Source organism: Mirounga leonina, unplaced genomic scaffold (genome assembly GCF_011800145.1).
Source record: "Mirounga leonina isolate KUSES-001 unplaced genomic scaffold, KU_Mleo_1.0 Mir_174, whole genome shotgun sequence".
Taxonomy (NCBI): domain Eukaryota; kingdom Metazoa; phylum Chordata; class Mammalia; order Carnivora; family Phocidae; genus Mirounga; species Mirounga leonina.
Window position 1 is genome coordinate 80,803,976 of NW_023270451.1, and position 72,089 is coordinate 80,876,064.

At 34.6% G+C, this 72,089-nt stretch overlaps 2 long non-coding RNA genes across 2 annotated transcripts; both read left to right on the forward strand.

Annotated features, from left to right (window-relative positions):
- The first annotated feature begins 32,400 nt into the window (after positions 1-32,400).
- LOC118021410 lies at positions 32,401-35,023 on the forward strand. The gene is made up of 3 exons (XR_004682156.1): positions 32,401-32,521; positions 33,712-33,885; positions 34,635-35,023. It is a non-coding gene; the product is annotated as an uncharacterized LOC118021410 (long non-coding RNA).
- A 4,714-nt stretch (positions 35,024-39,737) lies between these two features.
- On the forward strand, positions 39,738-50,641 carry LOC118021411. The gene is made up of 3 exons (XR_004682157.1): positions 39,738-39,950; positions 44,805-44,850; positions 50,630-50,641. It is a non-coding gene; the product is annotated as an uncharacterized LOC118021411 (long non-coding RNA).
- The last annotated feature ends 21,448 nt before the right edge of the window (positions 50,642-72,089 follow it).

Below are 72,089 nucleotides of genomic sequence, written 5' to 3' on the forward strand. Positions count from 1 at the left end.
TCCTACCAACAGTATCAAGGGTTCTTTTTTCCCATATCCTTGCCAACATTAGTATTTTCTGTCTTTTTGATAATAGTCATTCTAATAGGAGTGAAGTGCTAGGTAATTGTGGTTTGACTTGCATTTCGCTAATGATTAGAGATGTTGAATAACTTTTCATATATGAATTAGCTACTTGTATATCCTCTTTTGAGAAATGTCTATTCAGGTTATTTGCCCATTTTTAAAATTATCTTATTTGCCTATTGAGTTTTTTTTACTATTGCGTTGTAGGAGTTCCTTGTTTATTTTGGATATTAACTCCTTATCAGAGAGATGGCTTGCAAATACTTCCTCCCATTTTTCCATAGGTTTTCTCCCATATCTCCCATAGACTGTCTTTTCACTCTGTTGGTTGTTTCCTTTGCTTTGCAGAAGACCTTCCGTTTGAAGCAAGCTCACTTTTCTATTTTTAATCTTGTTGCCTGTGCCTTTGGTGTTACATGTGAAAAATCATTGCCTAGACCAATGTCAAGAATCCTTTTCCTTATGTTGTTTTCCAGTAATTTTAAGGTTTCAGGCTTATGTTTAAGTCTTTAATTCATTTTGTGTTGATCTTTGTGAGATAAGGGTCCTATTTCATTTTTCCATGTATGAATATTCAGTTTTGCTAACACCATTTATTGAAGAGACTGTCCTTTACATTTGTCATGAAGAGTCTGAGATTTTACATTGCTTAGAAGCTAACAAGCTAGTTTGTTAAAGTCATAGGGATGTTGTTGGAAGACACTAGAATCCTGAGTTAGAGATAAAGGAACTGCTTACTCTTGGCACACTAAGCCCATTGGGTATTGTGTTTGAATCACCTTTGCCTCTTAAGTCCCACAAATTCAATGTGAAGGTATCAGAGCTATTGCACTCACATGAGTATGAATCACAGCTGAGGAACGTTGACTTAGGAAATCCAAACCTTTTTTTTTTTTTTTTTCTGATGCCTACATGCAGATCTGCTCATTGTCCTAAAAATAATCTTTGTAGTACTGGACTGTAAGTAAATCTGTCTTTTGTTTCTCAGAGATCTTAATTTTCCAAGACTACTCACTATACAAACATCCTTGAGAAGATAGTTTTAAAAAAAGGCAGTCAGTGCTTTGCTCAGAAGACATGCAACAATGGGATAGATATGGAAACTGTGACCCAACAACCTTTTATTATTGATTCTTTCTTCACTCACTAATTGAACTATTCATGTATTCATTCATTCTTCTATCCACCTTGTCTACAGTTTATTTAGTGAACATCCCATCTCTTTGCCTGAGACTGTTCTATTCTTCCATAACGCTCCATTTCAACCAAATGGAATAGATCTTTTTACTTTCAATTAATCAATCAATCCTTCCATGGAATTTTCTAACACAATGAGAGTGTTTTTTTTTACTGTTCTTCCTTTTACTCAGAAAGTCATCTAACTTATTTCTACTAATTGAAATCCTTTGCTTCCCTCAAGAAAAAAAATAAAGTAGCATATTCTTTATCATTCTTTTCTGATTCCTGTGACTGGAAGTAAGCATTTACTTTGGTTGAACTCATATACCAGTGGCAGCTTACATATTTACGACGCTTTTTGAATTCTTGATTTCTTTGACATTTGTCAGTTACTCACATTTCATTCTAACTCCCTATCTTGGAATGTAAGATCCAAGGAAAGAGAGCCTACTAAATCCTCACTTTTTTTGTTATACCCTATAGTGCCTTTGCAGTCTCTTGCTCATAGTTGGAAACTGCATATTAATTAAAATTGATATTTTTGAAATTTGGTCTGTGTTGCAGCTGGGCTTTTATTTGGCATGCAAAATTACAGTGATTAACAAAGTACATAAGTTAACCCATTTTTTCATTGCATTTGTACTTACATAGAATACATATATATATTTATATGTGTATAAAATCATATGAAGCACATACAAGGCATATATAATTCAGAAACCAAGTTTTGCCTACTAATTTGGTTATAGTTAGAAAAACAGGTATATTGCCTCAAAAGAAAAACAAAACAGGGTGCCTGTGTGTCTCAGTCCGTTGTGTCTGACTCTTGATTTTGGCTCAGGTCATGATCTCAGGGTCCTGAGGTTGAGCCCCACGTGGGGCTCAATGCTGGGCATGGAGCCTGCTTAAGATTCTCTCCCTCCCTCTTCCTTTGCCCCTCTCCCATCCTCTGGCTCGGGCTTGCTCATTCTTGCTCTATCTGTCTTGGGGGAAAAAAAAGAAAAAGAAAAACCCCACAACAACATATTAGAAATGAAGCTCAGAAACAAAATGGCTAAAAGTGAAATAACTAAAAATAGAAGTATTTTCAAGGATGTTGAGGAGCTGGAACTCATAGGTGGCTGGAAAGAGTCTAAACTGATACAATCATTTAAAAACATTATTTCACAGTATCAATCAGACCCAAATATACATCTCTTCTGTGACCCAGCAATTACTCTCCTGGCTATATATCACTACCCCAGATAAATGCATATGCCCATCAAAAAGCATGTACAAGAATGACCATAGCATATTCAAAAAAAAAAAAAAAAAGAATGCTATGTAGAAATCAAATGTATTTTTGCTACACATAACAATATGGATGGATTTTATAACAGATTGTTGAATGAATAAGCCAGATACAAAGAGTGCTTAGTATCATTCCATTATGAGAAATTCAAAACCAAGCAAATTTTGTGGTAATAGAAATAAGAATAGCATTTATTTTGTGGAGTATTAACTATTGAGGGGGTTGCTGGCATGTGATAAATTTTCTATATTTTGATATACATAGTACCTGTGTGTGTTTGGGTGCATATGTATATGCATATATAGTGTGTGTTCACATTGTGTATATTGTGTACATTGTGTATATTGTGTACATTGTGTATATTGTGTACATTGTAATCTGATGTGAAAAATAATAGGTCAAATTACCTCAAAAAATACTTAACAAAAGATGTTGATACCTTTACGGAAAATATAAAATTCTATTTTATGATACTAATAAGACTTTAATAAATTAAGAAACAGAAGGTCATAGATTGAAATATTCCATATCTTGAGAAAATTAATTCTCCCCAAGCTCATCTACAGATGTAATGCATTTCATTTAAATGTCCCAGCAATTTTATTTGTGTTTTTGAGGGTGATGAGGGTGCTGAAAATTGACATGTTCATTTCTAGATCTGTGTGGAAAAGCAAACAGCCAAGTATCTGAGAAAATCTAGAATAAAAAACAAAATTTGGGGAATTTCTCCTATAGACTTCATAAGTTTTAAGAGATATTAGTAAATAAGACAAATATTGTTAGAAGAATCAATAAATAGACTATTGAAAGAGATTTGAGAGCAGGGAAACAGATCAAACAATGCGAGCCCAGAAATAATTCATGACGGAGCTAGATGGCATGGCCAATCAATGAAGTCATGGTCTTTTCAGTACATGGTTCTGGGTCAGAAAACTGTATGTCCATATGCACACATGCACACAATTTCAGTTTTGTAAGATGAAAAGAGTTTGGAGATTGGTTGCACAACAACATGAATGAACTTAATTTTACTGAACTGTGCACTTAAATTGGCCAACTTGGTAAATCTTATGTGTAGTTTGCCACAATTAAATTTTTTTTTAATTAAAAAAATCAAGAAAATCATTAATATTAAATTCAAAACAGTAGTTACCTTGAGGAGGGGCATGTTTCAAAGTATGCAAGAGAAGCCACACATGTTCATTATATTTCCCAAACAACTCCACAGAGCTCGTGACTGCTAAAGAAATCTTAATAAGAACTGTTTCTCAGTGTTTTGAGAATCAGATAATGCCTGTGAAGATCACTCATAGGGCCATCTGTAGTAGGTACTCATTTTACCTTGTTATAAGATGAAATCCGATTATCTTAATCTAATATATGATCTATGGGAAACAGAATTCTGAGCTATTGGCAAAACACTCCCCCCCACCCCCTTATGGTCCTCACAAAACCCCATGACATGGCCACACATTTCTTGTGTCTGGAGAGGGTGGAAGTTGCAGGTGGTGGGTGACTAAGTGGCTCAAAGTCATTATAAAAATAAGAAAAATCGAAACACCTAATTCTGCCATGTTTTGTAAACTTGTAGTTGTATTAAGTGATGAAGATTACACAGGTGCAATGCACATCCTGATAAGCTGAAATAATGCATTTGAGCAAAAAAAAAAAAGTAGACATTTTAATCATTGAAGGCGATAAATCCAAAATCCTTTGGTTTTCTTGAAATCTTTATATTCGCTAGCCCAAAAGATTGTTTTCAACTGAAGATAATTTGATTATGAAATTCCATCCACCAGTCATCCTCCTCTGCTTAGAATTACACAAGGAGTGGGCAGTACCATGTAACTGTTAAGAGATCAGTGTCTAGACAAAGATGTACCAGGTGGTTTGGGTCCTGGTCTGTGTGCTAGGAGCATATGACATAGGGCGAGCCCCTTCACCTCTGTCTTCAGCCCATCGTCTAGAAAATCATGATGATAAGAGCAACTTCTGCATAGGGCAGTTGTGAGAACAAAACATAGTCTGAATAAAGCCCACAGTGTGTGTTCCATAAATTTCCCTATTCCTATTACTCTATGCACAGAAGTGTTCTGCCAGCACTGTGGAGAGCTCTGCAAATTAGAGCTGCAATCTTGTAGTTCCCATAACTTCTCCAGTTCCTCAAGTCACTTCGGTTGAGGGTATTAATCTATTTCAATTGATTGACAGTTGCACAGTAGTCAGTTACTTGATTTATAATTTGCACCAGGTTATTGAATTTATAATTTGGACTGAGCTCTAAATGCGTTTTTGATTTATGTGTGTCCCCCACGCAGTTACAACAAATCATTGGTGGTTGAGCAACATTTACTGTAAGACACACACATTTAGCAGTTGGATTTTAAAGGGCAAAGAAATTTATATTTCTTCATGTAAATGTAGAGAGTCAATGCTTCAAATAATTGCAAAAGAAGCAATGTGATCAAGTGAGGAAAGTTATACCATTTAATAACCAGAAAAAAAAACACATTCTGTTTATAATGTTGTCCCTGTCTGGGCTGCATTACAGCCTTGGAGAGTTATGCCGGACGATAGTGAAGATCTAGGTCAGCATTTTTACTTTACACACAAGAGGGCTAAAGTGCTCGAGGCCATAAAGTAGTTAGTGGCTAAGTTGGAAATTGAACCAACTTTCCTGATTCCTGTATCTCACAGTTTCTCTGTGATTCATTTTCTTTCTCTGAAAAGTGCAAGGATAATAATATAATCTTGCTTCTCAATGGAATTTTTTTTAATACATGAGACAATACACTTGAAAGATCTTTATAGTATAAATACTTTATACATTTCTATCTACGTCCAAACCTTGGTTTCTTCGGTAAGGAGTGAACATAGCAGTAGAAGTTAAGTGTACCCATTTATCAAGGGGCACTATTAGTGGGGCTCTATCAACCACATATTTTCAGTTTTAATCCTCACTAAATCCTATTATTTTCAGATGACAAAACCAAGGGTCAGAGAAGTTAAGGAAATACTCAAGCCAGGTTTTCAAATTCCCAAGGTCTATGTATATGTCATGGCTGCTGGACACACTAAAATAGGACCTACCAGGTTCCTTAATGCAAGATTGAAAATTTAATATTTTCTGGCAAAGGAAAAACACCTGCCTCTTTAAGATTTGACCCTAATTGTAAAACAGTTTTCTTCTTGCTGCGGTATTAGGTGTCATATTAATCTTTCTTTCTGACCTCATTCTGGCAAATCGTCTTGGAGAGAGGAATAAATAATGTTCTTGTAAATTGATTTATATGAACTCTAGAGATACAGCACTAGCAAAAAATACCAGCCATGTCTGGGCCTCAGTCAGTGGATCAAAGGTGTCTCTGCCTTATTATTTGCTCCATATCAAGTTCAGAATGATTACTGAAATACCCATTTTCCTAATGTCATGCCTCCAGTCGAGTATTCTGAACTTTGACCTCCATTGGTCTCAAATATAATGCAATAACTTCTAGCAATGGCCAGGAAACAACCAACTGTAGGAATCTGAACTTGAAATGGGGGGTCAAACTGGAGCTGCAAAGGTGAGTAATCAGAACAAAGAGGATACCTTTAGACTTCCACGTTTTATAATGAACTCTGCAAAAATACTGTTTTAGAGCATCTTAGGGCCCTATCCCTTCCACTCTGAGCTGCATGATTAGAGCCTAATGATTTGTTTTCAGTTTGCAACTCCCCTTTGATTATCACTGAATGCAGCTTTCCTCCAGCACAGCAGATACTCCAAGCAGGGGTTATGGCTGTACCCATATCCTCACACACTGTTTCAATCATTTCCTTCTCTGTGGAGATGGGCACGCTTTATGTTAAGAGATCATGATCATCTTCCATTCAATTCCAAACATACTTATTGAATGCCTGCAATTTGATTAGCACTCAAAAAAAAACAAAAAACCAGGATACATTTACTGACCTAAAAAATATTAGCATTTCATCGGGGGAGAAAGAAATGACATTGCTTTGAAAATGAAATGCAGTATATGATTGCATCTTAAAGTAATTGTTACAGGTAATTTCAATAGAAGAGTCTTCGCAAAGAGGATGAAAAAGTACAAGAAGACATCCAAGAGATGACCTTTGCATGAGAGCTTGACACGAGAAGAGAGAAGATATCTAAGATGCAGAAGTAGCATGGCTGAAGTGATGGAGATACGTGATAAACATGTTTGTTCTAAAGACATTTGGAGTGAGGCAGGAACTTGGAGAATCAGTGGGACAGCAGTTGAATAGAAACATGTACCCTGGTAAGAAGGTGCCTGGAAATTAAGCTGAGAAATTTGGACTTGATCATGAGTGGACTGGAGAGCAATGGACCATTTCAGAGGACATGATAAAAGGCTTCAAGAGAGCATGTGCAAATATGTTGGATGAGAATGCCATGTGAGAAACCAGAGGCAGGGAGTGTATGTATCAAAGACACTGCAGGGTGACAGCATTAACAGATGGGACAAAGCAAAGTAGCAAGAGGAAGTATGTGAGGGAAAGGGGATGAGAGAAAGAAAGAAAGCAGAGAACTCCGGGGAAGCCTGATGGAGTCTTGGTACTAATTTTCTGGTAGTGTTGCCAGATAGCTCAAATAAAAATACAGGACGCCCGGTTACCTCTGATTTCAAAACAAATGATTGATACAGTTTTAATACAGGTATGGTCCACACATGTGTAATTACACTAAAATTTATTATTTATTTGAAATTCAAATTTAACTAGGTATCTAGTATTTTTTTTTTTTTTCTGTCCACCCTATCTGGGGAATTTAGCTATACCAGTATTTACCCTACATTTTGGAAACATTCAAAGAGCATTTGTTCTTGTGCTACAGAAATATATGGATTCCTAATATTTGTGTAATGTCAGAAGTACAGACATGTTTCAGTAAAAAAAAAATGTTATACAGACAATAAATACTGTATATGAGACTAAACTTAAGTTGGGGAAGTTGCAGCATTAATCTAGGTAGGACTTTCATTAAAAACACGCATTTGACCAGGAGTTCTGAGGAAAAAAGTGGAAATTGTAGAGTTTTAAGGGAGAATATGCAATTACCTAGAACTTGTAGTTTCAAAACTATAATGAAACATATTTTAGCATTTTGAGGAGTGTAAATGAATTAGAATGAACAGCATACTTGGATGGATTGCTATACCATATGATGCCAATTTGACTGAACTTTAAAGCTTGGCCAAGTAAAGAAGTAAAATAATTTGTTATACAGTTTTCCTATTTTTGGAAAGGGAACGATGATTAAGTGTAGGCATTAGGGAAATAGGTACTTAAGACTCCCTTAAAAACTAAGATTACACTAACACCTCTAAGAAGCTCACGAATTCATGTCAACTGTTAAAAAGTGGTCATAGAAGCAAACAAAAGCATTGAACTTCTCATCAAAGAGCTATGTAGAAAGAAAAAAAGATTACATAGATTTTGTATAATATAAAATTGAGGAACAGAGGAAAAACAATAAAATATAACATCTAGAAAATGCATGATGGGAAGAGTGACTGGTGGCAGAATGTGTGGTTGATATGGGGAGGTTTGAGTCCAAAGGCTTGAAAGCCCATGATGGAGAGATTTCATTGTACCTCTGAAATGTCAACATCTGTATCTCCTCACCCACTTCAGCATAACCAAATTCTGCTGACTCAGAGCACCCTCTTCCCATTATGTAGACTTTCTAGATTGCTCTCCCTACTGTTAATTTCTTCCTCCTTCAAAAACCCTTGTAACCTACTCTACTTATTTTTTCTCATATGATACACAGCTATGTAGGCTTCATTTGTTATATATCTTCTCCAACCTTTATGAGAAGAGAGATAATTTTCTTTTCTGTATGTAGTTCTAAACACATAATAGGTGCTCAATAAATACTCCACAAATTCAACAGAAACATATAAAAGAAAACATTATGCAACCTTGAAGAGGAAGCCAGTTTTGACTGACAGACTAAAATACAAAGCTCATTTGTTTGCTGGCTTGAAACATGAAGTCTTGACATGGCAGCAGATGGTCAGTAGAGGCTTCTTATAGTACAAAGAATTCTTTGAGTTCATGAAGAAAGTGTCTCATCTAGTGACGAGCTATATAAAAGACAGTTTGAAATACTACTCCTTGTCTATTTGTTAAGGCAGTTTTTAAAAATCCAGAATGACTGCCATATCTAACTTTCAAATGAAGGCCATTTTCACTTTGATTGTTGTCAATTATTAAATATTTATCACTTTTATATAAGGAAATAATAGGCTAATTGTAGCAGAGCTTTACATGAAATAAAGTGTGTTACCTGGAAGAATCCAATCATTCTTTTATATCGCTAATCTTCAGAATCATATGAAAACAGATAAAAAATGACAGATTTCCAGGATCTGCTGGTCACAATGTGCGTGTTTTTAAATTTTCATTATTCCTCCCTAGATTGTTTCAACTTCTCTAATCACATTGTAGTCTCAATATACAGTATTTTATTTATGTGTATTATTTTTCACTCAAATCTTTATTTCTGATATTAGGTAAATATTATTAATTCATATTTTTTTGTAGCACCAAACCAATTGTTCCTTGACTTTCTCTATTTTGTAAGGTAATCATTCGCACGAGGAAGTTCCCCAGATGTGGTTGCCAGATTCATTAAGTCTGGGGTGTGATACAGGAATCTACAATTAAAAGAAAAAAAAATTGAAGGTGATTCTGTTCATCAGTTGTATTTGGGAATCACAAATCTATTGCCATGGGTTCATATTTAAAGAGACTGAGGTCTCAGAAGGTGAAAAGAGGTTTCTGGGTGTCATAAAGCTTTTTATTGTTGAAACAGTAAGAGCTTAGATGTGCAATTTTAGTGTACTGGAACCTGTGTGTCTACACCTCTGTTGTGGTCATTTCCTTGGCAACTCAGTTCCCCTTTATTTAAGCATGCTTAGGACTTAATTTGAGGATAACTATGGCAATCTGCCTCCTGGAAGCAATATTTTTGAAAACTGAGAAATTCAAAGGGGTGCTGGAAATCAGGCACCAAAGAGAGTCATTTAAGGGTGAGATGAATATTAACTTCTTTCAACAATTTTATATGAAAGAAATGGGCAATATCTTGTCACAGTGTGGTATCAAAATCATGTGCTCCTAAGTGTTCACTTTATAAAGCTAAAAGCACTGATATTAAACTAGCATATATAGGTATAGCATATATAGCATGACTCAGGGAAATGCTCACTCAGCTGCAACCTAAAGGCCTGAGCCATGGAGAGCACCCACCAGAGGCAGGGGATACCCGTGAAGAAGGGAGCCAAGTGATTGCAGAGCTAGGGTCAAATAGAATGATTTGTAGTGCAAGTCCCCACACCTCCACCTTTGCAAAGATGAGATAGTTACCTGGAACAGACCTAGAGATCTAAAAGTTGCCAAGTAAAATTACCCTGTTAGATTTGAAATTTTTTTTTAAGATTTTATTTATTTATTTATTTGACAGAGTGAGAGAGGGAACACAAGCAGGGGGAGTGGGAGAAGGAGAAGCAGGCTTCCCACCAAGCAGGGAGCCCGATGTAGGGCTCGATCCCAGGACCCTGGAACCATGACCTGAGCCAAAGGCAGTTGCCTAACCAACTGAGCCACCCAGGTGCCCCTAAATTTGAACTTTAAATAAACAACTTTTTAAAGACTTCCAATATAGTTAACAGTGTTAAATTAGTTTGGGGTGTACAATATAGTGGTTTGACAATTTGGTATATTACTCAGTGCTCATCAAGATAAGTGGACTCTTAATACCCCTTCACCTATTTCACCCTTCCCCCCACCCACCTCCTCTCTGGGAACCATCTGTTTGTTATCTATAGTTTAGAGTCTGTTTTTTCATTTGTCTCTTTTTTCTTCCTTGTTCTGCTTTTTAAATTCCATATGAGTGAAATCATATCTTTGTCTCTCTCTGACTGATTTCCTTAGCATTATACTCTCTAGTGCCATCCATGTTGTTGCAAATGGCAAGATTCCATTGTTTTTTTTATGGCAGAATATTATTCCATTTTATATATATATATCTCCCACATCTTCTTTATACATTAATCAGTTGATGGACAGGCTGTTTCCATAATTTGACTTCTGTAAATAATGCTACAATAAACATAGGGATGCATATATCCTTTCAAATTAATGTTTTCATATTCTTCAGGTAAATACCCAGTAGTGTAATTACTGGATCATAGAGTAGTTCTATTTTTAATTTTTAAGGAAACCTCCATATTGTTTTCCAAAGTGGCTGTACCAGTTTGCATTTCCACCCACAGTGCATGAGCATTCTTTTTTCTCCACATCCTTACCAACACTCGTTGTTTTTGGTGTTTTTGGTTTTACCCATTCTGACAGGTGTGAGGTGATATCTCATTGTGGTTTTGATTAGCATTTCACTGATGATGAGTAATGGTGAGCATTTTTTCATGTGACTGTTGGCCATCTGTATGTCTTTTTTGGAGAAATGTCTGTTTATGTCTTCTGCCCGTTTTTTAATTGGATTAATTGTGTTTTTTGGTGTTGAGTTGTATCAGTTCTTTATATATTTTGAATACTAACCCTTTATCAAATATGTTATTTGCAAATATCTTCTCCAAATCAGTAGGTTATCTTTTAGTTTTGTTGATTGTTTCCATTGCTGTGCAGATGCTTTTTATTTTGATGTAGTCCCAATAGTTGTTTTTTATTTGTTTGTTTGTTTTTTGCTTTTGTTGCCCTTGCCTCAGGAGATATATGTAGAAAGGTGTTGCTATGGCCCAGGGTCAGGGAAATTACTGCCTATGCTCTCTTCTAAGATTTTTATGGTTTCAGGTCTCACATTTACGTCCTTAGTCCATTTTGAGTTCATTTTGCGTATGGAGTGAAAAAGTGGTGAGGTTTGAGTTTTATATGTTGCTTTCCTGTTTTCCCAACACCATTTGTTAAAGAGACTGTCTTTTTCCCATTGCATATTCTTGCCCTATTTGTCAAAGATTAATTGACCATATAATCCTGGTTTGTTTCTGGGCTTTCTGTTAAGTTCTGTTGATCTGTCTACTTTTGTGCTAGTACCATACTGTTCTTTTTTTTTAAAACTTAAAAATTTTTTAATTTCCATTTTGTGGATATTTTATAATATACATTCATACATATCAGTACATCAGTATAAATATATAAAGTATAAATATATAAAGTATAAACTAGTATACCTTTATTAGGAGTATAAACTCAAAACTTTTCATAATAGAGGTACATGATGAAAATGGTTTGGCAATAACTGTCTCAGGATATGAATGGCTCATAGTCTACACATATTTTGATTATTAAAGCTTTGTAGTATAATTTCAAATCTGGAATTGTGATACTTCCAGCTTTGTTTTTCTTTCTGAAGATTGCATTGGCTCTTTGGGGTCTTTTGTGGTTCCATACACATTTTAGGATTATTTGTTCTAGTTTTGTGAGAAATGCTCTTGGTATTTTGATAGGGATTGCATTAAATGTGTAGATTGTTTTGGGCAGTATAGACATTTTAACAATATTTGTTCTCCCAATTCATGAGCATGGATTTTTTTTTTTCCCCATTTGTGTCATCTTCACTTTCCTTCACCAGTGTTTTGTAGTTTTCCGTGAATATATCTTTTACCTCCTTGGTTAAATTTATTCCTAGGTATTCTATCATTTTTGGTGCAATTGTAAATGGGATTGTTTTCTTAATTTATTTTTCTGCTGCCCCACTATTAGTGTGTAAAAATGCATCCTGGGAATCAATTTCACTTAATCATGGTGAATGATTTTTGTAATGTATTGTTGTATTTAGCTTGTTAATATTTTGTTGAAGATTTTTGCATCTAAATTAATCAGAGATATTGGTCTGTAATTTTTTCTATTTTTTTTATAGTGTCTTTATCTGGTTTTGGTAGGGTAATTCTGGCTTCACAGAATGAATTTTGAAGTTTTTCTTCCTCTTCTATTTTTTTGGAATAGTTTAAGAAGGATAGGTATTACCTCTTTAAATGTTTGGTAGAATTTGTGAAGCCATCTGGACCTGGACTTTTGTTTGTTGGAAGTTTTTGATTACTGATTCAACTTTTTTTTTTTTTTTTGCTAGTAATCGATCTTTTCAAATTTTTTATTGCCCCCCGATTCCATTTTGGGAAGTTACCTGTTTCTTGGAATTTATCTATTTCTTTTATGTGGTCCAATTTATTGGCATATAATTTTTCATAATACTGTCTTATAATCCTTAGTATTTCTGTGGTGTCATTTATTTCTCCACTTTCATTTCTGATTTTGTTTGAGTCTTCTGTTTCTTTATTTTTATGAGTCTGGCTAAAGGTTTACTGATTTTGTTAGTCTTTTCAAAGAACCAGCTCCTGATTTCATTGATTTGTTCTATTATTTTTTACAGTTTCTATGTCATTTATTTCTGCTCTAATCTTTATTATTTCCTTCCTTCTGCTGGTTTGGGGTTTTGTTTTTTCTTCTTTTTCTAGTTCATTTAGATGTAAAGTTAGGTTGTTTGAGATTTTTGTTACTTCTTGACATAGGCCTGTTTTGCTATAAACTTCCCTCTTAGGACAGCTTCTACTGTATCTCAAAGATTTTAAACCATTGTATTTTCATTTTCATGTGTCTCCATATGTTTTCTTGGATTTCCTCTTTGATCTGTTGATTGACCCATTCATTGTCAAGTAGCATATTATTATTATTATTTTTTTTTTAAAGATTTTATTTATTTATTTGAGAGAGAGAGAATGAGAGAGAGCACATGAGAGGGGGGAGGGTCTGAGGGAGAAGCAGACTCCCTGCCCAGCGGGGAGCCCGATGCGGGACTCGATCCCGGGACTCCAGGATCATGACCTGAGCCGAAGGCAGTCGCTTAACCAACTGAGCCACCCAGGCGCCCTCAAGTAGCATATTATTTAACCTCCATGTACTTGTGCTCTTTCCAGTATTTTTCTTGTGATTGATTTCTAGCTTCATAGCGTTGTGGTCAGAAAAGATGCATGGTATAACTTCGATCTTCTCGAGTTTGTTGAGACTTGTTTTGTGGCCTTATATATTACCTATTCTGGAAAATGTTTCATGTGTACTTCATAAGAATATGTATTCTGGGGCGCCTGGGTGGCTCAGTTGGTTGAGCGACTGCCTTCGGCTCCGGTCATGATCCCGGGGTCCTGGTATCGAGTCCCGCATCGGGCTCCTGGCTTGGGGGGAGGCCTGCTTCTCCCTCTCCCACTCCCCCTGCTTGTGTTCCTGCTCTCGCTGTCTCTGTCTCTGTCAAATAAATAAATAAAAATCTTTAAAATAAAAAAAAAAATGTGTATTCTGCTGTTTTAGGGTGGAATGTTCTGAATAAATCTGTTAAATCCATCTGGTCCAAGGTGGCATTCAGAGCAACTGTTTCCTTGTTGATTTTCTATTTAGATTATCTGTCCATTGATGTAAATGGGGTGTTAAAGTCCCCTACTATTATTGTATTAGTATTGATTAGTTCCTTTATGTTTGTTTTATATATTTGGGTGCTTTCATGTTCGGAGCATAAATATTTACCATTGTTATATCTTGTTGGATTTTTCCATTTGTGATATACAGTGTCCTTTGTCTCTTGTTTTAAAGTCTATTTTGTCAGATATAATTACTGCTATGCCAGCTTTCTTTTCACTTCCAATTGCATGATAAATGCTTCTACATCCATTCACTTTCAATCTGCATATGTCTTTCGGTCTGAAATGAGTCTCTTGTAGGCAGCATATAGGTAGGTCTTGTTTTTTTATCCATTCCATCACACTGTCTTTTGAGTGGAGCATTTAGTCCATTTACATTCAAAGCTATTATTGATAGGTATGTATTTATTGCCATGTTGTTACTTGCCTTATGGCTGTTTTTGTAGTTCTTCTGTGTTCCTTTCTTCTCTTGGTCTCTTCTCTCATGGTTTGCTGGCTTTCTTTAGTGATGTACTTGGATTCCTTTCTCTTTATTTTTTGCACATCTATTACTGGTTTTTGATTTCTGGTTATCATTAGGCTTGTATATAACATCTTCTGCATATAGCAGTCTATATTAAGTTGATGGTCACTTAAGTTTGAACCCATTCTTTTACTTCTCTCTTCACCCCACCCCATGATTTAGATAAATGGTGTCACTCTTTACATTGTTTTATTTCAGGCCACTGATTTATTCTTCTGCTTTCTCTAGTGTTACCCCACGTGTGAGGGGGTGGGATGTACAGTGTTTGCAGGGTGAGCCTTGGTCCTCTGTGAGACCTGCAGCACAGAGACTGAGGCAGGCCTGGTTGGAGAGGGAGGATCCACCAGTGTGAGGGTGGTGTGCCAGCAGTGGTGGCAAGTTAGGTAGCAAATGTCAGCTCCATGTTGGTTTCTGCAAGTGACCATGTATTTATGGGGTGGGGAGAGAAATGTTGCCTGCCAACCCCTTTGTCAGAGAAGTGCCCCAAAGATCTTTGGCCCTCTAGGACATGCTCTGAGATGAGTAAACAACACTCCCTCTGGTATGCCCCAGGCATTTTTCAAACTGCTGCTTCTATGCTTTATCTCTGTGGGCTATTTGTTGTGCTTTTCTTTTTAGGGGCAGGGACTCAGTTTCCTCTCTCACAGAGGAGACTGCTGATTTTTAAAATTCCTGCTGGTTGTAAGAGCTTGTAAAATTCAGTCTGTGTGGTTTTCAAAGCACATGTTACAGGGATTTGTCTTCCCAGTGCAGGCTCCCAGGTGTCAGGGTCTCTTTCTCTCCCCTCTCCATGCCCACAGCGTCCCTTCCTCCTATGGACAGTCCAATGGGTTCATTTAGATCCCTACCATGTCTTTGCCTATCCTATCTTCTCTTATGGGCCCCTTTTCTACATTTACTTATGGAGGTTGTTCTGTCAGTCTTTGGGTTGTTGTCTGGGTTATTTACACTGATGTGAGGTTTTCTAGTTGTATCCGTGGGACAGGGTAAGCTTGGAGTCCTCCTATTCATCATCTTCCCAGCAATCTCTATTTGGGACATTATTATATTAAAGTATTATTTGTTTATATAAACTTAAAATAGGTGTACCATATTTTTATTTGCTTATCTAGTACACCTACCCTAAGGACATGTCAGGAGGTCAAGGCTGACAGAGGATGGAATACTAAATTGGTCCTTTTAAGATAGTGACTGTGACTTTCTTCAGAAAAACAAAGATATATATGAGTGAACCATAAAAACTATTTTATCTAGTCATGTCAGAGAGTAGTGGATACAAATGGAGCTATGTAAGGAAAAATCATCATTTCTGTGGCTTATGCCCTTAAAAGCTAATGGCAATTATCTCAAGTAACAAACTGAGGGTTGCTGGAATGGTGGGGGTGGGAGGGATGGGGTGGCTGGGTGATAGACACTGGGGAGGGTATGTGCTATGGTGAGCGCTGTGAATTATGTAAGACTGTTGAATCACAGACCTGTACCTCTGAAACAAATAATACATTATATGTTAAAAAAAAAAAAAAAAAAGATAGTAGGAAGGGAAAAATGAAGGGGGGGAAATCGGAGGGGGAGATGAACCATAAAAGACTATGGACTCTGAGAAACAAACTGAGGGTTCTGGGGGTGGGGATGGGTTAGCCTGGTGATGGGTATTAAAGAGGGCATGTACTGAATGGAGCACTGGGTGTTATACGCAAACAATGAATCATGGAACACTACATCAAAAACTAATGATGTATGGTGATTAACGTAACATAATAAAATTTAAAAAAAGCTAATGGCAAACTTCCAGGTTAATGAAGAACAACAACCCTCCTCCATTAGCACCTTTCCACACACACCACACTCTGGCTGATTGATACTTTGAGTTTTTTCTCACCCGATGCCCTGATGTTCTTCCTCACTTGTTCTCAATATTACTAATTTTCACCACCCATGAGGTCACCTCCATGCTCCTCATGACCACCACTGTTGCTGGTGCTCATGTACTGACACCTAAGACAAAACCTTCAAGATGTCAAAGTATTACTGCATCTTCGAGAGGCTCCATTGCATCAAAACAACAACGAAAAGCCACACCTTGCAGATGCGAGGAGAAATTTTCTTCCAGTTCAGATTCACACATTGTCATATGGCCATCAACACAGCCCTCTTGGTGCCCCATGATTTATAAAGCAAGCACTTGGTTCTGCTTCAACCCCTGACGTATCTCTCTAAAATTGCCAGGCATGAGCTGTGACGCCAGTCCCTTAGGTAGACTCCATAATGCCCTTTCAACCTGGCCATCCATACATGCTCCTTTGGACTTTTTCACATACATTCCTAGCTCTCTCTAAGCCTTCATGAAAATCACCTCACCAAAATTACTCCACTAATTTTGGGAGCAGCTCATTTTAAGGCTGGGAACACTTCGATAAACAGAAATAAATTTCAAGCAATTTCTAACCAGTTGCTATACTTTTGAATATTCAACAACAAAAGATTAACATTCTTTAACATGCTGAATTTATATGAGTTCCAGCTGAAGCAATAGTCTCTCGAGGGTCACAGCTGCCTAATATCATTTTCTGAAATTGGAAGGTGTCCTAGTCACCTCAGATTTTATATAAAGACATAGTTCATTCCAAGTCATTCATTCGCTCACAAAATGTTTAATGAGGACTTTTATGTGAAAGGTACTACCAGAAAAGCAAAGAAATACATGAAATGATAATGTATTGGGAGTTGCTTTTTTTTTTTTTTAAAGCTCTTGTCTCTGTCTACTTGCCCCACCTTAGCCTAAGTTACTCAGTCATTATACTTTGTCTCAGAAAAGACACATGATTGCATGATAGCAGAGAAATGACAGATTTTTCTTGCCTTTTAAAGTTCCTAAATCTGTTCACACTAGGAACTAAGATGAATGCACATTTTTAAGGAAGGTTTGAAGATGGTAAAACTGGGTAGGGTTAGGTAGCATTCTTTCCCTCCCAGCACCCATCCCCTAGATATTTTCTATGTTAGGAGTATAATAAGTTAAGCAAAAAGAAATAACAAAATGTAGTTTGGACATTGTTGGGTCCCAAAAAAGAGGATCTGGCTAAAAGAAAATAAATTTCTGCCTAAAATTCATCTTGCTACTTATAATTATGATGATCATAAAATGTGTCATCTAAATTTTGGCAGTTTTGAGTGATAGAGCACTTTAACAAGATTTGATGTCAGGACAACAGGATTAAATTCTGTCTAGGGTATGCCAGGAACCTATGATCAGCCTACTTGTAACCCTTTTTTTTGTCCTGGAATCCTTACCTCTCATGTGACTGGATCAGAAAATTCGGAGACGGTAAATTCCTTTATTTTATAATAATTTCTAAAGTTATTGGCTTTGCCTTTCATATCTTGGTCTGTCTTTTCTTAAGATATATTTCCCAGTGAAACATTTTGAGAGGACAAGAGATTTGAAAGTTGCTTATCTGAGGAAAAATAGTGAACACTGGAAAAATTTAGAAAACCTTGACACTTAAGGAGAGTAGAGAATTAAAGATGTTTCAAAAAGAAGAATAAGAGGGAAATGTTGGGCTGAAAAATCAACTTTAAAATTTTGTTATTTTTGTGGCAAAATAACAAGATTTATAATGATTATCAAATATGTGAGCAACTAAAAATTGGGGATACAACAAAACTGCTAATCAACCATTGCTGATAAGATTTAAACACATAAATATTTTCTGTTATTAAATTTCCCATTATATTTCTAAATAGGAATGGCACAAGTGAACATCTATTATTTGTGATCCTCCAAACTCTTCTCCTTGTCAAGAATCTGTCTAGGAGTTAAGAGATTTTCATATTTCCAGTAAATTTTTCTTTGTGCTTTTCATATCATTAGAAATTACCAAAAGTTCCCACTAGCTGATATTAAGATATTTATCTGAAACTATTCAAGTGACAAATGACATGTCATTGTTAACACAGAAGAGGTTTTGAAATCCATCTTCTCAAGTGCTAAGTTAATCAAATTGCTTATCCTCATATGAACCTAAGATCAATCCTCTAGACACTCTCCTCCTTCAATGAGAGAAGGACAACTGAATGCATGGCCCCAGGGATGAATGTGCCCGACAATAAAAAGTAGTAGAGAGGAATATGGGAAAGAATAAAGGACACAGTTACCACAGCCAACTACAGTTTTCTCACTTTGGGAAAGCCATTCCTAGCATTTGGGTGGTTGATGTGTCTTTGGCATACCAAAATGAAGATTGGACCTCATTACATGCTTACTTAAAATCCTTTCAAGGCTCTTGGATAATGTCAAATGAATGACAGATAAAATTAAACTTTTTTTTTTTTAATTAAACTCTTTAGTGAAATTTTCCTCCCTAGGTTCATTTTGTAACATTTTTTTCTTATGATTTCCTTTATGGTCTACCTAATTTACATTTTAATCTTTATTTCACAGTACTCTCTTGTACTCTACAGTTCTGCCATGTCTTGGCAGTTCTCAAATTTTCCAAAAGCCCAAGATCATTTGGAAGAAAAGTCATATTCCATAGGATAAAGAATTGCCAGTGAACGAGTAGAGTTAAAGAAGGAAAACAATTATTTCCTTATCATTTAAGTTCAACAGCCAATGCTGGTAAATTGTATCTGCTAATAGAGGGTTTAAACCATCTGTAATGAAATCTGTTCCACTAGACGGCAATGCAGTAACTCTAGGAATAATTTTTGTATTAGTTATGATCTTCAAAATATTAAGTAAAGTCAATGCCTAGATATTTAATTAGTGATGTGATTAACAGTGTGTAAGAATCCATACACATACACTGGTAGGAAATACACAAGTAGGAGAAACTTAACTAATTAAAAGCTGTGTCCTGCCAGTGAATTGCAACCCTTGAAAACATGTTATTAAAAATATTAATGATAACTAGTTTTCATACTGTCCTAAAATCATGACTCCTAGGTTTTTTGAAAACATTTGGCGGATAAACTTAGCAGATGTAAATTCAATACTGGACAGAAATACATTTAAGGATGAATAAAGCTATAAAGATAGCTAAGAAAGAATTCGTTGCAATTTGAATTCTGGACATTTTCATCTTGGAATCTTGCAGTGAAAATTCTGTGGAAAAAGTAAATGAATTTTTAAATTATGTTTACTTCAAGTTGATTCCTCTTTAATTGATGCTTATTCTTTAAAAACTGGTTCAGAGATGATGTTACACAATTAAACACAAACCACTGGAAACAGCCACTTTGTGTTTCTTTTCTGAACCCTTGTCTGGAAAAATAAATGAGCTGTATTACAGCATTAGGCAACAGCCATTCAAGAACTTTATCCTTAAGAAAATGGACATGCACAACAGAAGTCCCTCCTTCAGTGTTGCTATTTCTATGGGGACAAATTTCTCACCAGTGTGCAGTGAAGTGGAATCCAAACCATGTGGTCCTGCTGAGTAGAGAAGGCAAAAATCAGAGTTTGGGACAGAGGAAACAGCTATACTCTATACATGAGAGCAATATAGAAGAGAGAAGTCCAAAGAAGCCAAGCAGAGTTCCCCAAGAGAGCTTGGGTAAAGATTGGGCTGTCTATACACAGAATGAGACTGTATAGCCTTGCCAGAAATCAGCAGGTGTGAGATTCAAAATGAAGGAAGAATACTAGAGGCTGCAACATTCTGGAGATACTGGGGTTTGGACACATCCCTACTGCACTGATACCTGACAGAGACTTCATCGAGGCCATGCTTTAGGAGTTACATCCTTCCAGAAAAAGACTTCTACAGACTGACCCTAACACGATCTGAAATCTTCATAGTATCTATGTAAAAAATAGAATTTGGAGATTGATTCTTGATAGTTTAGAGCTTTCCCCAGGCATAAAAGACATAAAATCAAGTCTATCCAAGTTCACAATGCTCAGCCAGTAATGGAACTGCCCACTACACTAAAATTCAACACCATTAGACGACAGTAACAGAATCTACTACCCGCACAATGTTTAAGCCATAATGTCCAATATAAAATTAAAAAAAAAGTACTGGTCACTCAAACAGGAGAATGTGTTCCATACTAAAAAAAAAAAATGTAGTCAATAAGAGCCAACCCAGTGATGTCACATAAGTTGGATTTATCAAATTGCATCTACTAAAAATACTCAAAAAATTATGAAAATATATTAAAAGGAAATGTGGTACTAATGAGTTAATAGACCATTTGAAGGAAATAATTAGAAACTATAAACAAAAACCAAATGGGAATAATTCTTGATCTTAAAATTATAATAATTGAAATCAAAAGTTAACTGGATGGCAAATGTAGTATTGGATTATAATCCAAAATATAAAGTTAATGTCCATTACATGATACTAAAAATGTTTTTGAGAAAGTAATAGCCAAAAATTCATTTGCTAAACATCTGAATGATAGAGTAGAGAATATCAGGGTTGAGTCTTTCCCTTTCGGAGAATATTTGGGGACTATTGATAACACCAGGCATCCTAATATTGGATTAATTATGGGGCATGGAGTGTCAGTGTATAAATAAATCTTACCAAGTGTTTTAAAGCTGTTATAAATGCGAATTGGAGCAAAGTAGCTGAGAATATATTTTAAAAGTAGATGTGGGAAAGAGTATTAGGTTATTGGACTCGTAATGAAGGCAGGTGGAAAGCACCTATTTCACAATTGTGCCAAGCCCTATTGTTGAGAACTAAGAAGCAATGATTTTGTGCAGCATTGAGATGGTCTCCAAGAAGTGATCCAAAGTTGCTTTCCTATATTATATACTAAGACACTTCATAAAAATGATTCAACCTTTGTCATCATCCCTTTTCTACCATACTTATCTATTTACCACGTACAGTGTAAAAAAACCGAACAAACCTTAATTCAATGCTTCCAGATGACATCAGCTTGACGTTTATGTTTCCCAGTATTCAAAGAAAGCTCATGATGTCTTTAAATGCTTCAAGAGGTAGCAATGCCCTATAACAGGTATAAATGGCTAGTCACCTCGATGGGCTTACAGGGAAGGGCAAGCAACATTCAGAACGCTTCTCAGTGGCAAGTTTTTCTCTCCCCCTCCCCACTAACTACAGAACCTAGGGTGGAAGAATTGCTTTTAGTATGTCCTGCTGCTATAGCTGAAAGTTGGAGAAGGCTCCATCTGCCTTATTCTGGACGTCTTAAAAAATGTTAATTTTCCATACGGTTTCCACCCCTCATTTTTCCAACTGATTGAGTAGCTGTATGTTACCTCTGGCACTCACCCTGAAAGCTGATCCATTCACATTATAAAAGAAAAAAGATGCAGTCTCTTTTTAATCATCTTATTTAATACTGCTTCACCCAGAAAGGATTCAATCATTCTGGGAACCAGGCTGCAATCCAATCTTTTTTCCATTTACAATAAGCAAATTCAATCCCCCACATTTCTGTTGTAAAGGAAATTTAATTGTTAACGAAGCGGACGAACTTATAGTTTGACACTTGGATGTTGCCTCCAGTGGACTAAAGATGACGAATCAATATTGATTTCTGTTGAACTGGATAAAATGTGAATATTTCATCAGGGATCAAACATTTTTGATTTGTTCAACGATAGCATACGAATATATGGTTCTAATTTTAGGCAACTCTTATTTAGCAAAAATTAAAATCAATAAAATTATACAATCTCCATCACTAGAATATGAGTTCTTTATTACTTAGAAAATCTTATTCTTACGAATTAAGTGAGTAAATAGTTTAAACTTACACATTTTCCCTAGTCAGTTACTAGTGAAGTTTCCAATATCTTTGCTCTGAGGCAAAGAAGTAATGTTTAGAATTAAAATCGATGTAGTAAGATTACTTTTGATAATGTTGCTGCTGTTTTTAAACCTAAGAATCTTTAATAAAATAATGTTTGGCTCAATCACCGGAAAATATAAATAAATGCTTAAGTCTTAGTTCTGGCATTGGAATCACATATGGATTATAATATCCATTTTGTTCCTCGCCAGTGCCGTTTACACAATGTCTCTAAAACCTCAGTTTTCTTCATTTGGAAAATGGAAAGCTTGCCTTGAAGAATTTTGCCAATGTTAAATGGAAAATATACACGTGTATCTTGTTTTTCTTTGTATGTGGGGGTGTTTTTGCACATAAATCATATTGTCACTTCAGTAGGTCTTATTAAGTATGTTCTCTGAAATATTTTCTTCTTTTAATTTTGAATTATCTTTTTTTGATAATTTTATGAATAGAATATTCACACCATTTTTAGTTGTCATAAGCCCCAATTTTGACGGATTTTGAATGATGGTACTTAAAAAAAGCAATTTTTACTTCACAATTAAAATAACACCTTATTTGAGGGCGCCTGGGTGGCTCAGTTGGTTAAGCGACTGCCTTCGGCTCAGGTCATGATCCCAGGGTCCTGGGATCGAGTCCAGCATCGGGCTCCCTGCTCTGCGGGGAGCCTGCTTCTCCCTCTCCCACTCCCCCTGCTTGTGTCCCCTCTCTCGCTGTGTCTCTCTCTGTCAAATAAATAAATAAAATAAAATCTTTAAAAAAAAAAATAACACCTTATTTGAATTTACTTGAGAACTTTACCATGCAGTCAATCTTTGTGGTGTAACTGTGGAATATTAGCATCATTGTGATTAAGTAACCTCATTTCACATATTAAAAATAACTGGACATTAAGAGAATATACCAACTTGATTAGTTACAAGAAAGTGATGGATCTGAGAATAGAGACTACCTTTTCAACATAACCTGGAGGTTGCTTGGAAAGGCATTAGGCAAATATGATGTGAGATAGTTAAAAAATATGAAGCAACAGATTTGTGTCTTTGCCCAAATAGTTCGCCTTTCAACTCGGCAAAAAGTAGACTATAGAGTTAACATTTTCTCTAGGAAACATCTTTGAAACTGTTTATGTGCCCATATCTACTGTCTTATATTTTTATTATTTTCTATTGGGGCTACATCCTCTCTAGAGATGCCTTTGAATACTAGATAAGTTTAGGTTTACATTCTACCTTCATTCTACACCAACTCTAAAACACTGAAAAAATAGCTTAACCATTTCAAGCCTTACCTACCTAGAATGTAAAATAAATAAAAGTATTACCTGATTAGGTATTTGTGAGTTTTCAATAAACTGAAAAGCATCAGAAATAATAAACATCCCTCATTGAGAACAAGGTTATATGCATTTTGATATCTGTATTATAAGTGTCCCAACTATGTCTAATGTTAACATAATACAAGTCACATGTATAACTTAAAATTTTCTATTAGACCTATTTTTTTAAAAACACAAAATTAGTAACACTCTCTGTAACCTAATATATCCAAAGATCATTTCAACAGGAACTCAATATAAAATTGTTAATGAGATATTTTGCATTCTTTTTTATTTCTATCATGTCTTTGTAATTGGTTATGTATATTATACTTATAGAACACTGTCTGGACTGACCACATCCTAAGTGTTCAGTAGTTGCTTGTGAATAATGGCTGCTGTTTTCGACAGTATATGGTTTAATACACAGTAGTTATTCAAGGTATGTTTTCACTGAACAATGGCCCAAGTTACAGATAAACTAGAAGATGGTGAGACCAAAGCTATTTCTCATAGCCAGTACCTTATCATATGGGGAACATGATACATAATTGAAGTGGAATATAACAACCTGCAGTATGTAATTATTGATAATATGTAAGTGCTTTGTTATTTTGAACATGATCTTAATCAAAATGGATTCTAATGTATACATTATTAGCTGTGTATAAACAGGATAACATGTTATTCTGTTAAAGTATAAATTGGAGGACCAGATCTTTGAATTTACTAAAGCTCTGGAGTAAGATAAAATGATTTTCTAAACCTCACAAATAACTATAAAATGGAGTCTTTTCAATAAGCTGCAGAGGTATATTTCTTTTATTCTGTTAATTTCCATGCTTTCTTTTGCCTATTTTTATCTATTTATCGTAGGGACATATTGATGACGATACAGATTTATCATTTTATTTACACATTTTGGAATCCTCTAACTTATATAAATTCAGAATATCCCTGCATGTAATGTGCAACTTTAAAGTATGCTTTAACTGAAAGTTAAAGATTTCCTCCATCAGGCACCTACAAAATTACTACACCTAACTCTAAACAATCCCATATTAAATATAAAATGAATATTAAAACATTTTCACTGGAAATATCTACTATCCCTGAAGGGTTAAAAAAAAAGTGGCATAAACTTTCTTCAAATTTTTGGGAAATTACACTTATTTTATCTTACTCAAGAGCTTTAGTAAATTTATTAAAACATAAAACACAAGTAAGGTATATGTTATAATTATTTGTGGTCTGTTTTATGAGAGGAATCAAATGCCCAAATTAAGTGAAAAAAAATTGCACTAATAAGAGTGCCCCATAAATTAGCCTGTGTGAAATTAAAATATAAATGTATTTGCTCAATACCATCGAAATCAGTTTAGAATATGAAAGAAAAATATTCTCTTAACAAAAATTAGTGGCAAAATGTATTTTTGAATGACTTTATGGTATTTCATGAATAAAGCCCCAAACAAACAAAAAACCCTCAAATGGTATATATATTTAATAAAAGGAGATCGTATTCTGTTTTTAGGTGAGGCACTAAATATTAGAGATTTTCATTATTTTTGAATTACTTTGAATATTTATTTCAAAATGACTTAAAAATAATAGAGGTTTCTGCAGTTCCTTGTGAAAATAACTAAGAATATATGAAAAAAATTTTAAGGGAGAAATTAACCTACCACATATTGAAAAATTATAAAGCTATTGAGAGTATCATATTTGCCCAGAATACCAAGAAACATCCCTGAGTTTGTATAGTCCAGAGTCTACAGAACATATTTTAGGTAAAGCTGATATTCTCAGTGGAGAAAGGGATGAATATTCCATAGGCCATGTTAGAATAGAATAACAGCGTTTTTCAAATTACTTTTCATCTCTGAGCCTATTCTTTAAAGAGAATTTAGGTCTTTATGCTTAAAAGTAAAGGTAGTAAAAAAAAAAAAAAAGTAAAGGTAGTAGAGGAAGGCCGGGAGACCAGCTAATTGCTTTTTTTTTTTTTCTTTGTCCCTACCAGTCCTGAAGTTACTCAGAACACCTAAGTGTTAGGAAAGCACAGTAAAATATTCTCTGGGCAAGCTACTTGAGTAAATTTTGTCAATAAATTGCTAACCTCCCTGGCACAAGTTTATCAGGAAAAAAAAAAAAATATGCTTCAGAGAACTGAAGTTACAGCTCTACCTTCAGTTTGCTACATTTAAAAAAAAAAATGAATGGGAACAAAATTTTATCAGATACATTTTTCTGCATCATCTTTCAGGGATCATATGATTTTTTTTTCCTTTTTCAATCTGTTAATGAGGTGGCACACATATATTCTACCTACCCTGTATTTCTGTAATAAACTCCACTTGATGATTGTATATATATTCACTGGATTCCACTTGTTATATTTATTTAGTAAGTTTTACATCCATATCTGTGAGAGAGATTAGTCTGTCACTTTCTATTATTCTAATTCCCTTGTCACATACCAGTAAAAAATTATTCCTCCTCTTAGAATGAGTTGGAAAGGGTTCCTTCTCTCCTAAAGAGTTTGTGGAAAATTTCTATCCTTTCTTCCTTAAATGTTTGGAAAAAATTGTTGATGAAACTCATGGGTCTTAAGTTTTCTTTGTGAGAAGTTTTGTAGTAACATTTTCCGCTTCTTTAGTTGATACCAGCTATTGTCTATTTCTGCTATTAACCTCAGAAAACTGAATTTTATGTAAGGATTTTTTTTTCTATCAGATTCAAATTGTTGATTTTTTTGTGTAATTATTGCTTTATTGTTTATGAAATCTGTAGTGATACCCTTTTAGTGTTTTTGGTATAGATACTTTTTATTTCCTCTTTTTTTTTTTTTTTAAAGATTTTATTTATTTATTTGACAGAGACAGAGATAGCGAGAACAGGAACACAAGCAGCGGGAGTGGGAGAAGGAGAAGCAGGCTTCCCGCCGAGCAGGGAGCCCGATGTGGGACTTGATCCCAGGACCCTAGGATCATGACCTGAGCCGAAGGCAGACGCTTAACGACTGAGCCACCCAGGCACCCTATTTCCTCTTTTTTCTTACCAGGCTTGCTAGGAATTAATTAATGTTTAAAATCCTTTCAAAGAAATAGCTTTCAGTTTTATGGTGCATAATTACAATTTCATTGATGTCTATTTTATCTTATAGTCACCCTTTTACTTAAAATTTTGTCTCTTTATTCTAGCTTCTTTTGATGAAAGCTTAAACCACTGACTTCTTTTCCTTTCTTGTCTAATATACGCCTTTAAGACTATACATTTCTCTGTAAGCACTGCATTGTATCTTATAAGTTTTGATATGTCATATACATCATATCTTAATTATAATTTAGTTCAAATTATTTTCTGATTTTGATTTCACCTTTCCCTTGTTACATAGAACACTCTTATTTAAAGTCCAGACTTGTGGGATTTTTTGTTATTTTAAAGTTATTAAATGCCATTTTATTTAACTTTATTAAAACTCTTGTGATCAGAGACCTATTTACTCTCAGTGATTTCAACTATTTGAAACTTGTGGCAGCTTTCTTTATATCCCAACATATTGATGTCAGTAAATTTTTGAAATCATATTATTTTTAAATAGAGATGTTTTACTTCTTCCTTTCTAATCTGAATACCTTTTAAAAAGTTTTATTGCCAAATTTTCTGGCGAGAACTCTCAGAACTGTGGTGAATGATAGTGGTGAGAACAGGTACCTTTGTTTTATTCCTGATCTTAGGGGGGCAAAACATTTAGCCTTATACCATTAAATATGTTAGCTGGAGTTTTTCATAGATAGTTCTTATTGGGTTAAAGAAATTCTCTTTATTCCTAGTAATTTTTTCATGAAAGGATAATAGATACTCATGAAATGCTTCAAATAGATGAGAATCGATTGAGATGATCATGTTTCTGTCTTTATTATGTGTTATTTTAGTTGATTCTCAGATGTTAAAGCAACCTTGCATTCCTGAAATAACCCAGTTGATGATGGGATATAACCTTTTTTATATGTTGCTGAATTTAGTTAGCCTTGAACCAATAAATCTCTCAGCCACTGCTGAGGGGTTTTGTACATGGGTGTGGGGACAAGCCTTCATTACAGTATACAACTCTGCCTTGGCCTTCACTTCCTGCTTCCACAGAGTCTTAAATTAAAACAGAAATGAGAGATTAGGACAGTCTAAGGTCTTTCCTGGACACATTCACAGCCCTACATATGCACATGTCCTTTTAGATAACAAGAAATATGTGACAAATTTTCAAAGCTTCTATGAACATATTGTTATTATTATTATTCCCTAGATTTTCCTTTTCAGTTTTCTGGTCAGCCTCTTGTTTGTACCAAACGGTGTTGACACCTTAGGCAGCTATCATCCACCACAGTTTTGTTGAATACTTGATGTTAATTGTTGCTGATAAATAAATATACTGGCAATAGTTCTATTTGCCTTCAGTGACCTCTGAGTCAAGTTAAATAAAGACAAATCCTGTGAAGAGGGTTTTTGCAGGGAACAAACAGGTCCAAAGTAACAACTGTTGGGGTGCTTGAGTGGCTCAGTCAGTTAAGCACCCGACTCTTGATTTCCACTCAGGTCATGATCTCAGGGTTATGGGATCAATCCCTGCATCAGGCTCTGTGCTGGGCATGGAGCCTGATTGAGATTCTCTCTTTTTCCCCACTTCCTCTGCCCCACACCCCATGTGCTCTCTAAAAAACAAACAGGGACGCTTGGGTGGCTCAGTCAATTAAGCATCTGCCTTCAGCTCAGATCATGATCCCAGGGTCCTGGGATCGAGTCCCACATGAGGCTCCTTGCTCAGTGGGGAGCCTGCTTCTCCCTCTGCGTGCCACCCTCCCTCCTTGTGCGCACTCTCTCTCTCTCTCTGACAAATAAATAAATAACATCTTAAATAAATAAAAATAAAAACCAAACAAAAAAAGTAACAACTCTCTGGGAATGGGGCTTTGAGGGAGCTCTAATTAACTGTGTTAGACCATATGACCTATGGTCTAAATCACTTATGCTGTGTTCTGTCTTGTCCTTCTTTCTGCTTTATCTGTTTCAGTATTGCCATCTTTTATTCATGTGCCTTGTACCTCATTGACGCTGTGTCATGCTATAAACAATATACTATTAAACCATCCATTGAGTTGTTAATTCCAAATATTTCATTTTTTCAGTTCTAAAATATTTGAGGATGATGATGATTTAGATTCCATTAACTGGTGAAAATTTCCATTCTTTCATCTCAGTTGACCATTTTTTCTCTATTATGAACATATCAGTTATAATTATTATAAGCTCCCCATCTATAACATCAGTATTTGATCATCTATTCATCTATTTCTACTGTCTATTCTTTAGGTTTTTTATTAGATAGTCATAACTTTTTGTTTATTTTTCATTTGTGGGTTTTTTCTTTTTTTACTTTTCATGTTCTTTTAAAAAAGAAACATTTACTGATGCAGAACTTGCGTCCTGAAAAATTCACCTTTCTCTTAGCTCTTAATCATTTGGCAGATACTGTATATAAAAGAAGTGTAGAGGCTGCAAATGGTGATATATTCTTTACCAGATATGATCCTGCCTTTTCTCATCAAATTTGGGGCTGGTCATGTCCATCTGATCTAGGATTAAGCTCATTTAGAGCAGGGTGAAAGTTTCAAAACACTCAGATACTTTTGGTTAATCATCATTAAACTACAATTCTGTAGACCTTCAGGACTTTTAATTGAACATCTTTGGGTCTTTGTCTATATTGAAAGACTATGAAGGCTTAGTTCTTCTTGAGATAATTTTTAATGGTTTTTTCTTTAGCTTCTGCCCAATAATACTTCAAAATTTGGCAGGTGTTTTGAGGGGAAATTCCTTGTCGGTTTTGAAGGCTCCTCCATCCTCTGACCTGATCACACTGTACACACCAAACATAAAATTTGATGGTTTTTATGGTCTACAGCACTTACCTTCTGACACAGGACTTGTAACCTTTACCTCCTATATAATATTGGCTGTAGATTCTAAGTGTGAATTCATTCATTCCAGAATCTTCATCTCTGGCTTGTTTTGCTTTTACTTAAATCCAATTTAGCTTTGACAAGGGAAGTTCTTAAACTCCAAAGCTGTGAAAGTCTATGGGATATTTCACTTTCCTTTCCAGAGTTTTCCTCCTAATTCCTTAGACCAGCACTGTGTCTGACAATTAATCAAAGTTGTGCAGTCCTCAAAAATCTTCACGTTTGGTCACTCCAGGCTCATACATCACTTAAAAGCTTTGCAGATTTCCCTTTCTCTAGCAACAGTTCACAGCCTCATCCTATGCCTATGCTCACATCTGCAAATATGTTCATCCTGAAAAGCAGCCGCTTATCTATCAGCTCACTTCTGAATTGTTATTCCCCCTGTGTGATTTTAGCTCACCTAGTCTTCTTAGCCTCAATGGGTATCTCATGTCTTTAAAAGTATAACTTGTCTGTTTGTTATCAGCATTAGAAAACAGAAAACTTCCAAAGAAAAAAACTTCATAACACACAAAAGAAACACAAATAGCATACTCCAATGAGAAAATGATATATCTCAGTGTAAAACTGAGATTCAAATAAATAAGTAATGTATCATCCTTCATCTATTAAACTAGCAAAATAAAAAGGAAAGAATGTTTCCTGCTGTTCTGTATGAAAATCTTTAACACTTGAAATAATAAAGCAGTATATTTTAAGAGCTAAATATGTTTGTATTCAAGTCAATTATTACCTCTCAAAAATTCTTAGAAAGTAATCTGATAACTATAAAAATATTTTCTTACAGGGTGCCTGGGTGGCTCAGTTGGTTAAGCCTCTGACTCTTGATTTCAGCTCAGATCATCATCTCAGGGTCGTGAGATCAAGCCTCAGGTCAGGGTCCACGCTAAGCATAGAGTCTGCTTGAGATTTTCCCTCTGCTCCTTCCCCTGCTCATTCTCTCTCTCTCTCTCCCTCAAATAAATAAATCTTAAAAAGAATACTTTCTTACAAGAATTATCATTATGTAGTTATTTAAAATACAGAAAAATTGACAAGAACCTAAATACACAAAACAGTGTTTAAATAAATTATATGAAGTTATTTATTTATTTATAAAGTGACTTTTATAGTGATTATTCTATTACTAAAATGGTGTTTTCAAGATTTTTGTAATGTCATGGAAAAATACTTGCCATATAATATTTATTTTAAAACATATTAACCCTATAATAATTTCAATAAAAAATGCAAAAGCACCTTAAATCGAAAATCAAGCTGCCTAAAGAAATAATAGGTTTTAAATATAATAATATACTAAAAGTGTTTGGTTTCATCTTGAGATTACAGTTTCTTCTTTATACTTTTTCTCAATTTTCAAGTTTTCTTCAGTAAGGTATGTATTGCTCTTGAAATGAGAAAAATAGTACAAAATTACATGAAAATAATTTGGAAAATTTCAATCTACATTTGACAGTTTGATATATATATAAGGACGATTATATATACTTATGTCTAATACCTTTTGTAGGGACCTCAGGGCTGAAAAAATATGCAACTGACAGGCAAAGAAAAGAGCAGATATATTTTTACATTATAAACAGTTTTTCATTTTTATAATAGCTCTTTTGATTTTGGTTAAGCTTAAACTATGAAACTTTCCTTGCAAAAGAAGGCATATCTACTCTAGTAAAATATTTAAAAAAAGATTAAAAATTGATGCGGCTCTGGTTATGAACGTTGAATCCTACCCACTGAATTTCCTGTTACCTGCTTCAAGCAGTTCCCAAGGAACCTCCCAGACAAGTATAGTATCTGAGAGGATAGAATAAATAACACTAGTTTAGAGTAACATTTTTATAGAAAGAAGTTTAGTAAATGTCTTATTTATTTATGATCTAACTCTACTTGTTAGAATTGTTCTACTCCATTAGATAATATCCTATGGAGGTAGTAGAAATGCTAAAAATTACAGGTTACAATAGATAGTTAAAAAATATTTTTAATATAATGACTCAGAGCATGTTTTATTTTATAATGGAGTTATAACTTAAAATTACTTCAAAATATGCACACAGATTTTTTTCATAGTGTTTAAATTTGTGATGGTAATAAAAAAGAAAGTAATGTAAGCCCTGAACTGTTTACAGTATTATCAGATGCAAATAATAAAGTAGGAGCTACCCTTTATTGAAAGATTATCCAGTGCAAGGTGTTATGCTAAATACTCTACATATGTCTTTTTATATAATTCTAACATCAATAATATGAGATAGAAGCCACTACCATTTGCTACTAACCCGTTTTATAAGAACATTGAATTGTAAAGAAATAAAGTAAATGACAAGTAATAAATGACCTAATCAGAATTTGGTCATAAATATTCTAAGAGACTGCACTCTCAACCCTGTGCTTTCTGCCTCCCCAACTCAAACTTAAAAGTATAGCTTTTCTCCTTTTTTCAGAGACAAGTTTTTTTAAAAAGTAAAAAAAAAATAATAATCTGCCTTATTTTTTTACTGCCTGTTTGGGATTTTAGCGTGAAACAGATGGTATACTTAAATTGGAATAATTCAAAGAGCTTAAAAGGGGGCCTATTTCTAAAGAGTGGGCAGAATATGTGGAAACCGCAGGAGATCATGCATTATTTCAGAGCTAAGAACAGCTGTTGTTACTACCCTGGGACCTGAAGCATTGTGGAGAGAATAGTTGCTTACCTCAACCCAGTAGCAGATCATGATGCCAACAGGGTGAATTTGAGAAGAACTATGACCTTTAACCCAGAGATACAACCACATTGAAATGTCCCTACAAAGAAGTGAGGCTTCATTAGCCATCCTGACCTCCTATTCAGGCTTCCCACTGGTTGAACATAAACTGAAGCCAGCACCCAAGAGTCCAGTAAACGTAGGAAAGAGTGGGAAGCTGTTCTGCAGGAACAGACAGAAGGTATTATCTGCACCCACATGTAACACAAATGAAAATAATTCTTACATAGTAACTTCTAATTTTTGGAATGTAATATTACAAATTTTAAATCAAAATAGGGGCATCTGGGTGGCTCAGTCGGTTAAGTGTCTGCCTTCAGTTCAGGTCATGATCCCAGGATCCTGGGATCGAGCCCTGCATCCGGCTCCCTGCTTGGTGGGAAGCCTGCTTCTCCCTCTTCCCCTGCTCGTGCTCTCTCTCTCGCTCTCTTTCTCTTTCAAATAAATAAATAAAATCTTTTAAAATAAAAAAATAAATCAAAATAAATTTTATATTCTACTTTTCTCAAATAACATTTTAATTAAAGTGCTGATATTTCTTAGTTTTGTTTTATTTCAATGAGAATTTTAAATCTAACCTTATAGAAATCATTGAGAAGATAACGTAAATGTTTAATTAATCTTAAGCAAAATTAGTCTATATTGCTTAGTATTAAGCAAAAATGACAGTGAAATTTTTAGCACAAAGATTTTTACTGTGCTGGCAATGTTTGTGATATAAAAGTTATCAAAAATATTTTAATTATTCACATTTTGAATATAATCACATAGAGGTCAACCCAAATGGCTAAATGAGGTATATATCCAATACTAATGATAGAATATTACATGCATAGGGCGCCTGGGTGGCTCAGTTGGTTGGGCGACTGCCTTCGGCTCAGGTCATGATCCTGGAGTCCCTGGATCGAGTCCCGCATCGGGCTCCCTGCTCGGCAGGGAGTCTGCTTCTCCCTCCGACCCTCCCCCCTTTCATGCTCTCTCTCTCTCTGTCTCTCTCTCTCAAATAAATAAATAAAAAATCTTTAAAAAAAAAAAAAAGAATATTACATGCATAACAAAAATATGAAAAAGTAATGATTACTTTATGCAGGACAGTGCCATAGCCCTTTCCATTCATCATGTCAATGCTTCCACCTTAAGTCCTATGAGATACATGGTGCTATTAGCCTTATTTTAAAAGAGGGAAATGGGGATTTAGACTTAATGATTTGAACACATACAACTTATTCATTCATGTCTTCATTATTTGAAATATTGTGATTCTGAACTATGAGCAACTTGAAGACAAGGACTGTGTCATTCATCCTTGCATTTCTTTCTATATTGCAGTGCTTGGTACATTGGAATGAATGGCATTTTCCAACAAGGAATGGCTCGTGCTTTTCAGAGGCAAGAACATACTTTTTCTTAGAGTGGAGGATCTTCACAGGACCTGGGAAAACCTGACACACTTGACTGAGAAGTTTCTTGAGGTGTCCGGAGAAGCTCAGCATCTGCCACCTGGTAAAAGTTAAATAAAAGGACTCAGGTGGAATTTTCCCAAGATTTAGTTTGAGACTTGCTCAAAGTTCCTTGATTGGAGTCCTCCCCCATGTGAATGGGCCTGAGGTCTCAGGAGGCGATGTTTCTTCCTGCCAACAACTTATTTTAACACAGACCTGTAATCTACTTACTTGAGGGGCAATGAAACTGGACAAAAATGCCCAGCCCTGTATAAAGACAGACTGAGAGTCACGGGATCTAGCCCTCAGTGTGTGAGCTTGCTCCTGCTGTGAGAGTTGTTTCCGCAGGGCATTCAGTCATGGAGCAGGTGCCATTTTAGGAAAGAAGGTGGACTGTCAGAGAATCCCTCCTTTTATCTGCTCATAATTGGCACCCTAGGTAATGGTGACTGAGAACCTCCAGGAAGGGAAGCTGGTTCCAGTTCTCTTGTAACGTGAGAGAACTTAACATATGCTAAGAACATCACTGACATGAGCACTGCCTTTAGAGATAAAGGCCATTCCTCCATCGCAGAGTTAATACACACCGAGTTAAACATGTGGAACCAGGATACAGGCAGCATGGAATTAATTTAATCCTTGTTCTAAAATGGCTAAACTCTGAGTAGCCAAAGGGCAGAAAAAATGGCAAACACTTTTATTATAGTGTTTATGAAGACTCATACTTTCTCTAAGCTTTTAGCATTTATTAATTTACTTCCTCTTCAAAGCATGAAGTTAGTATTAATCTTTACCTCCTTTTTAACAAAGGAAGAAGCTGAACACAGAGAGATTGAAGGATTTGCCCAAGATTACGCAGCTAGTAAGTAGTGGGACGGGTGAGATCCATACCAGGCAAATTCTTAAATCTGTGCTTTCACGCTATGTGAGATTACTTCTCAAATACCTGTACCTCCGGATAGGACCCTCTGAGTACCGGTGAGGAAATGTGCTTTGTGGAGTAAGACTGCCAGTAAGAGGCAGTATCTGAAGGAATCTTCTGGTGTATAAGTTGCCCAGTGGGTAATGTACCCACAGAAATCACAAAATGACCAATGGCTGAATCCCAAGTTTTATAGAAATTTCAATTAAAATGCCTTCTTTAAATTTTCAGAAGCCTCACATAAATTTCCACATTCCAATTTCTCTGGATCTGTGTCCTCATTCAGATTGACAGCACTCCTGTTGTTCAGTAACTGCTATTTTATTTAAACATGTACTATTTAAACATTAAGATGTTTATCAACATACATACGATGTGTATGATACATATAATAACTTAGACTAATAAGTGATATAACCACTATTGGACAATAGTAGTGTATCATATGAATGAGTGATTGATCTCTACGTTAATGATAAGGGAGAAGATACTTATCAAATTCTTACTGTATGCCAGGTCCTCTTCTAGGAACTTAAAATGAATTGACTCATTTGATCTTCTCAATATTGCCATGAGGCATGTAATACTCAGTCTCTATCATTTAGAGAGATATTACTTAAGACCCCCAACTGGAAAGTGGGGGAACTAAGATTTGAACTTCATCAGTCTTACTCTGACCTATGACATGATGCTGATAATTTAAAATTTTTTATCTTAATGCACTTAAATCAGTAAAAAGCATATTTCCCATGCTAAAATTTCTGAAACAACTGTCAGTCCTTTGAAGGGAAAAACCAAGTTCTATTAATATCTGCATCTCGGGGTGCCTGGGTGGCTCAGTTGGTTAAGCGACTGCCGTCAGCTCAGGTCATGATCCCGGGGTCCTGGAATCAAGCCCCGCATCAGGCTCCCTGCTAGGCCAGAAGCCTGCTTCTCCCTCTCCCACTCCCCTGCTTGTATTCCCTCTCATGCTGTCTCTCTTTCTCTGTGTCAATTAAATAAATAAATAAAATCTTTAAAAAAAATCTGCATCTCCATTCCATCTCAAAATTTGCTGCATATCATGTTTTTTTTTTTGGTAAATGACTAACTGAATCAGGGAATAAATAAAATAATTTGAAGCTGACAAACTTGAGGGATATAAAATTGTCAATAATGAGACTCATAATAAGAAAAAATAAAACATAGGAATAAACTACAGTTACTATGCTTTAAGAGAATTATCAGAATCCCCTCATTAATTATTTCAGGGGTCTTTGGGAATTTTTGAGTTTGTTTCCTTATTTGTATGGAAATAATAATATCTGACCTATCTCAGAGGGCTAAGAATGTCCCGGCATTAACACCTGTCATATATGATTTATACTGTACAGTATATTCCTCCAAATTAGGAATTCAATACCGCATACTTGAAAAATTGCTTTCTGAACTTAAACGATATAGTTTATATACTTTTAAATAAGCATATGATAGACAAGTAGAGATGGATGGTTGCATGGATAGATAGAACAAAAACAATAGGAGTTATATGGAATATTCCAGTAATTAATTGTAATAAGCTTGTATACTGTCAATTAATGTCTCCCCTTTCTCATTACCCAAACTTAAGTGTGCTAAAGTTTCCTGCTACCTCATTAAGTAATAAATCTTATTCAAATGCAAGAATTCCAACATAATCCTTATTGCTCTTTATTATTTAAAAGCCTTTCTTGACCAGACTTCTATTTATGTCATGTCATCATTTAGAATCCAATTCCACCTTAGTTGTTCTCCTTAACCTTCACTGTTTCCTACTCACTCTCTCCTGGTCCTACACTTCAGTACTTAGAAGAGTATGGGTCAACTAAACATTTTCCCATAGTCCCTCTTTCCAAACATTTTGGAAAAGAGGAAACCCCACTATTTTTCTCTCTGCCTCCCCACTCCCCCACTCTCCAGGTGGTATTTATTTATTCATATGCTAGTTCCAAAAATAAGACAAAATTTTCCTTTTTTCTCAATCATGTGATAAATTACCAGGTGATACACTCTTTCTTGTAGAAGCTTTCTATCAAAGCTTTCTAGGAGTTAAATACATTTTTATAGTATTTTCTTCTTCCATACAGTTACTTATTCACTCATATAACTTCAATAGCTGAAAAAGCACAGTTCCCCAACATAGAAATGCATTTAAAATATGTGAGGTAAAAAAAGCTATCAAGTTTATGCATTTGCTTTTGTGCGAAGCAGTGTAAAGATTTTTTATGCAAGAAATAATTTTGATTTAAAAATTGTTAAATCGAAAGCTGATATTATGTTCATTATTGAAAAAAAAATTCCTTCACAGCCATTTTGTATAATGAAAAGGTTTATGTTTCAAGAACAGGAAAATGAATACTTGTAACCTCAATTGTAAATTGAGAAATTGTATTAAATATTAAATGATTTTTCTTCTTTTGTAGAGAGAAAAAAATGCATCAGAATTTATTGCAGTCATTAAATAATGCATTAAAGTTACATTAAGGAACTTAGTTTTCCTTCATCCAAAGTCTGAAATACTCCAAACTTTGGATACCAAAAACTTGCCTCAAGGCACATTTAGGCTAAACATACATATCATCACAGCATCAGCAACGCAATTTTTAAAATATATTTTACTCAAACAAGGGCAAGTACAATAGAGCAATTAACAAACAGAAAAACAAGAAGGAACTGAAGGCAAACAACAATAAGAATGATCAAGCTGATGGGTTTGATTAGTTAAAAAATGCCAATTACTGAGGAGGGTGCAGAGTATAAAAAAAGAATTAAATGGTAAGCCAAGTTTCGTAGAATTACAGATGCAAAATACTTCTTTATGGTATTGTCTTTTTGTTAGTCTTATGGTATTTCATTAAAGTTCATGCAAAAACTTAGGTAAATCAAATCATAGCATTGCCTTGGTCTACATTATACTTTTAGTAATATACTCTCACATACAAAAAAGCTTTTGGCTTCAGAGTAAAATAAAAATGAGGAAAGTGAGTTTTTATCAAAGTTTATATTGAATATAAAAAGCATAACTTTTATGTGTTGCATTAATTAGGCATGCTCCAATTAAATAGCTCTCTGGAAGGTCTGTGCAGAGCTCCCTTGTTTGGTGCTTTCTAGGCGGTGCTGACTTGCCCTCAGGCTGGCCACAGCCAACAGGCAGCCCCAACCCTGCTCCTAGGGAGGACCAGTCTACCAGACAGTACAGGCTCAGCTCCAGGTATGTCAGACCACCCCAGAAGAAATCGTGGCAAGTAATAAACCCCCTTTCTGGTGACTACTGATTCATAGTGAATTGTTTGGCTATTTTCAACAATAAAGAGAAAAAATCATTAAAATAGTTATGTTACTTTAAAATGGAAAAAAACAAGAGAGTGAGCATCACGAGTAAGTGTATTGTGTTCTAGGCTTAGCTCCTTCTACTTCTATTAGCATTTCTATCTCCACATATATTTCCAGCACCAGGAGGCTTAGGGTGCTGGAGGAGGGATGGAGTCAGGAGGCAGAAGTAGAAAAAATATAATGCTTGTCTATGAAATGAAGGTAAAAACAAGAGCAACAATTGCTATTTTTTTGAACAACAGACTTCAGAAAGATGATTTGTATAATTTCTGCAAACCTGACACATTTATTTCAACATTTATTTCAACATTTCAACAACATTATTTCAGAGTACTCCCTGAGCCACAAATTGAAAAATTATAAAAAATAGGCAAAAAAAAAAACCTCTATAGCAAGACAGAAATATATTTTTCTATTCCCTCCCCATGCTCTTGCTTTTCCACAAAAGCAACCTCTATTGAGAGTTCATGCCCATCCTTCCACTCCTTCTCTATGGACATACGGACGCACGTGTGCAGTGATAGGTATGATTAGTTAGGAATAGTGTGTATTTGCACATAAATACATAATTACTCTCAATAAAATAGATTTCTGTTCATATAGAGCTATTTTATACCTTTATGGACTTGCACATTATTCAACTATGCATATCCCATAATTTATTAATCATTATCCTACTGATACTTAGTTTCTAATTTTTCATATAACAAACAATGGTGCAGTAACATAAATATACATTTGTGTGAATTTATGAATATTTTTGTATGGCAGACATAAGTATGCACATTTTCAGTTTCAACAGATTACTGTCAACTTGTCAACCTTAAAAGCTGTACCAGACAAAAAAAGCTCTACCAATTTATATTTCCATCAACTGAGTGTAAGAATACCTATTTTGGTAGAATGATTTATCATTGCAATTTATTATATTTTCATTTTCAGTCCCATAATCTAATTAATGAAAATTGAAAGCTATGGTCACATTTATTTGAATTACTGATTACTAATTGAAATATGTTTAAAATTTTTTTTTTAGAGGGCGCCTGGGTGGCTCAGTCGTTAAGCGTCTGCCTTCGGCTCAGGTCATGATCCCAGGGTCCTGGGATCAAGCCCCGCATCGGGCTCCCTGCTCGGCCAGGAGCCTGCTTCTCCCTTTCCCACTCCCCCTGCTTGTGTTCCCTCTCTCGCTGTGTCTCTCTCTGTCAAATAAATAAATCTTAAAAAAAAAAAAAATTTTTTTTTTTTTTAGATTTTATTTATTTTAGAGAGCAAGAGTGAGAGCATGAGTGGGGTAGGGGCAGAGAGAGGGAGAGAGAGAGAATCTCAAGCAGACTCCTCTCTGAGCATGGAGCCTGATGCAGAGCTCAATCTCACAACCCTGAGATCATGACCTGAGCTGAAATCAAGAGTCAGACACTTAACCAACTGAGCCACCCACGTGTTCCACGAATATTTTATAAACTCATTGGCCATTAGCATTTTTTAACTGAGAATTCTGCTTTTGTCCTTTATTATTTTTTTCAATTCTTATCCTTTTTTGTCTCAGGAGTTATAGGGACTCTATATAAATATTAAACAATTTATTGCAATATATGAATTTTTCAATGTTATCTTTTAACTATGCTTATAATGTATTTCATGTAGACAAGGTATATAAACTTAGGTTTAATTTTCTATCTCATTTAGGAAGGACATAATAGAGCCTTCTCTTATCCCTTGGATTATTGCCCAACTCCTGTTCATCTGATTCTGGCATCCTATTTCCAAGAAGGAAATCACCCTGACTCTAGATGGTTCAGGTGGGCAGACTCCACTCTGACTCCAAGGATTAGCATTAGTAGTGGACTTGGCAGGTGAGTCAACTGCATCCGAAGACTCACACGGGGAACACATGACCCAGGCCATGTGAAAGCAAGGGAAAATTAACCTGGAGACTATTGCTATTACATTCAATAAAGAGAAGAAGTCACAGGGCCCCTGAGTGGCTCAGTCAGTTAAGCATCTGCCTTTGGCTCAAGTCATGATCCCAGAGTCCTGGGATGGAGCCCCATGTCAGGCTTCCTGCTCAGCGGGGAGCCTGCTTCTCCCTCTCTCGCTCCCCTTCTTGTGTTCTCTCTGTGTGTGTGTGTCATATAAATTACTAAAATATTAAAAAAAAAAAAAGTCGCTTCTTCACTGGAGTCCTCAAGACTAGAACTTTCTATGGCCGTCTTGTTGACCTTCAGTAGACCTTGCCTGAAAACAAATCCAACACAAAGGAAAGCAATGCAGAAAGCTGTGGAGAAACACATGCCTGATGCCCTGCTTGGGTACTAGTATTAAGAGTGCTAAAAGCCGAGGCAATCCTGGCACTTTTCAGGTATGTGAGTGAATATGTTCTTAAATTGTTACATTTTGAAGTGTCAGTTTGAATAGTTTCATTCTGCCTTGCAAAAAAAAAAAAAAAAAGGCTCAACATATTTTTCATCCAAAGATATTTTTTTTAAATCTCCTATACTTTCTCCTGTAGTTTCATATACTTAATAGATTTCTCACTATATTTACAATACAAAGTCATTGTAAAAATATTAAGCAATAAAAATATAAGTGAGGAAGTAAAAAATGTTCTCAATATCCTGAAAGAAGTATCATTAATATTTTTAAAATTTTATAAATACATCCTTCTAGATACACCCCAGCCTCCCCTCCTCCTACATATTTTCACATATCTTACCCTAGGCGTGTTTTTAGTTGGAAATGGACATTCTTGTTTTTATAGCACTTTGGTATTATTTTTACTTACATCCCTTTCACCTTTTTTTTTTCCTTCTCTACCTACTACAGAACCAAATATTAACCTGGTGTATACTTTTCTCCATGTTCATAATGCCATTATTGATATACATAAGCACACATAAAATGAATTTCTGCCATTTTTGTGTAATAAATACATAACATTATATACACTTCTCTGCATCTAGCTCTTCTCACATAATAGTATCCAAGGAATCTCTCCCACTTGTGATGTAAATTATTCTTCATTTTTCATATATTTTAGTAATCAGCACCCCAATTTATTTCCAACCATTTTGTCTATACAAGAGATGCCATTTTGTCTTTTATTTCAATGTGTATATGTGTTTTAATATTTTAGTAGGTACATTTGAGGTGGTTTTTCCAAAGGCTGAAAAGAAATGTTTTCATGGAGTACTCAAGAGCAAGCCACTTTCCCTATTCTGCTACACCAGTAGGTGTCACCACTTTTAATAGCTATTATCAATATAAATATTATTCAGGCTATCTAGTTGTTACTTCTGTGTTTTCTTAATACTGAAATTGAACACATTTACATAAATGTTATATTTTGAATGAAAAAATAATATAAACATACTGATATCTTTTTCCAGTTTTTTTAGTTATGTTGATTTTCTTAAGAGTCCTAGACCTTTATTTTATTTTTATTTTTTAAAGATTTTATTTATTTGAGAGAGAGAGAGAGCAGGCATGCATGAGCAGGGGGAGGGGCAGAGGCAGAGGGAGAAGGCAGACTCCCCGCTGAGCAGGGAGCCGGACAGGACATGGGGCTCAATCCCAGGACACTGGGATAATGATCTGAGCTGAAGGCTGATGCTTAACCAACTGAGCCACCCAGGTGCTTCTAGACCTTCATTTTTAATATATACTGAGATACCATTCCTTTATATATAATGTGCTTATAATTCTTCTTAAACCCTTTGTATTTAACTTATATGATTTAATTTCTCACATTGTTCACATATTTTTTTTTCTCACGTAAGTTTGGAATATCAGGAGGTTTTTCAGCTCTTGTTGAGATCTGGAATTGGTAAGTAAGGCTTCACTTCCCCAGGATATTTCCTTTGACAACTCCACAAGCTACTTACATATGCCTTCTGTTTGCTGCTGTGTGCATGTCTTTGCAGGGACATATGCTTGGGAGTGAACTGGCTGGTCCTATGGTACATGTATATTTAACTTGTCAAGCAAAAGCCAAGCTATTTTTGCAAATATGTTTACTATTTTACATTCTTACCAGTAGTTAATAAGATTTACAAATGCTCAACAATCTTGCCAATGATTTGTTTAATTAAGCTTTTTATTTTTAGGCATTCTAGGAGATTTATCAGCTTGTGATTTTAACTTGCATTTTTTTTTATAATTAATGATGAATGACATTTTAAATCCTTATTTGCCCTTATATTTCTTCCTTAGTGCACAAAAATATATTTCTATTCAAAGATTTTGTCTAATTTCTAATCAAGTTGCCAGTTTTCTTATTATTGAAGTTTGATATTAATATTTCAGAATAGTTCTTTATCAGATATATGATCATTTTTCCCAGTTGTGACTTATCTTTGTATTAACAGAAACTTTCAAAAACCAGTTCTTACTTTTTATAAAACACAATTTATCAATTGTTTTATTCATTTATTACACTTCTAAGAAATCTTGGCGCAATGCTAGATCACAAATATTTTCTTTTCTACTTTCTCCCAGAAGTTTGGGCTTCCTATTTAGTTCCACAATCCATAGTATGTTAATTTTTGTAAGTGACTCAAGGTGTGGATTACTACACTTCTTATATATTCTTGTGTTTAATTTATTAAACTGGAGCCATCTTGTCCTGGACCTTTCTTATGTGGGAAGAATTTTAACTACAGATAATCGATAAATGGTTCTTTGTGTAATGTATTTCTTCCAGAATGAGCTTTAGTAATTTCTGTCTTTTAATTTGTTCATGCATCTAATATTTAAGTGGGCATTTTGTAAGCAGAATATAATTGGGTCTTGCTTTTCTATCCACATTGACAATCACTGTGTATTAATAGTTTATATCATTTAGTATGATCATTGATGTGGTTGGTTCTAAATCTATTGTTATTTATTTTTGTTTTATTTATTATTCTACTTTTTTTTCCCTACTGGAATGTATTCTTTTGGGTTAGTGTATTTTATGATTCTATTTTTCCTCCTTTAGTTATTGGCTATAACATTTTTTGTTTTAGTGTTTGCTTATGTTTGTATTATATACTTTAACTTATTGGTCCATTTTCAATGATATTATAGAACTTCATGCACAGTATAAGAACAACACATACCTGCATTTTTTTCCTACTAGCCATCATGTCATTACTGTCATACATTTATTGTCACCCATATGTCATAAAGTCCATAATAGAATATTATTTTTTATTTATTTATTTATTTTATTTTATTTATTTATTTGACAGAGACCAAGATAGTGAGAGCAGGAACACAAGCAGCGGGAGTGGGAGAGGGAGCCCGATGTGGGACTCGATCCCAGGACCCTGGGATCATGACCTAAGCCAAAGGCAGACACTTAACGACTGAGCCACCCAGGCACCCTACAGTATTATTTTTTAAACAGTTAATTATCATTTGGAGATTTTTACATAATAAGAAAAACCTATTTTATATTTATCCACATAGTTACCATTTTGGTACTCTTCATTTCATTGTGTGTATTATGATTTCTTGGTGTCATTACTTCTACTTGAAAATTTTCCTTTACCATTCTTGTATTTTAGGTTTGTAGATGATTGATTCTTTTAGCCAATGAATGTATGAAAATGTTTTTATTTTACCTTTGTTTTGAAGATACTTATGTAGGGCATGTAATTCTACACTAATTGCTTTGTTTGATTTGGTTTTCTTCCATCTTAAAGATGCTGCTCTAGGAACTTCTGGCTTGCCTCATATGAGAAATCTGTTCTTATTTTTATCTTTGTTCCTGTGTATGTACTGTTTGCTTTTCCTCTATTTTTTGATGTTTTCTTATCACAGGTTTTATGCAAAGTAGCTATGATATGGCCTTCAAGTAATTTTGTGAAATCATTGTGTTTGGGGTCCATTTAGCTTCTAAAATCTGTGGGATTTGTTTTCATTAAATTTGCACTATTTTCAAACTTTATTTTTCCTATTATTATTATTACTGTCTTTCTTCCCTCAATCCACTTGCTCTTTCTGAGACTCTAATTACATTTATAGTAAGCTGATTGAATTTGTCCCACAACTCAATGATGCACAATTTATTTTTTTCATTCTTTTTGTTTTTTAAATTTTGAATAGTTTTTATATCTAGGCCTTTAAGTTCATTGATCTGCAACTGGTCATTATTCTGAAAAGTCCAATCTACCTTTAATCCTATCCAGTGTATTGCATATCAGATATTGTAGTTTTCATCTCCAGACTAAATTTGCATCTTGTTACATTTCCATATTTCACTTTACATGCTCTTTTCCTTTAGCTTCTTATATATATAGCATACAGTTATAAGTGTTTTAGTGTTGTTACTAATTCTATAATCTGTGTTTCTGGGGTTATTTTTGATTGAATTTTTTCCTCATTATGGGTCATATTTTCTCTCTTTATTGCATATCTGGTAATTTTTGAATGAACACCTTGTGCCTATATACCTTTGCATTCCTATAAATAGCACTGAGCTTTGTTAATGGACACAGTGAAGTTACTTGAAAATAATGTGCTATCTTTCTGTCTTGCTTTTAAGTTTTATTAGGCAGGACCAGAACAGAGTTGACTCTAGGTCTAATTCTTTCTCCACTCCTGGGGCTAATCCCTTCTGAGTAGTCTACCCAAAGACCCATGAATTAAGAGGTTTTCCAGTCTGTGGGAATAGGAATTACTTGGCTCTGTGAACTCTGAAGGTTGTTTCCCTCTGTTTATTTTAGGTGGTTGTTTCCAGAGTCTCAAGTAGTTTTCTCACCATGAAAACTGGTAAGTACTCAAGGAGAACCCTGTACAGATCTCCACATTCCTTTCTCTATGCTGCGTTCTCCTCTCAGGATTCTGCCCTGTGAACGCTAGCCTCTTGTCCTACCCACACTCTCAATGCCTCCTCACCCAGAGTTCTCTGCCTGCATTTCACCTCCTGTGATAAAGCCTGGAACTTCTCTGCAGGTTTACTGTGGCAGTCCTAGAGCTCACCGTGTTTGTTTACCACCTGTTAGGGAACACTGTCCTTACTTGCAGAATCTCCAATGCCTTGAAAAGTGTTGATTTACATATTATGTCCAGATTTTTAGTTGTTTAAGTTGCGAGTGCAAATTCAGATGCTATTACTTTTTCTTGGTCATAAGCAGAAGTTTTTATAGTTTTTTTTTTTTTTTTTTCAAGATTGAAAGGTGATAAATCCCAAGAATCACTGTTGGGATGATAGAACTCTCGTTGTTAAATACATATGTAGATTATGGTAAAGAACCCTAATAAGCACATTTAACTTACAACTCCTTTATAGTTTGTATACACGGTTCTTATCAGCCAGTTATTCAAAGTCAGCAAGGAAGTAGCAATCAGTATTTTAGTGTTAGAAAATGTAAATGTAGGGCGCCTGGGTGGCTCAGATGGTTAAGCGTCTGCCTTTGGCTCAGGTCATGATCCCAGAGTCCTGGGATCGAGTCCCGCATCGGGCTCCCTGCTCTGCAGGAAGTCTGCTTCTCCCTCTGCCTCTCTCTCTCTCTCTCATGAATAAATAAATAAAATCTTTAAAAAAATAAAGAAATAAAAAAAAAGAAAATGTAAATGTATATTCTAATGAATAGAATATGTTTGGACTCTAGGCATTTTGGAACTACATAAGTGGAAAGACTAAAGGATATTCTCCCCAAGCATTTTATGGAAAACGAGACAAATTAAGGGCGATGAAAACAAGTTAAGCTGTGATTTTTTTTCCCCCAAATGTAAGCCATTAAAAGAAAAACAATTTGAAAGCTTTTTCTAAATATGCCTGCTCCCACTCCAGAAATTGTTTGTCAAATATTAATGTGTTTTCTACTTAATTTCATTAATACATAAATCCTTAACAAAAGAAAACTTAAAATGCTTCTATAAGGTATTGATTATTTTATTTATTTTCACGGTTTTATTTTTATATGCTGGAATTCCATAAAATTTGCAGAAAATTATGCAATTGACATTAAACATGGAACTATATTATTCTTTAGCAAGTCATGTACTCATATAAAGGACAAATCATTTGGAATTCTATTTGACATTTCAGTATTCTTATCTGTTTGGTAATTTAATTATAGTACAGTCTGGTTAGTGTTTTGTGTTTTCTTCAGTAAACAGTCCACTTATCTTTATTAACTTCTTTATACAGAAAATATTTTCATGGAAAAGACCAAGAAAATAAGAGCACTCAATTTCATAAAATTTAGTTATTAAGTACTTAAACTTCCTGAAATCAAAATACCATCTTTTGCTTGTTTGTTTCAGAGATATTAGAAATACTGACCCAGGAAATTAAAACTCCAGAAAGACTTACTCCTTGGTTTGGGATAAATTTATTAAGTAATTAAAAACTAGTTTTAAGCTTCTGGATAAAAGGGGAAACTACCAATTGTCCATAAGGTAATATTTGTTTTCTCACTAGGGTAAAATATAACAAAAGAATCAAAAACTAACAACCACAGATGGAGATTCACAGATAATCTAAGGCCAGGATATGGGAAAATGTTACAATTTTATCAAAAGTGAGATGGAGTTGGATTGAGGGGGGGAAGTACATAGTTTCAATGCTTGGTAAATTTGGTTTTTATTTTTTTTAAAAAAAGACTACCTGAAAAGGCAAACATTTCTAAACTTGTATAATTGGTCCTTTGATGCTCTAATGCAGAGATTTAAGGTGTGCACCAGAAATTCTCAATGAGGAGAGACGGCTCTGGCTTTCATCAGAATTAATTGAGGGGTTTTATTTTTCTAACTATACTCACCTGCCCAAAAGGCAACTCAGCATGATACAGGGGAAGCATTGCTTTTGGAACCTAATTATGTAGGCTTGAACCTTAAGTTTATAGCACTAGTCAAATTGATTACTTTTTGTACCTTAGGATCTTCAGCTATAAATGGGAATTAAAAATCATAGAATGTTTTGAAGTGGAATAGGTAATCTATGTAGGCTGCTTGGCACAGTATGACCTATAAATCCTCAATAACTGTTAAATATTAGCTATTACATTAATAGTAATTATCATTATCAGCCATGCAGAGCTACACTTAATAATGGAAGTGTTCCAAAACACACAGAATTGAGAGACAGAAAACCAGTTGAGAATTTCAACGATCGGTAAGAGAACTGGACATCCACTCTCCACAGCCCACCAAAGGATAAGTAAGGAAAGATGTAAAGAATGGATTTTCATCCTGGTATTTACTTTGCCTTACAGCACCCTTATTTTTGTACATTCATGAAATGATAGCCTTCAGCAGGTTAAGGAAGTTCTCCTTTACTGAGAGTTTTATCATAGATGGGTACTAGAATATGTGAAATGCTCCTTCTGCATGAATCAATCTAATCAGATGAATTTTCTTATCCTCTTGATGTGATGGATAAACTTAATTGATTTTTGAATGTTCGAACAGTCCTCATACTTGAAGTAAATCTCATTTGATTGTACAATTACTTTATGCATTGTTGGATTCCATTTGCCAACATTTTGTTGAGGAATTTTTATGTATATTGATGACAGATACTTTTGGTCTTAAGTTTTCCTTTCTTATAAGATCTTTATCTGGTTGTGTTATTAAGATAATGCTGGCCCCACAGATAAGTTAGAAGGTGCTTCCCCTCCTTTTATCTTCTGGATGAGATTTTGGATTATTGGTATCATTTCTTCATTAAATGTTTGACAGAATTCATAAGTGAAATAACCTGGAGCTATTGCTTTCTATTTTAGGAGATTATTAATTATTGATTCCATTGTGGCCAGAGAACATACTTTATATGATTTATGTTCTTTTAAATTAAGGTGTGTTTTATGGCCAGGATGTGATCTGTCCTATTTTATGGTCTTTGTGAGCTTTATAAAAATGTACATTCTGCTATTGTTGGATAGAGAATTTCTTAAATAATTAGATCAAGTTAATTGATAGTGCTTTTTATTCAATTTTATTTTTACTGGTTTTCTATTTTGTTTATCAATTACCAAAAAAGAGATATTAAAAAATATAATTAGAAGAGTGGGTTTATATCTCCTTTTAGTTCTCTTTTTACTTATTTATTTTGATGTGTTGTTAGGTGCATAGAGGTTTAGAGTTTTCTTGGAGAACTGACCTTTTTATTACTTTATGTCCTTCCTTAACTGAAGATTATACTTCTAAATTCTTGTCTGAAAATAATGTAGCTACTCAACTTTCTGTTATCATGGTATATTTCTCCGTCCCTTCACTTTCAGCTTCTGTGGGTCCTTATATTTAAAGTGTATCACTTCTAGACTGTGCTGTTTTTAATAGTGTCATGGATGTAATATTTTGCTTAGAGACTCATTTAACTGAGGTAAATATGAATACAAGAAATTTCTATATGAAATGACAAAAGAGAATTGAGTCTATGTTTAATGAAGTGTTTGGTCAATTACTATGGAAACCCTTTGTGACAGCCAATCTAGAAAAAATAATATTCTCAACTGAAAATTTATTTTTTTGCCAGTTTCAGCTAATACTCTTCATTTAACTGAGAATTCAAAATTACAAGGTTATCTCCTCTTGCCAATATCAATCTCACCATTATCCTCACCTTTATTATGTATATTAACAGTTTGACACAATACTCAATTCTGCCACCTGCCTTTGTAATTTTGAATTTATTAATTTAAGAGCTCTATTCTTTCCTTTAAAATTTTTGTGAGTTTATGACCTCATTAATTGGCTACTTAAGAATGCTCCTCTAGAGATTATTCAAGCAATTTTATTATATGGGAAAATAATTCAAATTTTTAAAACTATGAAATTTAGATCTATAAGCATCTAATTGTTACATATGACCAATTTTAATGAGCTTATCAATCAAGCTTATACAAACTCACCATCAAATGTACCATTACATTGATCTTTTATAAGAAATTACATTTTCATTCCACTATAGGGAAAAAAAGTGGTATTTTTACTTTAATTTTGTTCTTATTAGTATTATCTTCCTAGGTAGTCTTATTTTCTCAGGTTAATTTGTAATTATCTCTCATGTTCCACTAAAGATTTCCATCTTTCTAATTTGAGCAAAGATCTCTGCTGCAGAGTTCCTCAATGGTCTGCTAGAGATTGTGAGAGTTAATATCTGTTGAGATTAAATAAAGATGTATTTGTAAAGGAAATTTTCAGTATTTGAACTACATATATGTCTTAAAGAAACAATAGGGAAAAGAAATTCTTTGTGATATTGCTGTACATTTATTTTTCTCTTAGTTAAAATGATGGCAAGATAGTGTTTAGCCAGATCAATATTAAAAAGTTTCCACATGTTCTGCAGACATTACTACCCATTATAGCAATCCTACTGACCTTACTTTTCAACATAGCTCTCTATTACCAAGAATTGATGTCAGCATGTGAGGTGAGAAGTTTTTTTGACCTGGAGAATTTTTGTCTAAACATAATTTCTTTACTTTGTACATAAAAAGGCATAATAATGTTGAAAGCTTAGGCATCTTTATATTTATCCTTCAAAATAATTACTTTCATAGTTATTTTAGTATTTGTAAAACCTTTATTCTAATTCAGAATACATTGAAAATAAGCAGAGTTTCATTTTCATAATTACCTTTTTTGAGATATAATTGATATAATATTAATTTCAGGTATACAACATAATGATTTGACATTTGTATATACAGTTGACCCCTGAACAACATGAGTGTGAAATGCTTGGGTCCACTTTATATGCCAAAATCTTTTGATGTAGTACCATAATTACATTTTCTTTTATGCTTTTCTTAATATTTTTCTCTAGTTTATTGTAAGAATACAGCATACAATACATATAACATAGAAAATACATATTCATTGACTGTTTATGTTATCAGTAAGGTTTCCTGTCAACAGTAGGCTATAAGTAATTAAGTTTTTAAGGAGTCAAAAGTTAGACACAGATTTTTTTTTTTTTTTTTTTGACTGCTGGAACATTGGGGCTCAAAGGCTCTACATTGTTCAAGGGTCAACTGTATTGTGCAATGGTCATCACAATAAGTCCAGTTAAAAACCATCACCACACATAGATACAAAATTTTGTCATGAGAACTTTTAAGATTCACTTTACTAACAACTTTCAAATATACAATATAGTATTAAATGTAGTCATCATGCTGTACAATACATCCCATGATTTAATTACTTAATAACTTGAATTTTGTACCTTTTGATCCCCTTCACCAACCCCCCACAACCAACTCTGGCAACCAGCAATCTGGCTTCTGTATAGGTGAGTTCTTTTTTTTTTTTTAGAGTCCACATTTTAGTGAGATCGTATAGTATGTCTTTCTTTGAGTGATTTCACTTAGTGTTATGCTATCTAGGCCCATCTATGTCATCACAAATGGCAAGATTTTCTTCTTTTCATGTGTAAATAATATTCCATTTTATATCTATATACGCACACCATATTTTCTTTATTCATCCATCAATGAACACTTAGGTTGTTCCATGTCTTGGCTACTGTAAATAATGATGCTATGAATACGTAGATGCAAATAACTTTTCAAATTACTGTTTTTGTTTTCTTCAGGTATATACCCAGAGGCAGAATTTCTGGATCAAAGGGTAATTGTTTTTAATTTTTTGAGGAACCTTCATATTGTTTTCCATAGTACTAATTTTCATTCCCCTCAACAGTGCAACAATAATTATCCTTGCCAACACTTGTTATAGCCGGTCTTTTTATATTAGCCATTCTAGCAAGTGTGAGGTGATATCTCATTGTTTCTATTTGCATTTCTTTATGATGAGTGATGTTGAGCACCTTTTCATGTGCCTGTTTGTCCATCTGCATGTCTTCTTTGGGAAAATGTCTATTCGGATATCCTGCCCACTTTTTAATTGGATGCTTTTTGAATTGTAGGAGTTCTTTATATATTTTGGATATTAACCCCTTATCAGATGATTTACAAATATTTTCTCCCATTCATAGGTTGACTTTTCATTTTGTTTCCTTTGCTGTGTATGAAACTTTCAGTTTGATGTAGTCCCACTCATTTATTTTTGTTGCCTTTGCTTTTAGTATCAAATCCAACAAATCTTTGAGACCTAAGTCAAGAAAATTACTACTTTGTGTTCTCAGAATCTTAAGGTTTCAGATCTTATTTTCAGGTTTTAGATTCATTTTGAGTTAATTTTTGTGTATGGTGTAAGATCCTCATCTAGTTTCATTCTTTTGCATGTAGCTCTTCTGTTTTCCCAACACTATTTATTGAAGAGATTTGTTGTAAATTAACTGACCATATATGCATGGTTTTAATTGCTTTGCTTATTGGGGTTTTTTTCTGGTTCCATACAAGTTTTAGGATAGTTTATTCTATTTTTGTGAAAAATACCACTGGAACTTGATAGGAATTGCATTGAACCTCACAAAGAGATTGCTTTATGTAGGAAGGTCATTTTAACAATATTCTATCAATCCAGGATGATGGAATATCTTTCCATTTATTTGTGTCTTCAATTTCTTCCATTGATGTCTTATAAGTTTTGAGTGTGCAGGTATTTCACCTTCTGGGTTAAATTTATTCCTAGGTATTTTACTCTTTTTAATTCAGTGGTAAATGGGACAGGGGACTGTTCTCTTAATTTCCCTTTCTGTTCATTTGTTAGTATATAGAACCACAACAGATATTTGTATATTCTGTATCTCACAATTTACTGAACTCATTTATTCTAACAGTTTTGGGGGGTTAGAGTCTTAAGGGTTTTTTTTTTTTTTTTTTTTTAGATTTTATTTATTTATTTGTCAGAGAGAGACACAGTGGGAGAGGGAGAAGCAGGCTTCCTGCAGAGCAGGGAGCCTGATATGGGGCTTGATCCCAGGACCCTGGGATCATGAACTGAGCCGAAGGCGGATGCTTAACGACTGAGCCACCCAGGCACCCCAAGGGTTTTCCTTATATAATACCAAGTCATTTGCAAATAGTGACAGTTTTACTTCTTCCTTTCTGATTTAAATGATTTTTCCCCCCCTAATTGCTCTGGGTAGGACTTCCAATATTATATTGAATAAAAGTAGTGAGAGTGAGCAATTTTGTCTTGTTTCTGAATTCATATGAAAAACTTAGAGCTTTTCACCCTTGAGTTTGATATCAGCTGTGTTTGTCATATATAGCCTTTATTACGTTGAAGTACATTCCCTCTATACCCACCTAGTTGAAAGTTTTTATCATAAATGGGTATTGAATTGTGTTAAATGCTTTTTCTGCACCTATTGAGATAATGATTTTTCTACATTAATATCATGTATGACCCTGATTGAGTTATGGATGTTGAACCATCCTTACTTCCCTGGAAGTAATCCCACTTGATCATAGTGTATGATTCTCTTAATGTATTCTTGAATTTGTCTGTAAATAGGTTGTTGGGGATTTTTGCAGCATCATTGTCTGGTTTTGGTATCAAGGTAATGCTGGCCTCACAAAATGACTTTGGAAGTATTCTCTTATTATTTTTGGAAGATTTAGAGATGAATTAGTAATAATTCTTTGGCTAGTAGAATTCAGCGGAGAAGCCGTCTGGTCGTGGACTTTTCTTGTTGGGAGGTTGTTGATTACTAATTTAATCTCTTTATTAAGCTTTTCTCTTTATCATTCATTCTTGGTAGGTTGTAGGTTTGTAGGAATATATACATTTCTTCTAGGTTGTCCAACTTTTTGGTGTATAGTTGTTCATAGTAGTCTCTTATGATCCTTTGTATTTCTGTGGCATCAGTTATAAGGTCTCTCATTTCTTATTTTGAGCCCTCTTTTTTCTTTGTGAATCTAGTCCAAGGTTCGTCTATTTTGGTTATCTTTTTTAAAAGCCATGTCTTAGTTGCATTAATCTAATCTGCTTTATGCATCTTTATTTCATTTATTCCCACTCTGATATTTGTTATTTCCTTCCTTCCACCAGCTTTGGACTCTTAATTATTGATAGGTACCTATTTACTGCTGGTTTGTTAATTGTGTTCTGGTTGTTTTGTAGTTACTCTCTTCCTCTTTTCTTCTCTTGCTCCCTTTTCTGTGATTTTTTAAAAAGTATTTTTTTGGCAGAGAGAGCACAAGCAGTGGGAGCAGCAGGAAGGCAGAGGGAGAAGCAGGCTCCCTGCTGAGCAAGGCTCCCAGTGTGGGACTCTATCCCAGGACCCTGGAATCAGGATCTGGGCTGAAGGCAGACGCTTAACTGACTGAACCCCCAGGCGTCCCTCTCTTTTCTGTGATTTGATGATTTTCTATAGTGTTATGCTTAAATTTCTTGCTCTCCATTTTTTATGTATGTACCAATGGTTTTTGCTCTGTGGTTACCATTAGACTTACATAAAATGACTTATAACAGCCCATTTTAAGTTGATAACAAGCTAACTTTGAACACACTCTAAGCCTATACATTTTTACTCCCCTCCATGAACATTTTGTTTTTGATGTCACAATTTACATACTTTTAACAAATTGTTATAGTTACTTTTACCTTTTAACCTTCAGACTAATTTAAAAAGTTACTAATTTAAAAACTTGCCATCTTTATCAGTGAAACTTACACTTTCATATGTTTTTCTGTTATTAATTAGCACTCTTTCATTTCAGCTTAAAGAATTCCCTTTAACATTTCTTGCAAGGCCAGTCCAGTAGTGGTACACTCCTTTAGCTTTTGCTTATTTGGAAAACTCTTTACCTTTCCTTTAAATCTGAAGAACAGCTTTGGTGGAAAGAGTACTTTTGGGAGGCAGGTTTTTTTTTTTTTTTTTGGCACTTTTAATGTATTAGCCACTCCCTTCTGGCCTGCAAAGTTTGTGCTGAAAAACCTGATAGTCTTACAGGGGTTGGGGAGAGGGGAGCGGGAGTGGGGGACTGGTTCTCTCATATGTAACAAGTTGGTTTTTTCTTGCTCTTTTCAGATTCTCTCCTTGTCTTTAATAATGGTATGTCTTGATGTGGATCTCATTTGAACTCTGCAAAACTACTGGATCTGGATGTCCGTTTCCTTCCCCAGGTTACAAAAGTATTCAGCCTTTTATTTCTGAAAATAAGTTTTCTTCCCCTTCCTTTCTCTTCTCTTTCTGAGACTCCTATAATGTCAATGTTGGTCTGCTTAGATTGTCCTATAAGTCCCTTAAGCTAGTGAGTTCTACTGCCTTGTCTACCAGGTCACTGGTATTTTTTTCTCTTCTCTAGTCAGCTGTTGAACCCCTCCACTGTAGTGTTCAGTTACTGTATTCTTCAGTTCTGTGACTTCTATTTAGTACTTTCTTACACTTTCTCCTTGTTGAAATTCTTTGTTCATCCACTCTTCTCCTTCTCCTGCGCTCAGTATGCATCTGTTATTTGAATAATTTATCAGTTAAATCCTGTATCTCAGTAAAGTTTTTTTTTTGAGGTTTTGTTCTTCTGTTTCTTCATTTTCCTTGATTCTCTATGTTGGTTTCTAGGCGTTAGGTAAAGCAGCCTCTTCTTCCAGTGAAGGAATGTTTGAGCCTCATCATTCAACTATGTCCTAGCCTTTTGAAGTTAGCTCTCAAACCTCTGTAATTATACAAGCACTCTTATTTTTAGTGGCTCCTACTAATTTAGGGCTTCTAAAGATCTGTCAGTCAATGTCCTCCCAAAGGGGAGGATCTCAGCACCTAGATTCAGGTTGACTGGAAGTCAGACCCTCAAGTTACAAGTTTTAAATTATGCAAATATATATCTTTCAGTAGAAAACTGGGGTATTAGTATTCATGTCTGTTCCCTCTGCACAGAACCTTTAGGCGGTAGCCAGGGAAGATGGCAGAATAGGAGGATCCTAAGCTCACCTCATCCCATTGATACCCCTGGAAAACCTCTACATTGGTGTAAAGAACCCAGAAAATGTCCCCAAAACTGCCAGAACAGATTCTTCAGAGCTAGAGAAGAAGCAAGTAGAAAATGGGAGGGAGGGCAGAAACACAGTGAGGAACAAAACTGACCCATGGGACTGCCTAGGGGAGGGAGGGACATGGCAACACAGAGAAGGGAGAGGAACAGACCCCACCCCAGACACGTGGGACCCACACTGGGAAGATGAATCCCTATAATATTTGGCTTTAAGACCCTCTGGTTTTCAAAGTCCTGAGAGATCCAGGGGGCATGGGAGAGTTCAGCCTCTTAAAGAGCCAGAATAACAAATAACTCCACTGAGATCTAGCATAGAAGCAGCAGTTTAAAAAACACCTGAGATATACAGGAAGGAGATTAATTTACTAATCTCAGAGTGAGCACAGGAACAGCAGGAGTCTTTAGGCTGTGCAGCCCAGTTACACAGACACCTGTGGGAACCAATGCAAGCATTCTCTACCTAACTTGCTAACAGCATGCCTAGCCCCATCCAATCATTCTCAGTAGGAGTCCAAAGCAATTCCAGTCCCACAACCTACTGCTATATGCGTAAGACGTTATATACAACCATAATAAATCAAACCCTGTTAATAGATGTACAAAAATTAAAGAGAAAGGTATCCAAGTATATCACTAAAGAAAACCAACAAACCATGAAAGAACAAGAGACGGAAGCAACAGACAACTACAAAAAGACAAAAAAAAAAAAGTAAAAAAAAAAAAATTAATGGTGTAACAACACTGCTGCATCTCTGAATCAAATATGTTTTAGTGTAATTTTAAAATTATTTTATGGAACACACAAAATTAAAAGCATTATTATTAGCAAAAAGAAAAAAAAAGACACAGGGTGACTGAATGGATAAAAATGCACAACTCATCCATATACTGCCTACAAGAGATCCATTTCAGACCTAAAGTCCCATGTAGGTTGAAAACGAAGGAATGGGAACACATTTATCATGCAAATGGATGTCAAAACTTCTATCAGACAAAATAGACTTTAAAACAAAGACTGTAACAAGAGACAAGGGCACTACACAGGGGCGCCTGGGTGGCTCAGTCGTTAAGCGTCTGCCTTCAGCTCAGGTCATGATCCCAGGACCCTGGGATCGAGCCCCCTGCTGTGTTCCCTCTCTCGCTGTGTCTCTCTCTGTCAAATAAATAAAATCTTAAAAAAAAAAAAAAGGGCACTACACAATTGTAAAGGGAAAAATTCAACAAGAAGATAGATATAACAATTGTAAATATTTATGCATCCAATAGGACTAACCATATACATAAACCTATTAACAAACAAAAAAGTAGTAGTTGATAGTAACACAAAATTTAGTAAGGGACTCCAAACAGAAAACAAGGAAAAAATGCCTTCAAAGGACACATTGGACCAGATGGATCTAACATAAATTCAGACCATTCCATCTTAAAACACTGGAATACACGTTCAAGTGCACAGGAACATTCTCCTCAATGGGTAACATGTACAATGTGAGTCTCAACTAATTCAAAAAGACTGAAGTCATATCATGTAGCTCTTCTAACTACAATCCTATGAAATTAGAAATCACCCACAAGAAAAAAATCTGGAAAGAACACAAATACAAGGAGGTTAAAAGAACATGCTAGTAAACAAAAAAACTACTTAGAAAAGAAAATAAAATACCATGTTCCAATACTTAGGATACAGTAAATCTGTTCTAAGAAGGAAGATTATAATGATATAGGCCTACCTCAAAAAGCAAGAAAAATCTCAAAGAACCTACCCTTAAACCTAAAGGAGATAGAAAAAGAACAAACAAAACCCCAAACCAATAGAAAGAAAGATATAATACAGATTAGAGCAGAAATACATCGTAGGTAAAAAAAAAAAAAAAAAAAAAGAAACCCTTAACCAGACTCATCCAAAAAAAAAAAAAAAAGACTCAAACAAAATCAGAGAGAAATAACTGACACCACAGAAATACAAAGGATTATAAGAATATTATGAAAAATTATATCCTAACAAATTGAACAACTTAGAAGAAAATACCTAGAAACATGTAATGTCCCAAAACTGAATCAGGAAAAAAATAGAAAAGTTGTACAGAATGATTACAGCAATGAAAATCAGTAATCAAAAAATTCATAAAACCCAGGATCAGACAGCTTCACAGGTGAATTCTACCAAACATTTAAAGAAGAGTTAATACCTATTATTCTCAAATTATTCCAAAAAATAGACAAAGCTTCCAAATTCATTTTATGAGGCCAGAATTACCTTGATACCAAAACCAGATAAAGATACTACCAAAAAAAGAAAAAAAAAAAAAACCTACAGGCCAATATCCCTGATGAACATGGATGCAACAATCTTCAACAAAATATCAGCAAGCCAAATCTAACAATACATTAAAAAAAATCATTCACCATGATCAAGTGGGATTTATTCCTGGGATGCAAGGGTGGTTCAATATTCACAAGTCAATGTGATACATCATAATAAGAGAAAGGAGAAAAACTATATGATCATTTCAATAGATGGAGAAAAGCATTTAACAAAATACAACATCCATCATGATAAAAACCCTCAACAAAACTGGTTTAGAGGAAACATATATCAACATAATAAAGGGCATATATGAAAAACCCACAGTTGACATTAAACTCAAGGGTGAAAAACTGAGGTTTCTCCCCAAGATCAAAACAAGGATGTCCATTCACTTTTATTCAACATTGTACTAGAAGTCCTAGCCACAGCAATCAGACAAGAAAAAATAATAAAAGGCATCCAAATGGGTAAGGAAGAAGTAAAACTTTCACTATTTGCAGATGACATGATACTATATAGAGAAAACCCCAGACTCCCCTAAACAAATCTACTAGAACTGATCAATGAATTCAGTAAGTTTACAGGATACAAAATATACAGAAATCTGTTGCATTTCTATATACTAATGGGGGAGAAAGAAATTAAGAAAACAGTCCCATTTACAATTATATCAAAAATAATAAAATGCCTAGGAATAAAATTAACCAAGGAGATGAAAGACCTCTACTCAAAACTATAAAACACCTGTGAAAGAAATTGAAGATGATATGAACAAATGGAAAGATACTCCATGCTCCTAGATTGGAAGAACAAATATTATTAAAACATCTATACTTTAGTCAGTCTACAAATTTAAAGCAATCCTATCAAAATGCCAACAACATTTCTCACAGAACTAGAACAAGTAATCATTAAAGTTGTATGGAAATTTTGAAAGCCTCTGAATTGCCCAAGCAATCTTGGAAATGAAGAAAACTGGAGATAACCACAATCCCAGATATCAGGATATACTGCAAAGCTGTAGTAATCAAAACAGTATGGTACTGGCACAAAAATAGACACAGATCAATAGCACAGAATAGAAAGCCCAGAAATGAACACACAAGTATATAATCTTCAACAAAGGAGGGAAGAATATGAAATGAGAAAAAGACGGTCTCTTTAACAAATGGTGTTGCCAAAACTGGACAGCCACATGCAAATGAATGAAACTAGATCACTTTAATATACCATACACAAAAATAAACTAAAAATGGAATAAAGACCTAAATGTGAGACCTGAAACCATAAAAATCCTAGAAGAGAGCACAGGTAGTAACTGCTTTGACATTGACTGTAGCAACATTTTTCTAGATTGTCTCCTAAGGCAAGGGAAAGCAAAAATAAACTATTAGGACAACATCAAAATAAAAGGAAACAAAAAAGGAAACAATTCTAAAAGACAAGCTACTGAATGGGAAAAGATATATGCAAATGATATGTCTCATAAGGGGTTAATATCCAGAATATATAAAGCACTTTACAGGTCAACACACACACACACACACACACACACACACATCAATTAAATGGACAGAAGATGAAAACAGACCTTTCTCCAAAGACATACAATGGCCAAAAAAAGCATGAAAAGATGCTGTATATCACTAATCATTAGGGAAATGTATATCAAAACCACAAAGACATATCCCCTCATACCTGTCAGGATGGTTAAAATAAAAAAACACAAGAAACAGCAAGTGTTGGTGAGGATGTAGAGGAAAAAGAACACTTATACAGTATTGGTGGGGACATAAACTAGTGCAGCCACTATGGAAAACAGTATGGAGGTTCCTTGAAAATTAAAAATAGAATTATCATATGATCCAGTAATTCTACTACTGGGTATTTACTCAAAAAAGACAAAACACTCAGTTGAAAAGGTAGATACCCTCCCTGTTTACTGCAGCACCACTTACATTAGCCAAATTAAGGAAACAACTCTAGTGTCCATCCATAGATGAATGGATAAAGAAAAGGTGGTGTATATATATATAGATACAATGGGATATTAACCATAAAAAGGAAAGATATCTTTTCATTTCCAACAACATGGATGGATTAAGAAGGTATAATGCTGGGTGAAATAAATCAGAGGAAGACAAAGACAAATTCCACATATGTGGAATTTAAGAAACATGATAAAGGAACAAAGGGAAAAAAAAAGACCAAAAGAATTCAAATATAGAGAACAAAGTTTTTACCAGAGGGGAGATCCAGGGCATGGGTGAAATAAGTGAAGGGGATTAAGAAAACACTTATTGTGATGACCACTGGGTAATGTATAGAATTGTTCAATCACTATACTGTAAACCTGAAACTAATGTAACAATATATGTTAGTTATACTGGAAAAAATTTTTTAAGTAACTGTTTGTTTTTGCTACTGCCCCATTGAATCCATGAACATGAGCACCACTAGCTACCAGAGCCAGGCAATCTAGAGGTGTTCCCTGGCAGCAGTCACAAAAAATCTAGGTGCCAGATGAGTATACCAACTCCTTTCTCAAGGTAGAGTGAGGGAAAGTGCAAAGATGGTGACTTCAGGCTGAGCTTTAGGATGTGCAAATTAGCTTGTTTTATAGAAAGTCTTGCGAACTTTTCAGTTAGTTGTCTCTGTATGGGGCCCTGGGGCAGCTGTGTCTACATGCATGAACCCTTAAAAAATGATTCTTAATTAACTACAAGACCCCTTGGCTTTCAAAAATAGAGGACTTGGAGGCTCATCTCTCAGGTATAAATCTTAAAAGTTGGGGTGCTACATGTGGGGTTTAAACCTTTCACTCCTTAGGGAGAAGCTCAAGGTTTTATGTTCCCTCCTAACTGTGGGTCACCCCACATTGGGGTTAGAGTTAATGATGAGATTTTTGTCTCAGCCTCTCTTACCTGCTTCAATATGATTTTTTTCTTCATTTACCCAATGTGGAAGGTCCACTCAGCTAGTTTTGGGTTTTTCAGAGGAAATTGTTCTGAATGTAGCTGTAGATAAGGTGTGTCCGTGTGAGGAGGTAAGTTTAGGATCCCACTAAAATCGCCATCTTGTATCAGAACTCCTCATTGAATTTTTACTGTAGTAAATGGCTCCATTCCAGATTCAAATGACATGTATCCAACAGTTAAAATCAGCTTACCAAATTCCAGGGTTTTAAAGGTGAAATAAAACGAGCATTTACCTTCAAGGATTTCAAAGTCTTGGAATTAGAACCATATGAAAGATGAAAAACTAAACTGGAACAATGAAAACAGGGATTCTGAAAAAAAGATTGCTGTAAAAATATAAAAAAAAATCAGTTTATCAAGTGGAGAATGAGCCTTATCCACTTCTAGGATTCTTGTGCCTCACTCCTGCCAAAGGCAGTAGACACGGTACTAAAAGCACAGATCAGGGGGTTCACATCCCAGTCCCCGCAGCTACTGGCTGTATTGACCTTGGGTAAGTTCCTTACCTTTCCTAATGTGGATCTGTAATTGCAAGGCATGAAAATAACTTTGTATACCTTTTCTTGTATCTCATTTTATCACTCTCCTATCTCTTTTAATTACCTAACCCATATGTCACTGGCCTGAAATTAAATAAAATTTCTATATATATATGCACAAGTTATTATGGCAGAGAAACTCACTGGCAACCTGTGAGAAATTCACATTCTTGGACCTATCATAAAATCAATGAATCCCCAACCGTGTACCCCCTAAAGCTTCTAGGGTCCTTAAGTTACACCTGCCCTTCTAGTCCTGCTGGTGGCTGTCTCTAATGTTGAACCTCCACAGCATACTGATATTTTATTGGACATAGCTATTTTCCTATTGATTTCTTCTGCTCTTCTCCTTTTGACTTGAAGTGGGGAGACTTTTTTACATAATAGGTCATAGTACAGCTAAGTCTAGGCTGTGACTTTTAGAAAGCTTTCCTTATGTTTTGGGGCTAAGGGAAATTCAAATGGAGAGCAATGTAAAGCTGCTATTAAAAATAGTTTCTTTTAGAGTCCACAGTTCCAAATATAAGGTGGGGGTTCTTCTTTTCCTCCTTATTGTGGGTCCCACTTTAGTATCCGTCATTAGCCTTCTCCAAATGTCTTCACAGTTTTTATTTTAGGCCCTAAAATATGCAGGAAAACTCCCCTCATTCCAATATTCACTTTATTCCCTGACCATAATTAATATTACAAAAGTGATTACTCCAGTTTTTTCCCACAGACTACTTCTCCTGCCACTATATTCCATAGAATAAATTCCCAATAGTGTTAGAGTACACTTTCTGAAGGCCTTCATTATCAACTATTAAACTGTATTACATATTAGGCACAAGTCATCTAGCATTAGTTTGGGGAATGCACAAATGTTTAGAATATACACAAGCACACATACTTTTATAAAACAAACACTTTTGGCATACAACAAATATTTAGGGGAGGATTCCTTAAATTCGCAGTAGCATTTTATGCTAAATGCATTCATATACAAAATTATCAGACAGAAGTGGTAACAGATAACTCTTAAAAATATGCCCCTGGAATACTTCCCTGAATCTGAGTTATTCTAAGAACAATAGCAGGTAATATACTTTGACATTTACATGTAAAATTATAATAAAGAGATGTTTCCTATACATAGGAACTCTTAAGCTACCAAAATTAAATTTCAGTAATTACTTTAAAAATGGGAACCGTGCACAACCTCTAACTGGTATTTTCATTCTATTTAACACTCAGTTCTCATCAACACAGTGTTACGTTATACACATATTGGTTTCTGTTCCCAGTGTTTTCTTTTGCATCTCAATATTGCTCTATTTTCTGAGCTGCAGCTCCTTATCTAATTCCTTTCATGTATAACCACTTCTCACTTAATATGAGGTATAATCTTCAGCTGAATACTAGCATTAAATATAACATCTGGAAATTTGAGGGGAAACAATTATAGAGCTACAACAAAAAGGAAAATATAACAAAAAAGACTTAGTAGATAGCTCTGATACCATCTATCTACCACCTGATATTATAATACTTTCTACCTTTATGTTTATGGCTCCTCAAACTACACAAGTAATTTAATGAAATTCTGTTCAGGAAGCATGTGCCCATCACTTACTGTGAAGCACTGTGAACTGGCTTGTACTTAGACAAATGACAGAGATACACTGTTTACCATAAATGAGATCACATTTTAAAAGAGAATATGATTATAGACAAGTAGCTACATATAATTAAATACTCAGACACCAGGGGAAAGTATAGTGGAAAGTATAAGCCATAGATAGAGCAGCATATACAAAGGATTGTAGCACAGCAGGATAAATAAATTCATCTATAAATGTTCACAGTCTTTCCTCTTTATCAGCTCAGTATTTCACCCTTTTCTACCCTCTAAAGAGAAAATCACATGTGTGTGTTGGGTGCAGGAGGCACTCAAGATAAAAAACAAAAGGTTATTCTCCTTGAGAATTTATATATTACTTAGGAGAAGTGAAATGCTAGAGCAATTTCCATGATTCTATATGTAATGCAAAATAAAAAAGTGAGGAGACCAAAATATTAAGACAAAGATGTTTTGGATGAAAACAATTAATAAAAGCTGCTTTATGTAAGAGTGGCTGTGCATAAGCAATTGGACTCTCTTAATTGAGGAATGTTTGAACCTTCTGTAGGATCCATGGAACTTAACTACGTGAGCCATGAACTTGAAGGTGTTGCAGAAGCATGAGTGGGCATGAAAATGCACCACTGATACACTAGAAAAGTGTACATGTAGGGAAGGAAGAAGTGTTGAGAAGTGGAGAGAATAGAGAGATCATGAAATACTTGAATACATAAGATGGTGGTAGAGCACATGAGCAAAACAGAAATATTTTTTTTTTTTTTTAAGATTTTATTTATTTATTTGACAGAGAGAGCGAGAGAGCACAAGCAGGGGGAGCACAAGAAGGAGAGGGAGAAGCGGGCTTCCTGCTGAACAAGGAGCCTGATGCGGGGCTTGATCCCAGGACCCTGGGATCATGACCTGAGCCGAAGGCAGACGCTTAACCATCTGAGCCACCTAGGCGCCCCGAAACAGAAATATTTCTGAGACTCTCCACTGAGAGCATTGCAGTAAATCTCCAAAGTCTGTGGGCAGTGCCATAGGATGGTGAGAGATCTATCAAGATGTAGAAAGATTAGAATAAGGATAGAGAGCAAAGGAAATTCCCTAAGCGATGTAAAACCTGTTAACTATATTGAAAAACAGGAGAATTCACCATAATTTGCAAAGCTGGCACCTGATATATAAAGCAAAAAGAAATCTCTAGAGTCTTACTGTTTCTAAGATCTCAAGTCCCTCTCAGGAAATACCATAATTCATGACTTCAAAATATTCACACCTAGTGGGATAATTAATCCAATTCAACCTACAACAAAATTTAAACCCAAATCGCTGCAGATTAACTTTAACTCAGCTCTCTGCCTAAAGCTGTGACATGATAATACTAATGTGTCCTTCCTGAAGATAAATATTGCTTAAGTGATGATAAAAGGGAAGAAAGGTGTTAAACATGATTAAGGGAAAAATCAGTCAGTAAAAGCACACTCACAAATACCCAGATGAGACTTTCAAGTAACTATGATAAATGTTAAACAAGTTAAACATGAATTAACAGATGGGAAATTTCATCAAAGATAAATGAAACTTCCCTCTCAAAAAAATGACAATGCTACCTATGAAAAATTGTATATCAGAAATAATTCATTTGATGATCTTAACAGTAGTAGATTGAAGACAACAGAGGAAAGAGGCCATGAATTAGAAGGTCATTACAGATAAAATTAAGAAAATGTAACAGAATCTGAGACTTTTGAACATTAAATAAAATATAAAATATAATTGGAATGCCAGAAAGAATAATGACTAAGATTTTGCAAAATTAAAAAAAAAAATCAAACCTCAAATCCAAGAATCAAAGGAATCCCAAGCAGGATAAATTCAGGGAAAACCATACTAAAGCATATTATAGTTACACTTGTGAATAGGAAAGATAAAGAGTAACTTTTAAAAACAGTTATATTGGGCACCTGGGTGGCTCAGTTGGTTAAGCGACTGCCTTTGGCTCAGGTCATGATCCTGGAGTCCCGGGATCGAGTCCCACATCAGGGTCCCTGCTCTGCAGGGAGTCTGCTTCTCCCTCTGACCCTCCTCCCTCTCATGCTCTCTGTCTCTCATTCTCTCACAAATAAAAAATTAAAAAAAAATAATAATATATGACTAAATTTATCTATTTTTATTTAACTTTATGAAAAAAAATCTTTAACTTGTTTCTTTTCAATGCTGTTCCAAAGTAAATAGGGTACACACAACTGCATAATAAAGTCTGAAACAGATACTCTATCCCAGAAATTTTAAAGACAAAGCATTTTTCATATCTGTCATTTTAATTGGATGTTCATTTTGCTTTTTCAGGATAGGAATAAAGTAAGAATTAGAAAGTACTTGTCTTCTCCCGATATGAAGGAGTTACCTCCATTTGTAACAGAGAACAAAGAAACTCTAGTATCTTTTGAGTAGTGGCAGCACAAAGAAAGACTATGAAACAGGTGACATTTGGCTTCAGGTCCTTTTTATCACCTCTTGTCAGTACTACTTTTGACCACCTGCTGTTTGTGCTCTTTCCTCTTTGGGTATCATGTACTTGATCACAATCAGATCTTCCTGTACTTACAGTGCAGAATCAAAACATGGTACTAAATAACCATTTAAAATTCCATTGACAATAATACTGCACAGAAAAGAAAATTTTAGTTTAAAGTAATAACACTGATATAGTAAAATTAGAGAAAACTGACAAGGATGGAAGAGATTATTTTTAGTTGCCTTTTTTCTTGTACATATTCAAGGGAAGTATTATATGTAATTCAATATTACATTATATGAAATGCAATATAAATATGAGCCATGTGATTACTTGTTACATCTCAAGGTTTTTATGAAATTATTTATAGTAATCACAATAAGGTATTTTATACTTATTCATTATTAATTCAAGCCTATAAAATAAATTTTTAAAAAGATTTTGTTTATTTATTTGACAGAGAGAAATAGCGAGCACAGGAACACAAGCAGGGGGAGTGGGAGAGGGAGAAGCAGGCTTCCCACGGAGCAGGGAGCCGAATGCAGGACTTGATCTCAGGACCCTGGGACCATGACCTGAACCAAAGGCAGACACTTAACGACTGAGCCACCCAGGCACCCCTATAAAATAATTTGTAATGAATCATTTTATATAGAAGAAATCATAGGAGAAAAGTTTAAAACATATTTAGTGTCCTGATATTACAAATCCTTACTTTCTTAGAGGTTACCTGGGGACAACAATTCCTTTTCTAGAGTTTACCATGTAAGTTTTCCTTGATTTCACTAAACTCTACCTGCTTCTTGTAAAATATTGTTAGAAAATCAGAAGTTAAATAAGAATTTGAAGTTATCCTAAAGCAGGGACCCCTTTTGAATATTAATATGCTAAAATATGTAACTTTGGCTCTGTCCTACTCTGAATTTTTCCTTGTGGATTTTTAAAAAATCTATGTTAACATGATATAGATGAAACAAATGAGATGCTTTCTGTATTTAGTCAAGTCTTCCCTATCACCTCTCATAAAAACAGCTAATATTTTATAAAGAGAAATTATTAAATATCCCTTAGGCACCTTAACTGTCTCAAATACAGACCACCAGTTACAATGAAGAGCATCTCTTTGCTTTCTTCTTTTTTAATACATAGATGGAAAATTTTGAGAAGCCAATTAATCTCAAAAGATACATAGTGGTTTTATTAGAATTGATACTGAAATGATAAATTTATTTCCCAACAGCTGTTTAAAAAAGACATATACCTTTAGGAACAATGGCATAGTCTAATCTTATTTAAGATAAATTTTAGGTTCTATTATTTCAAATATTATTTCAGGTTCATCACATTTTTCTATAATTTAAATGATATAATATGCCCTGGAGGAAAACTAAGTTCCCAGTCAAATAAGACGGACCGGGCTTTTGAAACACTGTTATGTTAATATTTTCTCCATAAATTTATTATGAATAATGATTCATTTTCTTTGGAATTAAGGAGCTATAATGCAGTTCCATTTGTCTTCCTGGATAATATTCTCTTTCTCTTGCTTTGCAGCCTCAGTCCCCAGGCTATAAAGAGACACTACCTAATGAATTTTTATTTGGTAACTCTACAAACTTCTGAAATGGTACAAACTAAATTCATGTTACCAATGAAAGTGCTGGATGCCTACATACATACATATGAATCTATTTTTATAAGCTATAGGTAACTAGTATTTCTTCTGTCATCTAAATCAAAGGTGGTAAACATTAGTTTGATAGCTTGATCTTATAAAATTTGGGTTTTTTGGAGATGGCTAAAATCTATATTTTGCCACCTCTCACTAGGTTAAGATAGAAATTCATAATTGTCTCATTTTAGAAAGTATACTCCTGACATAAACTTGTTATTCTGTAATAGTACTCTCAGAGCTGAGAGTACAGTTGATATAATATTTATGAGGAAAATTGATGACCAGCTTCTTTAGTATTGAGTTTTCAAGTTGAAGAATAGTAGCCCTGACATTAAGAGCAAGGCTTAGTGGTGGACGATATATTAGTCCTGTGCAACCTACCACATACAACCCAAACTCATACACCTGTATATTTCAGTAATGCCAACAGCGAGGACAAAAGAAAAGTATACATGTTCTTCACGATCAAACTAAGTTTACAGATTTCCTTTACATTAAAAGTCATGATCAACAAATGTAATTTTCTTGAACATTTCTTTCTCAAGAAGCAATTACATTTTTATGCATCATTTTCATTTGAATATTGTATCCATCCTGTAAACTGAATTCATCCTAAAATTTGGCAGATTATAAATCTTCCATCCAACCCCATCAGCTCTTGCTCTCCTGAGTTCCTTGGCAAACCACTGACTTCTGTGTTTTCCCTCGTTGCATCATTCTCTTAGTGCTTTAACATTAAAAATCACAAATACATTTTATCCTTGTAGTAAATGAACCAATATGTTTCCAAATGCTCTAAAAATCAGTAAAAAAAGAAAAACTTGCAAATACATGGAAACACACACAATTAAACAGCCACTGGGTCAAAAAATCAAAAGATAAATTAGAAATTATCTCAAAGCAAATGAAGCAAAAACACAACACAGCAAAACTTGTGGAATACAATAAAAGTAATACTGAGAGGGAAATTTATAGTGAAAAACACATACATTAAAAAAGAAGAATTCAACCAACCTAACTTTACACCTCAGGAGTTAGAAAAAGACAAACTAAGCCCAAAGTTAGCAGAAACAAGTAAACAATAAAGATTAGAACATAAATAAGAATATAAAAACAATAGAAAAAAATGACAAAACTAAGAGATAGTTTTTGAAAAACAAAATTGACAAACCCTTAGCTAGATTAATGAAGAAAAAAAAGACTCAAAGAAATAAAATTAAAAATGAAAGACGAGCCATTACAATTTGATGCAACAGAAATAACAAAAAAAATCACAAGGGACTATTATGAAAAATTATACACCAATAAATTAGGCAATCTAGAAGAAATGGATGAATTCCTGGAACACACAATGTACCAAGACTAAATTGAAAAGAAATAGAAAACTTTAACAGACCAATAACAAATAAGGAGATTAAGTCAGTAATCAAAAGCCTCCCCAAACATGAAAGCCAAGAACCAGACGGCTTCACAAGTGAATTCTACTAAACATTTAAAGAATTAATACCAATCATTCTTAAACTCTTCCAAAAAAACAGAAGAGGAAGAAATACTTCCAAACTCATTTTATAAGGCCAGCATCACCTTGACAAAGGCACCAAGACACCAGAAAAAAAGCAAATTACAAGCCACTATCCTAATGAACATGAATGTAAAAATTCTCATCAAGATATTAGCAAACCAAATTCAATAGCATGTTACAAAGATCATGCACCATGACCAAGTAGAATAAATATCACATGATCATCTTAATAGATGCAGAAAAAAGCACATGATAAAATTCAACACCCTTTCATGAAAAAAACCACTCAACAAATTAGGTATAGAAGGAATTAACTCAACACTTAAAAGCCATATGTTAATACCCTACAGCAAACATCATACACGATGGTGAAAAATAATTTTCTCTAAGATCTCAAACAAGGCAAGGATGCCCACTTTTGTCACTTCTATTGAAGTGACTGGAAGTCCTAGCCACAGTAGTTAGATAAGAAAAAGAAAAAGCATCAATTATTTTCTTAAAATTTCTTATGTTTATCCTTCCCTCTGTATTAAAATTGCCACTGGCATAGTCTAGGATCTTAATACTCCCTACCCAGAATGCGGCAATGTTTCTACACTGGTGTTGCTACTGCCCAATCCTCAACTCCTAGGGTCTCTTCCTTCCCCAGGATTAGACTTCTAATGCTAATGACATTCATCCTCTTATTTAAAAAACCTGTCACAGCACCTATCATGTTGCAGATTAAAGGTCATGAGATTCCCATTGCATTAATGATATGCAATAATCTCTCCTTACTTTCTCTATTTATCCCTCAATTTTTTTTTTTAAGATTTTATTTATTTATTTGACAGAGAGAGACACAGCGAGAGAGGGAACACAAGCAGGAAGAGGGGAGAGGGAGAAACAGGCTTCCCGCTGAACAGGGAGCCCGATGCGGGACTCGATCCCAGGACTCTGGGATCATGACCTGAGCCGAAGGCAAATGCTTAACGACTGAGCCATCCAGGCGTGCCACCCACCAATTTGTAACATGAACCTTGTAATATGAGCAACCCAAGCCAAACCAGATTGAATCACTAGCCGTTCACTGAAAATATACCTATCTCCTGCCCAGTGTCAGACACAACATAAATATGTTTATAGATGTAACAATGTAGCATTATTATCAAAACAAAAGTTCAGAGAGACAAATACAGTGCTTACAATCTTCCAATATTCTAGCTTGTTTTGTTCTGTAAGTATATTTTTTGAAAACTCTGAACTTAATGTGTGGGCTGTCAGCTTATAGAATTCTAAAGGAGAAATTGTGACAAATAATGTGTATGTTGTATTCAGATTTTAAAACTGAATTGCAGATGGGATAATCATGTTCCTTTGAACATCTTTGAAATGTACATATACCAAGCAATTTAGACTTCTTTCTTAAATTCTGTAGCTCCACTTGCTGCAATTTTTCATGCTAAAAATCCTAAGATAAAAATAGCTGATGACTTAAGTAGAAAGCATATTTTGCAATACATCTCAAAATCCCTAAATTTCTGAATATATTCCCATATTAATGCTATTATTGAATATAAATACTCAGTTCATATTCATAAATTCTATAGTAATTTTGCTAGTGAAATACTGTTTGGTTTAAATTATAAATATTATGCATCAATAAAAATAGCCATTAGAATCCATGTTTTTTTTTTAATTTTTTTATTCTTATGTTAATCCCCATACATTACATCATTAGTTTTAGATGTAGTGTTCCATGATTCATTGTTTGTGCATAACACCCAGTGCTCCATGCAGTAGAATCCATGTTTTTGATGTTATAAATTACATTAGTAAATCTTTAAGCGATATTTCATTGATCTGATCACTATAAAGTTTATTTCCCATAAAGAAAAAATGTCATAAATAAAATATTTTGTATACTTAAAACCTGGTAAAGTAGTCATATATTAAAAGATGTATAAAATATTCCTTATATTTCCCTGTTCATTTTCTATTTGATATTTTAATAAAATAGTATAAAATGCAGACATTTGAATACATTGCATCAATTCCCTTAAACTGAGGTATTAAAACATAAAATGCATCTCTTAAATGAGTATTTTATTATCTCCCTAACTCCATTGACACATGTTAACTGTAATATTTGAACAATGTACTAATAGCATTCTGTGAGATGAGTTGTTCCTAAGAACTTTTTAACAGTCTCCCTCCCTAGACTAAAGGAAACAGCAATGATGAATAAGGAAGAGAAAGTGAAAAGCCTACCACATAGCCATGTTTTCTGGTTTGGAAGTATAAACTCCTATCTTTGTTAAATACAGGTACAACCCACAGAGTGTCTCTTTCTCTCTCTTTCACACACACACACACACACAAACACACAATTACACAATTATACAGTCTATTAAATCAGCTACAAGGCCATATACCTAGCCTTATATGTATACTGTATTTTGTCTGCAATGTGAATTATTTAAAAAAAAATAAAGCGGACACTAGTGGAAACCCTCTATGATATCTGTGGTGCAAACCCTGCTCCAGATTCTCTGCTCAGAAGCAGCTACTTTATGTCTCTATGAGTTTGATTGCTCTAAATACCTCATTTAAGTTGTATCATACAGTTTTTATCTTTCTGTGAATGGCTGATTTCACTCAGCATAATGTCTTCAAAATTAATTGATGTCGAAGTATGTGTCAGAATGTCTTTTTAAAGCTAAATAATGTTTTATTGTATGTGTATGCCACAAATTATTATCCATTCATCCATTGATGGACCCTTGTGTTGCTTCCATTTTGGCTAGTGTGAATAATGCTATGTTCACTGGTGTACTATCCTTCAGAAAATATATTTTTTGTTAATTCTACACATGTACACACCCTTGCCATGAAGATGAATACATGAATGTTGTGGGAGGAGATGTATAAGGGACAATCATTTTCCAAACTTGCCTGAATCCCAGTTGATCAAATGAAAGAATTGATCAATCGTGTATTTTATTATTACAGATTATGTATGGAATTTTTTCTGTTTGAAATTTGGAGAGTTGGAAAGTGTCTATTATTATATGGACTTTTAATGTTAGGATCAAGTAGAAACACAAAAAAAGAAAAAAAATGTGTATTTAACCAAGATTAATGCTATTAAACAAATAAGTTTCTTTCTTGCTTTTAAAGTACTGCTTTGTGGGGAGCTGGGTGGCTCAGTCAGTTGAGCTGCTGCCTTTAGCTCAAGTCATGATCCCAGGGTCCTGCAATCAAGCCCAGTGGGGAGCCTGCTCCTCCTTCTCCCTCTGCTCAGTGGGGAGCCTGCTTCTCCCTCTCCCTCTGCTGCTGCCCCTGCTTGTGCTCTCTCTGGCTCTTTCTCTCAAATAAATAAATAAAATCTTTAAAATAAATAAATAAAATAGAGAAACAGTTACAAAAATAAATAAAGTATTGCTTTGTGTTTGATTCTGGATTGAATTTATGCTATTTATGATATTTCCCCAGTTGTATAGCAAGATAAAGCTTGATGTAGTGCAAAAAATGAGCACTAAATGAGCACTATTATAGCAGTGATAAGCAGTGTTATCTTTTAAAATATGTTAATTGTAATGTATAAAATTGGTTTCATTAAAAAAGCTTAATCTTGTGAGTTGTTTCATTGTTTCAGAAAATTCCATTAAAAAATAACAGTAGAACCAATATAAAAAACAAAATCTAGTCTAAAATTTACTGCAGGGCATTTTCTTTTAAAGCCATGTCTGTGTTTGTTACTTTTCATAAAATAAAAAAATGAAAAGTGGACTCCATTTGGTAGAACACTAAAGTATGCTTATCAGGAAATTAATATATTGAAACATATAATGTTTTATGGAATTTGCCAATATGCACTTTAACAGAATTCCCAAAAAGTTTTATCAGAGTAAAGCCAACACCAACCCATCCTCATTCATAATGACTATATTCTGGGAGCCCATGAAGTGTGACATAGGAGTTACATATCAGAGAATTCCACTTGCTTGCTTAGCATATATTCTCCATTAG